Below are 72,089 nucleotides of genomic sequence, written 5' to 3' on the forward strand. Positions count from 1 at the left end.
AGTGTGATACAATATCACATTCCTTTTGGTGAGGATGTGAAGTTGTTTTTTGTCTTGCATCCTTCGCGATTTTCTATTCCAGGAATATTTGTTTTTAATAAGAAAATTGTAAGTTCACCACTACTGACAATCTTATTTATAAGATTGATAGTATTAACATTTTGAATATTCTCACAAAACGTGTGGGGAGTGGTGCTCCGGTGTACCTGTTCGTTTAGTACTTGAATGTTCAATTGATGCTTTCATATCTTCCTGGTTGATTCGTTCATGCAAAAGAGAGACAACTGCAAACCCTTGAGCTAAAGACATTAGGCATTGGAATCTCGCAAGCTACATATTTTCCAATTTGTTGATAGGGTGTTCGTGAAATTTTCATCAATGAAAGGTGGTTTTCGGTATTCCTTTTGACAATATTTGTGAAACTGAAGTATGAGGTCTCGCGTTCAAATAGTTGGAGCAACAATTATGCCATCGTGACATTTGAGGTGAACTCATGCATTTGGTATTTTAGGTGTTTTCTCTTTCCATTCAAGGTACAAGGAATCTGATGAGTTATTCCGAGCTTTGTTTATATTATGTACCCGATCCTGATTTTTACACATGGTGCAGAGGGTTAAATACAATTTATTTGACAATGCCATACCAACCGCACTTATAATACCTCTCTTTGAATCACTCGTGGCTAACATCAGTTCAGGTTTTGATGGTCACGATCTGAAAATGCTATAATAAGCTTATTCGATGAATTTTTTGGTACATTTGAAAAAGTGGATTTGGAAGGATCAACTAATCAGATGTGACTATTAAGTTGAAGTTCTCATTTCTTGAGAGTCAATAGCTATCTTCATATTCATTTCATTGTATTAATGTAGGTTCTTTACACCATGAATAATGACCGATTATGACCATATGTCCTATTAAGGGGTCTTTTAAACACCAAATCCTTTTTTTAAGCATATGAGTCTTCTTTTGATATACTCTTTTCACTAAAATCTATGTAATTTTTACTGCAATTTGTTCTGAAGAAGTGGAGTGCAAGATAATTGCATCTTGTTGTAAGGATATCAACAATCGACCAACAGCTAAAACAAATTCATTGTGAGTTGGACCTTGTATTATTTAGTGTCTGAAAAGGATAACATATTGTTGTTGTTCTTGATATCCAAGTTCGACACTACACTTATATTTGGTGTCGGTAATAGCCCTTCTGCAAGTTCTGTTGACACTCTAATTTTTCATTTGCCCTTGGTGTAACATTCAAATACTCTTTTTGCTTTTGGGAGCAAATTTGAATTGTTGGAAAATGGTGAATGGAGTATTGGAATTGCTGAACAATCTAATACATTCTAGTATCGACAATACAATCATGATTGACAAGGCCATTCTTAGAGACATTAAAACCTGTCTGCAAAATGCACAAGAAAAGATTGATTTTTTGCAACTAGAATCTGAGTTCTAGCGAGATGAGCTTAAGCATATTTGTCATTATAAATTATTTTCTGATCAAAACAATCCTCTGTTCAAGGTTAAAACAAACACCCATCAACAACCAACAAGTGATGAAATTAGTAAGGTTGAGGTTGATTCACATTCAATGCCTCATGGAAGAGAAGATTTGCATGCAAAAGCAGAAATTGAGCCTACACTTCCCAAGACAATCATCAGACTTTGGGAAGAGCTTGTCAACAACAAGCACAAAATCTGTCTTAGATATTACAAGGAGATCTCCTTTCATACTCTAGACTATTCCAAGCCCATTCAATTTCAAAGTGTTGGGTTTCTTTATGACAACTCACCTTCCCCTGTTCCATATTCTGCTCCTCCACATTCACAGCCAAAAGTTGTCGAATGCCAACATTGTTTCCAAGTTGGCCATGTGAAAGATCACTATTTTGATCTTCACCCATGCAAGCATTGTGGGCAACACACTCATTCTTTAAACATATGCTTCAAAAACAAACCTCCTGCAAGAACATAGATTTAGCTTGGATAGATCCCTTCTTGGCAATGGGCTTCAACAACCAAGAAGGTATTTCAGTTGTATGTCAGAATTTCTTCTAAAGTATTGAAAAGTATTGTAGTTGAGTTCTCTTTGTCTTCTCACCTTGTATATGACAGGGGGGAAGTGATGGTCATCTGCAAATTTCGAAGATAAATCAAGCGAGCCTAAGCCACAACTTGAACTTGTTGCCTGAGCCTACATCCAATGACAACCATACCCAGATTTAGAGTTGTAGCCAGAGACATAGAAGCCCCTAAGCATGCCTTTGGTTGGTGGCCTTCCTTAAACCACCACAGGTTGTAGACCTCCCTTTTTCCAGGTTGAAGGTATCCCTCTCCAAAGCATTAAGGAGCACTTCCTCTAGCAAAACTTCAGCTTCTTGCCAGATTTGGAAGAGTTTCGGGAATCACACTAAGCATTCCTTTGGTTGGTGGCCTTCCTTAAACCACCGTAGGTTGTAGACCTCCCTTTTCCAGGTTGAAGGTCTCCCTCTTCAAAGAATTAGGGGCACTTCCTCTAGCAGAATATTTCAGCTTCTTGCCATATTTGGAAAAGTTCCGGGAACTGCACTAAGCGTTCCAGTGTTGGTGGTAATCCTTAAACCACCATCAGTTGAGACCTCGAGTTCTCCCACCTTATGCCATCATTTTAGAGAGCACATTCAACTTATTGTTGTCATGCATTATTGTATTTTGTATTATAGCTCTCTTCTTGGACTCATATATACCCCTTTGGATTAAGGGGGGGGGGGAATGTTGGACACCTAATCCACTAAGGGTTAAGGTGTGGAAGTTGAACAATCAAAGGGAGTCCAAGAGACCTTGGAAGATGAATCCAAGAGTCACAAGAGTGTATTATAAATGTATATCATGTGAATAAGAGATGTATCTAATGCTTATCTTTCATATTTCGTCTTCGCGATGGTTATGTTTAACAAAGACTGGTGATGTAATGAAGTTGTTGCTTGATAGTGAGGTGATGATGACTTTGTGATAGGGCTAATTGTTCTCTTTGAGACTGATGTTGTGTTGTTGAGAGCATTTTTTGTGTTGTTGATGACAAAAGAGTAAATGTGTTGTTCAACATAAATGAATTTGCAGGAAGGTATACATTGATCTTAAGCTTATTTTGAAAATTGTGTTAAAAGGAGTGGATCTAGTTTGAAAATGGATGAAAGGGAGGTCCACAATGTTTTAGGGGTTGGTGCCAACAAAATTATTTGAGGGATTAGGTACTACCTACTAGCGGGTGTCAATGAAAAAGTGCAAGGAAGTGAGTGCTTCTCGTTGGTGGGTGCCAAGGAAACTTTGCAAGGGAGTGGGTGCTTCCTGTTGGTGGATGCCAATGAAACCTTGCAAGGGAGTGGTTGTTTCCTGCTGGTGGGTGCCAACGAAACATTACAAAGGGAGTGGGTGCTTCCTATTGGTTGGTGCAAGTGAATTTATGTAAACAAAGATTGAAGGCAAACAATATAAGAAGAATGGTGGTTTTCTCCCTTTATGGGTTTCCACCTAAAATCCATGTGTTCTTGTGTATGATGTTTATGACTTGTATATGTGCTTCTTGATGATGCATATATAATTTAGTGATGACCGTAAATGAGAGTATAAATTTGTAATAATTCCTGAAATACTGATTCATCCCCCCGGTCCCCCTAGTATTTCCAACACCCATATGAAACTATCATAATGTCTCTTGTCTTCAAAATTAGTTGAGCATGCTTTGAGCTAAAAAAGTGGCAAAGACTCCAAAGGGTGGGGAGATACAGGGTATTCATTATGTAAAGGATATGTATTTTAATCTCCACTCTACCTTGATGGATTTGCTCCTAAATTTGGAACTTGGAAAAAAAATTGGCATCCAAATGGGATTCCCAAAATCAATATTTTCTTGTAGACTCTTTCTCATAAAAAACTCCTTATAGCTGAAAACCTCACAAAAAAGGCATCCAAGGGGCTTCAATTTGTGCTCTTTGCCAAACAACAATGAATCCATATCTCACTTATTTTTGTCTTGTAATTCTATTAAACAAGTTTGGACAACATCCTTAAAAAGATTTAGCCCAAAGATTCCAATGGCCAACATATATCATAAAATTCTTCGAGGCATGGCCTAACTTGTACATAGGATTGTAATGGAAAGAACTACTTCCTTACTATTTGAGCATCTAAACCAAAAATATTAAAATCTCTCATTCTCAAAATTTAGACCGTCAAGAAAAAAACTAGTTCTCCAAGTTTAACTTAAAAATCATTAGCCCTCCTCTTTTTCCTTCAATATTTGGCAACTTAGGATACCTCCCGAAGAGTTTGCTCATTAATCAAGATCTTAGCAAAAACATGTTCTATGTTTTGATGGGGATTCCAAATGTAACCAAGAGGTGTTATGTGCGGGGGGTGCTACTACACTTGGAGGATAAGAATAATAGCCTTTTCATGGAGTTTGGGTAAAGCCCCAAATAACCAAGTGGATGCTTATGTAGTTTATCAAGGAACCAAACAAGCTTCTGCAATAAAACCAACAAACTCATCATTATGGGAGACTCAAATGTAATAAATTGCCATCTCCACTTCAACGCTCTTCCTTAAGATTCTAGCTTTAAATCAAGCTTCAAGAAAATTTGTCTAGCTTTAATCCTTGTCAAGGAATTTTAGTCCCTCCATGTGTTGAGGCAAAACAATAAAGGAATGATGAACTAGTAAACAAAGCCATTTGATACAAGGAAGGTACTATTAGAATCAATAACGGGGACATCACTCCCTAATCCCTTGAATGTTGGCACTCCATGAATGTGTCATCAAGGAAGTTGTAGGCACTAACCCATGCATGGATAGATGACATGCCACAAAATCATATGATAATCACTCTTAAGCAACTTCTCACACTCCTCATCCCTTCGTACATGGAATGGTACTCCTCACACCAGGCACACTTGAGCTTGGAGTTAATTATGACATTAAGCCATTTATTCATTGCCATGTCTCTGAATCCTCCTCACATGGTCATTGCTTTGTTCAATCATTTATTGGATGATGGTAGGGAAAGGGTAGTTTCCCTTCAATTGTTCAATCGTCTTTGCTTGTTTCAAATTTTCTCTTTGACCCATACTCTACAACCTCTCTTGTTCCTTTAATAGTTTTTTGGATATAATTGTGGTGCTTTTTCATTATGGCTTTCCTCATCCCGTCCTTCCTGCCTTTTCCAACGTGGATGCAACGAAAGAAACCTAAGGCAACATGAACTAGATTGGGTCATTATATTGTTTTCCATCCATCTCGATGCTTTAAGGGTGGAAACATTAGAGAAATCAACTTAGATGAGTAGTTTTAACAGTGGGACCTAGTTTGGAGAATTAGGTTAAAAACCTTCCAAGGCCAGTTTGAGGCCTTAAACAATGATTTTTGGGTATACAAATTTGTTGCTTAAGTGTGCACCCTTAAAACTATTTTACACTAGAAGACCTTTCTAATGGTGCAAGAATCACATCAATTTGAGTTCAGGCACAAAAACTTATGCCTCCCAAAAGTTAAACTATTGTGATTGACCACCATAATTTGAGAGGATGCCACATCAGTGCCTTGTTATTGATGGAAAAGGGACTAGCCACGTGGGCACTCTGAAGAAGTTGAATGGGGCAACATAACCCCTACTTGGCTATCAAATTGTGCTATAACCAAGTCACTAGGAGGAAAAGGGGTTCCATTCTATTTTAGTGCATTTTGTTTCATAGTAGAGTAGAGTAGTTAAGAGTGGACAAAGAGAGGGAAAAACTAGAGGGCTTGTGTTCTATAGTAGCCGATGGGCCACAAGTCTCACTCCTTTGTATTTGCACCAATTCCATTAGAGAAAGAGAGAGCAAAGCATCCTCACCTTATAATAGGCTTTTTTCCCAACAGGGTTTCCCATGACATATCTTGGTGTTATTGTGGTTTGTGAGTGGTTATTTTATCTGTTTCATATTTTCCTCCTTTGATATATTGCATGCATAAGCATGAAACAATAATATAACAATTTTAGAAATCTAAGGAAAGCTAACCCTAAGAGTATAGATTTTAGATTTTAGATTTCAATATATTTTTATTAGTCTATTTATTGCGATTAAATGTCTCGTCGAATATCCATGACAATTTACAAATCATTAGGTAAATTAGTCTTTTATCAATAGGGGACCCCATCGTTAGGCTTTAGGCCAATAATTCCTCTAATGTTATAACCAAGTTTGTTTTATAATTTTTTTTACATGTTTTCAAGTTGAGATACCTAAAAGTTTGAGTGTAACTTTAAATGCCAAATATTATAGAGTTGCTCTGCGAACTCAAGCTTGAAATAATATCACTTATATTTCATGGTTGACTTTATTGGATGAAGGCAATGGCTTGCCCCAATTTTTTTTTGTTGTGCCACCAAGAAGAGGGGATGGTAACTTCAACTTAAGCGATTGTCTGGGAATAATTCTTATTCTTAAATGTGATTCACAAGAATCCCATTAGCATTGGCTAATATGAAATATTCTTGAAAACTTAGGTCACGAGGTCTAACTTCCAATAGGACCATTAAATAAGGCATTAATGGCCTAAATGCCCTTTCTAAAAAATATTTATAGCAAAAACACAAATGTCCTAAGTGTGGGCTTCTTTATTCGACTCAAAATGTAAAAGACAAGATTTTTATCCAATTTATAGATAAAAACCATATTTTTAGACCATCAAAATTGAAATTTTTGACTTGATCGGCAGACACTTCTGTCTGATATTGCAGAAGTCGTCTACAATCTTTAACGTGACGCAGCCAAACATTCGAAAGCGGGCGATTTATTGATGAAAACGGCGGATTTTTTGCGGGGTTGGAGTTAGATTTTGAGAAATCGAGGCTGCTCCGATGTCAATCCTCGAACTGGTAAAAACTTTGTAATTTACAAGCGAAAGGGCAAGGCTGGGGTTTTCAAGTCACGCTTCATGGTTCAGATGCGGCCGGAATGGATTGCTGAACAGAGTGAAAGGAAGCAGATAATAGATACTAATAATCTTTTGATCAACTATATCCATTTCTACCTTCGTTGACACCGGTCTATAGATTATAAATTTAACAGAAGCAAGTTTTACACGGACCGGAGCTTCACAGGTACCCGTTTTATTTCTGGAATGTTTCACTGGTTTTCGGATTTAGGATTTTAGGGTTTTATTTCTTCATTTATTTAGTTTACGTAGAAATAAAGTTGCTTTAATAATTTCGGTGGTTGAGAGAAATTTTGTCTTTGGCTTTGTCTGGGTTTGATTCACATATATAACTTGTGGAGTTCATAATAAGCATTAGTTCATTTATATTACATGTTGAGTTCATAATAAGGATTTCTTAGAATGGCTTGGTTGAGTTCATAATAAACATTAGTTCATTTATATTACGTTGCGTCTGCGTGGTGGAAGTTCAAAAATAAAAAATAAAAATCTTTGTGTGAATTCTGCCGGAAAAAGCCTGTCTTGAGAGCCGCAGAGGCAGCCACCGAAGTTTGAGAGCCACAGAGGCGGAGAGCCGGTTTGAGAGCCGCAGTTTTTGCCAATTTCTGGAGGCCGAGCTGCTGTCTGAGAAAGAAACGGCACATTCTGCACATCTGCCGGCGACTTATCATAAGCCACCTGTCTGAGAAAGAAACGGCACATCCTGCACATCTGCCGGCGACTTATCATAAGCCGCCTGTCTGGAGAATTGAAATGAAAGCCGGGTATTTCTAATTTTTTTTTGAGAGCAGAATTATTTTTTGGCTGGTTGATGATTCCTTGAGCCGTAACAAAATTTTTTTGGAGGATTTCTTTGAAGTGTTTTGAAGTTTCTGGAATTAAAAAAATAAACTTATTCTGAAATTCTGAACTGAGGATGAGTAGGGTTTATTAAAAAAAAGGAGGTAGAAGGAAATTCTTTTTTCTTCTGAAATTCTGAACTAAAAAGGGTACAGAAAAAATGGAATAGGGTTTGAAGTTTTTTCCGGAAATTCTGGAAATTTAATAAAGGGGAACATAATCAGATTTTTTTTTAAAGAAATCAAAGGAAATTATATTCAGAGAAACCCTAATTGAAAGCAGAAAGTGATCTGATAAAGTCTAGAAAGAAAATCTAGAAACAGAATTTTATTAACCCTATAGGAAGAAATGGCAAAAATGATGAATGCAAAGTTTGAGGTGGAGAAATTCACTGACAAGAACAACTTTGCTTTATGGAAACCGAAAGTTAGGGATTTGCTTGTGCAACAAGGGTTGCATGAAGCATTAGATGGGGTGAAGAAGAAACCTGCTAGCATGACAGATTTGGACTGGGAGGATTTGGATGTCTGAGCTCTCAGTACCATTAGGTTATGCTTGGCGGATAAAGTTCTCTTCAATATTGTTGGAGAAACTTCAGCAGTAGGTTTGTGGGGAAAACTGGGAACATTGTATATGACCAAATCGTTAACCAACAAAATTTATCTAAAAAGGCAATTGTAGAGTCTTCGGATGAATGAGGGTACAAAAATTGCAGAACATTTAAATATTTTTAATACACTTATTTGCCAATTGTCAGATATAGAAGTAAAATTTCAGGAAGAAGACAAAACTATCACCTTGTTGTGTTCTCTCTGCCCGAGTCATGGGACCACTTCGTAACCTCTATCAGTTTGAGCACAACTGAGTCCTTGGAATTTGATTCAGTTGTTGGAGCTCTGTTCGCTGAAAAAGTAAGGAAGAAGTCTAGTATTGAAACCTCTGCATCAAAAGCCATGATAGCTAGAGGCCGATCAATGGAAATAGGGGAGAAAGCAAGGGGGTCTTCCAGATCTAAATCAAAGGGTAAAAAGTGTAAGGCCAAATGCTGGTACTGCAACAAAATTGGACACCTCAAGAAAGACTGTTGGAAACGAAAGGAGTTTGAAAACCCAAAGAAGCAAATCAAGTTTATTCAGGTATGATTGATGAAGTTTTATCTGCTGAAGAATTAAGTATGGTAGATGAAACTTTACCTGTATGTAATGTCTCTCAGAATTTTGAAAATTGGCTGTTAGACTCTGGTGCTTCTCATCACATGAGTTCGCACAAAAATTGGTTTACTACATATGAAGCAGTTAATGGTAGTTCTATGTTTATGGGAAATAATGTATCTTGTCAGACTGTTGGGATGAGAAATATTAGGATTAAAATGTATGATAATACAATTAGAACATTAACTAATGTTAGACATGTACCTGAATTTAAGAAAAAATGATTTATTTGGGAGTGTTGGACTCAGATGGTTACAAGTTTACAGTTCCGAATGGAGTGCTAAAAGTCTCAAAAGGCGCCCTGGTTGTTATGAAGGCAGAAAATGTCGGAAATCTTTACAGTCTCAAAGGAAGTACTCAGGTCAGTGAGGCAACGACTGTGTTAGAGAAAACGACTGTGTCAGAGAAAGAAGAAGAAGGTACTCGCCTATGGCATCAACAATTGGGTCACATGAGCGAGAAAGGTCTTCAGGTATTGATGAACCGCAAATTGCTTCTTGATTTGAAATCCTTGAAGTTGGATTTCTGTAAACATTGTGTGTATGGAAAACAATGTAAACAGAGATTTAAAACTGGAAGTCATAATAGTAAAGAAATTTTGGACTATATTCATTCTAATCTGTGGGGACCATCTCCTATTGTATCTTATGGAGGTGCTTTATATTTCTTAACGTTTATTGATGATTTCTCTCGGAAAGTTTGGGTCTATATGTTAAAAAGGAAAGCTGATGTATTTAATGTTCTTAAACAATTTAAAGCAATGGTGGAAAAGAAACATGCAAATCAATTAAATGTTTGAGAACTGACAATGGTGGTGAATTTACTTCTCTAGAATTTGAACAATACTGTAAAGATGAAGGAATTGTTAGACATAAAACTGCTGTTTATACTCCTAAGCAAAATGGCGTTGTTGAATGTATGAATCACTCTTATGGAAAGAGCCAGAAACATGATCAACAATGCTAACCTGCAAAAGGAGTTGTGGGCATAAGCAGTATCTCCTGCTTATTATTTAGTTAACAGATCACCTTCAGTTGCAATTAATTGTAAAATTCATGAAGAAGTTTGGTCGGGTCAATCTTGTGATTATTCACATTTAAGGATTTTTGGTTGTGATGCCTATGCTCTTATTCCTAAAAATCAGCGCTCAAAATTAGATCCAAAATTGAAATGTTATGTCTTTGTTGGGTATGACTATGTGGTGAAAGGATACAGGTTGTGGGATCCTTCTTCACAGAAGATAGTCATTAGTAGAGATGTAACATTTGATGAATCTTCTCTTTTAAAATCAGATGTTGGAAAAGTTGAACAAGAACATGTATCACTAAATCAACAAATTAAGTTGGAGATTAGATCTTTCTCAGAAAGTCGAAAGAAAGGAGAGAATTCTGAAGGAAAAGGTGAAGAGGATGCAAAGGAAATTGTTGAAGTTCCAGAACCAGTTTAGCAACCAGTCACTCTAAGAAGGTCTACAAGGGAAAGAAAAACACCCAAAAGGTATGAAGATTCTGCTTCATCTTTTGCATTGATTACTGAAGATGGGGAATCTTCTTGTTATCAAGAAGCAGTGGATGATGCAGATAGCAAAAAGTGGAAAAAGGCTAGGACAAATAAATGGATTCCTTAGCCAAAAACAAAACCTGGGATCTTGTAGAACTTCCTGAAGGGAGAAGTGTTGTTGGATGAAAATAGATCTTCAAGTTGAAGCGAAATGTTGATGCAGTATCGAGAGGTATAAGGGGAGGCTGGTTGCAAAAGGGTATTCTCAAGTTGAAGGTATTGACTTTCATGAGATTTTTTCACCAGTCGTAAAACTTGTTTCTATTTGTACTGTGTTGGCACTAACTGCATTACTTGACCTTGAGTTAGAATATTTAGATGTTAAAACAAATTTTCTACATGGTGATTTGGATGAAGAGGTATATATGGAACAACCAAAAGGTTTTGTACAAGGTCGCAACAAAAGATTAGTTTGCAAGCTCAGGAAATCATTGTATGGCCTAAGGCAGTCTCCCAGGCAATGGTTCAAGAAGTTTAACTCCTTCATGGTGAGCCAAAAAATTATTAGAAGTGAGTATGATCATTTTTTATACTTCAAGAGTTTCAGTGGCATATTCATTATCTTGGTTTTGTATGTTGGCGATATGCTTATTGCAAGCAAAAGCATGGAAGAGATCAACAGGTTAAAGGCTCAACTCTCTAGGACGTTTGATATGAAGGATCTTGGAGCGGCAAAACATATCTTGGGCATGGAGATACACAAAGACATAAAAAATGGAAAGCTTTGGTTATCACAACAGAAGTATGTGGAAAGAGTACTTGAAAAGTTCGGTATGAACAATGTGAAACCTGTTAATGTTCCATTAGCTTCTCATTTTAAACTTTTTTCGGTTTTGAGTCCTAGAACTGATGAAGAAAATAAGTATATGTCTCGTGTACCATATGCAAATGTTGTAGGCAACTTAATGTATGCGATGATATAGATAAGACCTAACATTTCACATGCAGTTGGAGTTGTCAGCAAGTTCATGGAAAATCCAGGTGAAGAACATTGGTGAGCAGTGAAATGCGTGCTTCAATATTTAAGAGGCACAAGTGACCATTGCATCTTCTTTAACGGTAGTGAAGGATCAGCCTACGGATATGTGGACGCTGATTATGTAGGTGATTTGGACAAAAGGAGATCTCCTTCAAGTTATGTCTTTACTCTCGCTGGTGGAGCAATTAGCTAGATGTCAAAGCTTCAAGAAATAGTTGCTTTGTCCACTACCGAAGCAGAGTATATAGTTGCTTTAGATGCCAATAAAGAACCAATCTAGTTAAAAGGTCTACTTGATGAGATTGGAAGAACGCAGGAGAAAGTGAATGTATTCTGTGACAGTCAGAGTGCTATTCATTTGGCTACAAATCCAACTTATCACAGCAAGACCAAGCACATTGATGTAAGGTATCATTTTTTGAGACATGTGATCAATGGCGGAAAAGTAGCTCTCAAGAAGGTCCATACACGGGAGAATTGTGCAGACATATTCACGAAGCCAGTTACAGTAGAGAAGCTGTGATGGTGTTTGGCTTTTCTTGGCTTGTAGAAGAGATGATGAATGGGCATGGGCAAGTGATTAGGAAAATTGTTGTCAAGGTGGAGTTTGTTGAAATGTGACAACAAATGATGTAATTATGGGTAAAATCTTGTTTTTATTGCCAGTTAGTTTTGCAATGAGATTCATAACGAGAAGGAGTTATGTAATGAAGTGCCCATATTAATTGGGATGGCCCGAGAGGCTTGTATCATGGAGATTCATTCTTGATTAATAGAAGTTTCCAATCCCTTGCCTCGTGGAGGTTTCCTTGACACGCTGTCAAGGTTTTACCACGTAAAATCACCTTGTGTTAATGTGTGATTTGATTTGTTAGTTTTATGCATTTCTTGCCATGTATGTTTGAATGATGAATGACTCTTGGAAACCCAACAATACAGACGTGAAAATTTTATCTCCCCTTCAATTCCCATTTCTAGAATTGAAATTTTTAGAAATGCTAAAAGCACCTGCATCTCACAATTCTTCTTCTTTTCTGGTTGCATTTTGATTTTGATTTTGGATTGTCAAATGTAAACCCACGCTTCTTAGGCACTCATGTTTTATTTGTCGTGTGGTGTGAAAGAGTTCGCACTATTTGCTAACGAATTTTTGATTTACTGCCCCTCTTTTGTTCTAATGACACCCTCTGCTTACAATTTTACCCATAGCATTTTTGATGACTTGGACTTCTCCAAATCACCAACCCAAAAAGATCAAGCAAATTCACCCACGTTTATAAGCCCCGAAGATTTTTTGATTGACACTGCTTACAATTTTACTCAACATTTTTGATGACCTGGACTTCCCCCAATCACTAGCCCAAAAAGATCAAGAAAATTCGCTCCAAAGAAGGGCTTGGGAGAATCATAAGACCTAATTCACCCGCATTTATAAGCCCCGAGGTAAATCTCAATGCAGTGTTAGTTACTGCCTTTATTATCGGGAAGCGGAGTGGGAGACTGGAAACTAAATAGGAAATGGGAATGAAATGAGAAATTGGGCTCGAGGGTTTTGAGAGATAAGAAATATAAATCGTGCTTTTCCATGGAACTATATTATGTATATAAAATTGCTTAATAATAAATAATGAACTAATGTAGTGTCAAGATAGGGCGGGAACACGATGGGAACCGGAAGGGGTCTTCTGGTCAGGTTTCTGGCAACCAAAGACACTGTTGCAGAGAATGGGAGTTGGGCATAGAATATCAAGTCGCAGTATTCTGGTTTCGCTGAAGGTGTGTTACCAATTGAGACGTTCATGAGAAAAGCAGGATTAGACGCGCTAATCTTCATTGGTAACATGACGTAGCTTGTGTGGTTTGGAATATAAATTGTAAAAGATGGTTATATCTTGCTTTTACCAAATTGAAAATTTCATAGTTTTCAAAGTTGTGAGACCCAAAGTCACACTATTTGGAGCGACAGTCACTTGGCAAACTTAAATTGGATAGCCAACTCATTGACTTAGCCAAGCTTGGTGCAAAACTCGGCATATTGGAAATTACATCATCATTTTGCAATTTGTTAGGGCTATGGAATCTGGGTTTTTAGTTGGTTTGTGAGGAATATGATAAATATTAAATAGCGAGATTGTTTGTTTGTGGAGTTTTAGTTAAAAAACCAACGAAAAAATAACTGAACATCCTTCAAAAACCTGCAATATTGCGTGCCCTAGATCACCTGATGTTATATATGTTTTCCAATGTGCTTTATCTCCCCAAAGAAATGAGGCACTAGTGAAACTATGGTTTGAAACTTTGGCTCTTTGCTTTCCAACAATTTTTGAGACCAAATTATCAAAAATCTCCAAAGAACATTGATTTTAGGTATTTGAACCCAATCTAACTGTCTTTCCAGCAGAAATTCCTCTATCAACAAAAAGAAAACATAATTTACTAAACTCCATATAAAAAAGTGTGAATTTCTTCTACAATGACTGAATGAATTATGCCCACAGACCTTGTGAGTTATTGGAGAGTTGTTGAGTTTTGGTTAGTTTTAGCAAGTTTGGTCAAACTTGCTTAGTTTGACTTAAACTTGCCGAGTTTGACCAAAAGTTTTGAACTTGGCTTGCCACGCATGCTTTCTCGTATGCATGCTTCAAATTGTAATCTTGCCTATGAATAGTTGGTTAGATATCTTTCAAGTTACTAAGATATTTGTACTTAGGGGAACTTGTAAAAAGATATTGCTTACATTTTCAGGTACATATGAGTAAATTATTGGTTTTATCTCTAAAATCCTCTTCGAGTTCTCATGTTGGAGCTTGAAGTGAATAGGTATTCATTTAAAGGCTGAATGTTGGTTGGAAAATAAGTTAATAACAATATTATTGAAATATTAGAAAGTAATGCAAAAATCATAATTGTGCTAAGTGGCACATTCTACAACCTAGTTTGAGGGAGATTTGTAATGTTTGTGCTCAATGTTGAGCTGACACATGGCATTTAAAAAATTAAAAAAATATTCCAATGTTGGCTTGGCCCTAAGTGAGGAACTAAAATAAACATGTTTGCATACACATAAAAAGAGATTGAAGAATTTAGTAAATTGTTAAAACGTCTATGCTACTCAGACATTAGTGAAGGGGGATTTATAAGCATTGTGTTCTCAGCATAGGTGGGGATCATACTCATAGTGCTTAGAAGGTAAGGTGTAGCTAGAGAAAGCTATTGTGCATCAGGTTTCAATGGACTTTCACAGAATGTCGGATGATGGGTTTAGTCCCCTTTTAATTTCTGGTAGGCACCTTTTACATTTGGATGAGTCTCATAAGCTGTATAGCCACCTCCTCTCATGTCTCTAGATTCCCTTGACGGACGATGCTCTTCTTTCCTTTTCAGTTTGTGCTGACCGTCCCCCCAAAATCACCATTTTGTTTAATGATGGGGACATAGATTCTTATTTTACCCATCACCACTAGAGACTTCCCCCGCCCTCCTATTTCTAATCACTTTAGTCGGCCTCATCCAAAACACCCTACTTTCTTTGGGTATTTGGGACGTTGCACTTAGCTACTACCACCAAATTACTAGATCTTCTTGCTCTTTGGAATCCAAATCTAGCCCAGTGAATTGATGGTACGATGCATAATGCAATCATACCATAAATAACTTCGCCACTCCTTCTCATTCCTATGGATTTGCCTCGTTGCCACTCTCTTTTATCCTTTTCACTTTGTGCTAATCCCCTCCCCCACCTCTAGATCACTATTTTATTCAATGATGGGCATGCAGATGCCTATTTTACCCATCTTCACTAGATACTCTCCCCACTCTCCCAATTATGCCCTCCTACAATTATGCCATAGTTGCTTCAACTCTCTGTGAAGCCACAATTAACTGCTACCCCCACATTACTAGATCACCTTGTCACTTTTTGAAATCTAGATCTAGTCCAATGAATCAATGAGGAAGAAAACAAATCACAACATAAACAAATTCGCTGCACCCTCTTACATGACTTTGCATTTTACCCCAAACTTGAGAAATCCTACCATTATCTTCTTTGGTGCAAGAAACATCTCTTTCTCTCTGAGGAGACAGAAAATGCTTGCAAGCTTTGGCCACTCTCCCAAAACCTTTTTGCACACCCTCTTCCCTCATCACTATGATCTACTTCTTGACCTTGACCTTCAATCCATGTTCACCCATACAACCACCCTCTATGACATTGTGAGGCGGTCTCTTGTCCTTGTCACTTCCCTCCCATCTTCTTGTAACATGTTCTAGGACTCGGATTTTTGGCATGTGATATGGGACATGAACACCAATAGAGCAACAAACAAGGAGGGTTTTCAGATGAGTTTCTCAAACATAGCATTCATGCACTTGTCTAATATAGTATTGATATATTTAACAATGTGTTTTATTCAAGGTTCCCACATTTATGGTCCCACCTTATTATCCACTTGATTCACAAATTAGGGTCAAATGTTGATTCAAATAATGATTGAATTATCATGGTGTGTCACACATTGTCCAAGTTATATGTTGTTTCCTTGCACTTGATCCCAACATTGATTTATGAGGGACTTCTCTAGGCCAAGGGCTAGGTAATATTTTCACCGCAACACTAGACCATTGACCATATCCTCACCTTTAGAGTTGTCGTAAAGGAAGTGAGACATAGCTCTTTGAAAGTCTTTGGTTGCTTTGTTGACTTTTGAAAAACATTTGACTTAGTCTTAAGGGAGTCCCTGTTCTAGAGACACAAAGATATTGGCAATTTAGAAACTCTCCTTGTTATTATGTGTCACAATGAGTCAATTCTAGGTTGTCTATGCACAATGCATGGGTTATCAGATTTTATTTAGAGTATAATTAGGGTGATGTAGGGGTGTCCTCTCTGATCGACATTGTTTAGGGTATATATGGATGTGTTGGATTTCATTTTGTAAGAGCATATACAACCTGAGGATGCTTGCCTCCTTCACCATGTCTTGATTGTTGAAAATGTAGTGAGCAAGGTTTTCTGACTTGTGCCTTAGCCAGTGAAGACCTCAAGTTGTCCTCAGGAGATAGACTTTAGTTGTGTTGAGTTATTTCCAGTTTATGGGAATAATCATCTACAGTTCATGCATAGAGTTGGAGCTTCAGTTAAGTGGAAGGCTTCATCAATTTGACTACAAGATTGGTTGGTAGATCCAGTCCAGTTAGAACGGGTTGGGTCTTCAGTCTTGATTGAAGGACGAGTTATAACTCAGTGATGATTGGAGTGAGAACCAATTCGTTTCAGTTAACTTGTAAATCACAACTCAACTTCTAAATTTGTACTTGCTTAATTTAGCATGGATGAAATCTATAAAGAGAGGACAAAGGCACAAGGAAAGGACAAGTTTTGTGCATAAAGGTTTGTGTGACAAGACAAGCCATGAGTTTGTGAGAGAGACCTTGATTGTGGAGCACAGGAATTGTGTCCTAAAGAATAGGAGCACAAGTGCGCTAGTGTTTAGAAGATTGATTGTGTAGATTTGAGGAGCTTGTGTGCTAAGATTTAGTAGGCCACAAGTGTGCAGGGTTGCTTTGTAATAGATTCAATTGCTCTAGAACAATCAATAAATTAACCACATCAGGCAAGCAGGTTTTCCCTATTCGGTTTCTTGAGAAAACAAGTGTGTCAATATTTGTGTGATGTGTTTTTATCTATGTGATTATTTTGCTGCTTATCTATTGTTGAGAAATTCCGTGTCTGGGTGAAAAGAAATTAGTTTTAGATTGTTCATCATAGCAGTTGTAGAGTTTCGTGGAAATTTAACGTGGTATCAGAGCAGAGATCAACAAAAAGACTAGCACCAAATTTGATTAGTGAGTAAAGAGCTCAAATTAGCCAGTAAGGCTAGTTGTTAGGGTCCCACCCTAACCCCCTTATTTATGTCATGGGATCACGTCATAGTCAAGAGTCAATGAAGCCCATATTAATATTTGTAAGTGGTTAACCCGCAATTAATGACGGGACCACAGTTAGTTGCAAATGGGCGGTAGTATTAGATAGATGGTATTAATAAAACCCACGGTATTAGCCCGTGGTATTGCATGTATGAGTCATATATAAAGGATAGGGACTTCCTGCGAGGAGTATCGTGTCTTGTTTTGTAATCGAGCTCTGCTCTATTGGAGGTTGCCCCCTCGAAGAGGCCTGTGAACATTTCTCTCTGAATAATAAAATCATTGCTATTCTGTGTTCTGGGTATATTTTCTCGCATATTCTGTGTTCTGGGTATCTTTTCTTCGCATATTCTATGTTTGGGTATTACTTTGCAGGTTAAGAGCATAACAAGTGGTATCAGAGCACTTTCCAGGGCTCGGTGGGATCTCCAATTTTTAGCAAATTTTTTTTTTTGGCTAGAGACGTGTTCCGGCGTCTTTAAACCACGGGATCTGTCGTTAAGCGCATAAACCTGCGGATTTGGGGAGGCATGCACGCAGGAAATACAAGAGGTGGTCACGTCTGTTGGACTCCCTTGTAACCCCTGTGGGTACCCCTTCGAGTAGTAGCGCATTAGACAGAACCGCGCACGGACTGTCTTCCAAGTACCCTTTGGGTATATAGGAAGCCCCCTAGCTCCCTTGAAACCTCGCCATAGATAAACCTTCAGCCGTCTTGTGGCTACAGTACATCGAGAACAGCACTCGGAGAGATTACTCGCTCGTACGATAGGGTAGTCGGGTTGTACGGCTAAGGGTACGGTCGATCCTCCTTAGTTAGAGCCCTGAAACATTGGGCCGAGTACTACTGTCAGACCCTTATGTATATTGCGATCTGTAGCACCTGACACTCCTCAAGACCATAGTTCCCTTTCTATCGGGGATCACACATCATCTATTCCAGATCAGCGGGTGCAAAGAAGTGCAGCAACAGACATCAGTCCGGCCGCACCATCAGATCAGCAGCAGCGGTTGTTCCTCCATTCAGATCTCTCAGATCCACCAGATCGGAATAGTTGTGAAGGGTTCCTGTACCTGGAGTCTGAGATCTTCCAGGGCGCTTATTGGTGACCTAGCCCATCAGAATCAGGACGACGAGCTGAGCAAGGTGGTACCATTCAATTTCTTAGTAAAAATTTTTAGGCGGTCCCAATTTTTCATCAGGTTGGTGTATGGTAGAAACTCGCGCTCAAGCGATGGCCAATGAAAGGATAGACAAACTTGAAGACCATGTGAACTCCCTCCACACTGCGGTGGACAAGATCCAACTTGAGCTTAAAGGAATAAGTCTCCAGATAGGAGATGCACTCTCGAAGGGCAAGGAGCCAGCCAACGAGGAGGCGTATAAGGGCCATGAATACCATGAGGGTGAGTCTAGCCACTCTCCTCACGTCTGGCACACCCATCCACCACCCAATCAGAGACCTCCCAAGTTGGATATGCATAAATTTGACGGTTCTCACACGTTCGCATGGCTAGCACAAATGGAGCAGTATTTCCAATTGAATCATATCATAGATGAGGGGACTAAGCTTATGGTGGGCACCATGTACTTGGACAATGAACGATGGCAATGGAAGGAATGGCATCAGCGTTGTAATGGACAATTTCAGAATTGGGGCCAATTTGCCAAAGCTCTTCGAAATCGCTTTGAACAGGAAGACTCTTTTTTGGGGCGTCTCACTAAGCTCCGACAGACGGGTACAGTGGATGAATATATTACCGCTTTTGAAGCCTTAGCCTTCCGCACTAAGGGTCTCACAGATGAGTTCTACATGGAATGCTTTATCAGCGGTCTGAAAGAAGCCATCAAAGCTCAGGTTCTACTCCACCACCCTCCCACGTGGACAGAGGCTTGCCAGGTAGCTCGTAAGGTGGAACGTGCATTAACAGCCCAATCCAACCGCCTCAACTTCCCCGCTAAAGGTCGTCCCCCACAGGCTCCCAACACGACTCAGACACTTAAGATTCAAAAGGTGTCACCTGCGGAAATGGCCGAAAGAAGGAAGCAAGGACTATGTTACTACTGTGATGAAAAATATTCCCCGGGTCATAAATGCAAGGAGCCCAAGTTTTTTCAAATAGATGCCACTGACTACAGCTCCACCGAGGAAGATCCACCACTTGAGGAACCGGAGGCGATCGAAGAAGATAACCAAAAGGAGATTGTATCTGACGACCCAATTATTTCGCTAAATGCATTGGCAGGAATTTCTTCCCCTCAAACTCTCAAAATCAGGGGTTTTCTTAAACATCGCCCAGTAGTAGTCTTGATTGATAGTGGAAGTACCCATAATTTCATCCATCAAAAGATCGCTGAAGCAGCGCATTGTTTTGTCCGGGCAGTTTCTAACTTCCAAGTCCAAATTGCAGATGGGGGCACAATGAAATGTGAAGGCCGCTGTGAAAATGTCAAACTTCAAATGGGGGATTATCAGTTGAAAACCCACATGTTTGCAATACACATGGGGGGTTGCGACATTGTCTTAGGCGCGGAATGGCTCCGCACTCTGGGGCCAATCACAATGGATTTCCAGGAGTTATATATGAGTTTTAAGCAGAACAACTCCACACATACCCTCCGTGGACTACAGGCGGGAGCCCCCTCTATCATCAGCTCGCATAGGATGGAAAAATTGTTAAAAAAGGGCCATCATGGAGTGGTAGCTCAATTTAATGCCATCCAGGTAGTCGAAACCATGTCTCTGCCAATTCATCCTGAGATGCAACAGATTTTAAATAAACATCAGACGGTCTTTGATAAGCCTCATGAGCTTCCACCCTCGCGAGGGGAACATGATCATAGCATCACATTGGTTCCAGGGGCCCAACCCCCAAATGTGCGGCCATACAGATATCCGTTCACCCAAAAGAATGAAATAGAAAAAATCATCAAGGAATTGTTGGAAGCAGGTGTCATTCGTCCCAGCATTAGTCCTTATTCATCCCCAGTGGTCATGGTCCTCAAGAAAGATGGGGAGTGGCGGATGTGTCCCGACTTTAGGGCCCTCAATAAGTTGACAGTCAAAGATAAATTTCCCATCCCGGTGGTTGACGATTTGCTGGACGAACTCAATGGGGCTCAATTCTTCACTAAGTTGGATCTTCGCTCAGGCTACCACCAAATTCGCATGAAGGAAGTCGACATTCCCAAGACGGCTTTCAGAACTCATGAAGGCCATTATGAGTTCCTGGTCATGCCATTTGGTCTCTGTAATGCCCCCTCTACTTTTCAGAGCCTTATGAATCACCTCCTCAAACCATATCTCAGAAAATTTGTCCTTGTCTTCTTCGATGACATCCTCATCTATAGTGGCACTTGGGCGGCACATCTTCAGCATGTAGATCTACTCTTGCAACTGCTCCGCCAGCATAAATTATTTGTCAAGATGTCTAAGTGTTCGTTTGGCATGGAAGAAGTTGAGTATTTGGGCCACATTGTGGGGCGTGAAGGTGTCAAGGTGGACCCCAAAAAGATCCAGGCAATGCAAGAATGGCCTCAACCTAAGACCTTGAAGAGCTTGAGAGGATTTTTGGGTCTAACAGGCCATTATCGTAAATTTGTCCGCAATTATGGCCGCATAGCAAAGCCCCTCACTCAACTCCTAAAGAAAAATTCCTTCTTCTGGAACGAGGAAGCACAACAGGCATTTACCGCTCTAAAAAACGCCATGTGTTCCACTCCCGTCTTAGCACTACCTGACTTCACCAAATCCTTTGTTATTGAATGTGATGCTTCGGGTACAGGTATTGGAGCGGTCTTAATGCAGGAAGGGCGACCATTGGCCTTCACCAGCCAACAACTCAGTGGGAGGAATCTGGGCCAATCTACCTACGAGAAGGAAATGATGGCCATCTTACATGCAGTCGAGACCTGGCGACCTTACTTATTGGGGCGACGTTTCCAAATCCGCACAGATCATCACAGTCTTAAATATTTTTTGGAGCAACGCCTATCCTCCCCACAACAAAATAAATGGTTAGCCAAAATGCTGGGATATGATTATGAGATCATTTACAAGAAAGGGAAAGACAACAGTGTAGCAGATGCATTGTCGCGCCAATTTGAGGAGGAAAGTACTCTGCTCGCAATTTCCCTCCCCATTCCAGACTGGATTGAAGAGGCTCGCAGGGAATGGTTTTCACACACAGGGCTCTCCCAACTCATTTCTCAATTGCAGGAAGATCCTAATTCCCGCAAGGGCTACTCGTGGCAGAATGATATTCTTCGCTACAAGGACAGAGTCGTAATATCACCAACATCTACCCTCAAAAGTCGCCTTTTGGCAGAATTGCACTCATCTCCCATTGCAGGACATTCGGGCTTTCAGAAGACGTATGCTCGCACCAGAAGATCATTCTTTTGGATAGGCATGAAAAAGGATGTCCTTACTTTTGTAGCCGAATGTGATGTTTGTCAACGCCACAAAGGGGAAACCGTCAGCACACCAGGCACCTTACAACCATTGCCCATTCCGGCCTCAATTTGGACGGAGGTTTCTATGGATTTCATTACAGGTCTTCCAAAGTCAGGGAACAAGTCAGTCGTCATGGTGGTTGTGGATCGACTGTCGAAGTATGCTCATTTCTGCGCCCTACCCCACCCGTTTACACCTACCTTGGTTGCTCAAACTTTCATGGATCAGATCTTCAAATTACATGGCATGCCCACTTCTATAGTGTCCGACCGCGACCCGATCTTCACCAGCAATTTTTGGCAGGAACTCTTCAGAATACAAGGCACTCAACTCAAACTCAGTACTTCATATCATCCGCAAACAGATGGTCAAACCGAAGCCGTCAACAAATGTCTAGAAACCTACCTTAGGTGTTTCACTTCAGAAAAGCAACACCTTTGGGCACAGTGGTTACCTCTGGCTGAATGGTGGTATAACACCAACTATCATGCCACCACCAAAATGACTCCCTATGAAGCAGTCTATGGTCAACGTCCGCCTTCCCCTACGTCTTATCTCAAGGGATGCTCCAAAGTACAAGCAGTGGATCAACTCCTACAACACCGCGCAACCATGCTCGCCCATCTTCGCGAGAATCTTCATCAAGCTCAGAACCGCATGAAGCAACAGGCCGACCAACATCGCTCAGAGCGCCAATTTCAAGAAGGGGATCAGGTCTTTTTGAGGCTGCAACCATATAAGCAAACATCACTCAAAGATAAGGGTTGTCAAAAGCTCGCTCCAAAATTCTATGGACCATACCAAGTACTTCAGCGCATTGGAGAAGTGGCTTACAAGTTGGCTTTGCCCCCTACGGCAAAAATCCATCCAGTTTTCCATGTATCGTGCCTCAAGAAAGTGATTGGGAACAATTGCCGAGTTCAAACCAGTCTACCTGAATTAGATGAAGAAGGGTCAATCTGGCTTCAACCCGAACAGGTTCTAGACACACGAGACAAGCACCTGCGCGACCGCATGATTAATGAGGTCCTCGTCAAATGGAAAGACACCTCTCCGGAAGATGCAACTTGGGAACCAGCCACTATTCTTCAGCAGTTTCCGCAGCTTCAGCCTTGAGGACAAGGCTAGTCTTAAGGGGGAGGGCATGTTAGGGTCCCACCCTAACCCCCTTATTTATGTCATGGGATCACGTCATAGTCAAGAGTCAATAAAGCCCATATTAATATTTGTAAGTGGTTAACCCGCAATTAATGACGGGACCATAGTTAGTTGCAAATGGGCGGTAGTATTAGATAGATGGTATTAATAAAACCCACGGTATTAGCCCGTGGTATTGCATGTATGAGTCATATATAAAGGATAGAGACTCCCTGCGAGGAGTATCGTGTCTTGTTTTGTAATCGAGCTCTGCTCTATTGGAGGTTGCCCCCTCGAAGAGGCCTGTGAACATTTCTCTCTGAATAATAAAATCATTGCTATTCTGTGTTTTGGGTATATTTTCTCGCATATTCTGTGTTCTGGGTATCTTTTCTTCGCATATTCTATGTTTGGGTATTACTTTGCAGGTTAAGAGCATAACACTAGTGCTACAGTTTTGAACGGTTTTTTTTTTTGGGTGATAAGAATTTTTTACAGATTTTTTTTGTTTTGTTTTTCGTGATAAGAAAAAAAGGACGTAAAAAAAGGAAAAGAAAAGGGCCATTTTTTTAAAGGAAAAAAAGAAAAGAAAAAGGAATAACAAAAAAAAGGTTTGGTGGGGGCTGTGGGTGGCTGACCAGTCAGACTAGCCTAGTCAGTGACTGACAGCAGGGTCGTGGGTCGAATTTGATTGGTAGCATGGGCTCGCGTGTGACAGATTGACCGAGGAATTGTAGGTGGCACTTGACAGCAAATAATAGGGTTGATGACACATCAGACTGGCAGCTGAGCAGATCAAGCAAGGTGGTGGAGTTTTGGAAGCTGCAGGGCCGACAAAACTTTGGAGGACTCAAGGTCGAGGCTGCAAAGAATCGACCGATAGGGTTGAGTAACCGACAACCAGTGACAGGGCCGAACAGGAACAAGGTTGCAGAGCAGATTGGGCCAGTTTATTTTTGGCATTGGGCAGAGATCACCATGGGAGACGGGAATCCGTCACCAAAGCAAGCTGCAACAGAATATCGGGTTTGATAGTGGTCGGAGAGAAAGATGTCTAGGTTTGCACGGAGGTGACCATGCAATGGTCGTGAAGGTGAACAAATTTGAGTGAAAGGAAAGTTGCAGCAGGTTGATTGACGCACAGGTGCGGGTTGTGGAGAGTTTGACAGTTGGAGGCGCAGGCTTGGTTGAGTGATCAGACTGCGCTGCTCACCTCAGGATTCGATTGTGGTAGGGAGTGCAGGTGCAAAGTTGTTGCATTGACGCAGAGAACCATTGGGCCGAGACAAGGGCGTGGGAGGCAGATCAAGCCGATTGGATGAGGATCTCGAGTTGGCAGAGAGTGGGGATAGAGTTGTCAAAGAACATAGTAAAAAGTCAAGTCACCAACAAGGTGTTGTGTGCGGGAAATATGACAGACAGTGCAGGTTAAGTTTGGCTAGCTAATAGGCCGACAAACAGTCAAGCCAACAGTAAGAGCAGCTGGGGATGGCTACAGGGAATTGTGCTAGGGGCATAGTTTTAAAAAGCGAAACTGGTGACCGAACTGGTCCACCTAATAAACCGGGTTTCAAACTGGAACCGGTCAAACCAGGACTCGTTAGATCTTAAATGAATCGATTTAAAAAAACACATGAAATAATTAATTTTTAATGAAAAAATGTTTTTAAGATTTAAAACCTTGATTCCAAACTAGTAGACACAAAATATGCAAAGTTTGTTCATATATATACTATGTGAAGGTGAAAATATCAAAATGGCACCAAGTGCAATACATATCAACAACAAAATATATAATCAATGAGGCTCTAAATGGCCTTTAGATTCCAAAAACAAAGCCTACAACTTATGGTGCCACTGGCCTACTACAAATCTACATATATGATATTAGTAATCAACATTATCACTTGAAACTTTTCATCATGATCAAACTTAGTTGTTTGAGTCTTGACTCCCAAACATTGCAACTGCTTGAGTCACAAACTTCTTTGCTGGTTTAGTGACTTGAGTCTCAAACTTTTGAAGGTATTCCACCCTAATATGCCCTATTACTTCATTTGGTGCTCCATATGGCTTTACATGGCCTCTCATCCCAGCCAAGTGTTGCTTGAACATGTTAAAACCCCCTCTTTCAATAGATTTTTGGCAATATTTGCAAATCATTTTGCCATCAATCATGTGACAATGAGTCCATGCAGTATCCTTGGATTTTAGAGGCATGGTGGCCACTACTTAGCTGAAACTCTCTGTTGTTCCACTACTCCAGCAAAAATTCAACACTCTCCAAGCTTCGAATGAAACTCACAAAAACTCCCAATGAGATGTGTGAGGCAAATGAGGGGGTGAACTCTTTTTAAAGGCTTGGAGAGGGTGTTTTTGGAGGGAAACAACCCTTACTTTCCCTCCAAAACACCCAGGAAGCTTCCAAAAAGAGTTCGTGTGGGCTTGTCACCGTTCACCGCGACCTTGGCAATGAACCAATTGGTTTGACCATAAATCGGCCGGTTTCATCATAAACTGACCGATTTGACCGGTTTTTGTCATTTTTTGGCGAAGTCAGCACTTAAACCATGTTTTTTGCCTGGTTCAACTCGGTTGCCTAATGAAACGACCGGTTTGACCGGTTTTTGGTTCATGCCGACCGATTTTTAAAACTATGGCCACGGGCAAGGTGCCATGTTAGGCATGATTGGTGAAACTGCGAGATGTAGTGGCCAACAAGAGTTACTGGGCAAGGGATATGTTGCGACAGACATGGGCCAACAGTTGTTGGCAGAGCTGGTAGCAGCTAACAATAGGGACGGAAGATAGTACAAGCAACCAATAAGATTGGCGGAGGTCAACCCTCAGAGGGAGAGAGGGAGACTATACTAATTCATGGGGTGTCTCAAAGGGAGATAAATCCACAACCGTGCTAGAAGGACTTAGTAAAGAATCGATGTCAGTGACAGAGATTCTGCAGGAGGCCTCTTCTAGATCTATTAGGATCAGTTGGTATGAGCTAACATTGATGGATGCTCAAGATGAGGATCCTAGTAGTATGGTTGGAAAGAACAAGTCTATAAATCAGAGTCTGCAAAAAGAAAGCAGGGAAGTCTTCTAGTTTAGAGGGAGTAGTTGCAACAACGAAGAACATTGTAGGGAAGGAGACAAATCTAGGTGGACGAGGTTCTTCCAGAAGTACCTTCTTCGCTAAGAGGGAGTGATGAAAATGTAGCGAGCAAGGTCTTCTTCTTATGCCTTAGCCATTGAAGACCTTGAGTTGTCTGTTGATTTGGGGTAGCATCAAATGTGCTCGAGCCACGAAAATTGGTGGAGAGGCTAAGGCACATGAGATCTCCAATACCCAAAAAGGGTTTGGGCAGATTTTAAACAATTTGGGAGATATTAAAATAATTAATATTTTTAATGGAGTCCTTAAGTTTAAACTTAGGGAAAATAAAATATTAATGTGAATTAATATAAAACTGTGTTAGAATGGTCCAAAAGTCATGGATCAAGCCAAATCTAATCTTGGCCGTTGATTTGTCAACGAGAAAAGTATAAGAGAAGGCTTGAGGGTCACTTGGAGAATACACTGAGGGAGACCAGTCAGTTCAATTTCTGGAGCGGGGTTAGCTGAGAAATTTGAGTACGGAACAGAGAGATGGCATCAGCTACTGGAGACCACCGTTGAGGCAGAAGAAGCGGACGCAGGGCATTTCAGGCAGACGCAGAGGCAGCATGAGATTGCGCAGTCACTAGTTGGGCCTGCGTGGGTGACACAGAGAGGCCCAGGGTTGAAGCAGTCAAGCAGGGGCTGACGCAGAGTGTTTGGGAGCCACGTAGAGGTCAGCCAAGCTGACGCTGGGACTAGGAGAAGTGTTGGAGAATTTTTCTCTCTGTGGGTAAGCCAGTTTGGCAACCTGTTGTACTGAATAATTGCTGAATAATAAAATCCTCCTTTGCTGCACCGGTTTTCCCACATTGGGTTTTTCCAGGGATTGTTGTCCAAAATATCCGTGTCAATGTGTTGATTCTTGTGAATGTGTTTGTTTCTGTATTACGGTGTGATATTTGCAACAATTTTTTTTTTTTAATGTTTATTGAAGGAATTTCATAAATAACTTATTGAAGAATAAGTAGGAAAAGTAAATCAGTTGTTGCAATGATAGAATTTTCACATGGTATTGGAGCGAGTAATCAAAGACAGGAAGGGAAAATCAGTTATGGGTCGAGACATGATGCAGAGGCATCCATGTCAGGGGACTCACACAGATTTTCAGAAGATTGCACAAGAGAAAGAGACTTCGATTTCTCTATGTTGGCTTCCAGGCTGGAAGAAGAAGTGGCTTGTATGACTAGTTCTGCATCATCAGAAGTGTGGTATATAGATAGTGGAGCCTCGTGGCATATGACGAGAATCAGGGAATGTTTCTCAGAATATCGAGAAGAGAAGATGAACTTTCAGATCACCATGGGGAACAAGGCAAAGTGTACTCCAGTAGGGAAGGGTACCATAGTTTTTCAAACAGAATCGGGAGAACGGTTCCGTGCTACAAATGTGTTGCATGTACCAGGATTGGGGATGAACTTACTTTCCGTGTCGCAACTTCAAGGCAAGGGCTATGACGTCTACTTCATCAAGGAGAACATATATGTCAAACACCCGAGCTAGAAAAAGAAATTACAGATTGGGATCAAAAGTAATAGGTTGTATAGATTACAATTAGAATCACCAATGGCACTAATAGACAGTCATGGAGAAAAGGACTTGAAGGAACTATGGCACAAAAGAATGAGTCATTTGCACCATGGAGCTTTGAGAATTCTCAGGAGCACTGTAACTGGAGTTTCGGATTTGAGTACAGAATGAGATGATGTATGCAAAGGATGTGCTCTAGGAAAGTATACCAAGGCAGCATTTCCTAGGAGCAAACACAGGGCCAGGAGTGTACTAGGATTGATGCACTCAGATATCAACGGACCTATGTCCGTCAAAGCTCTCAGTGGTGCCAAGTATTTCCTTACCTGCATTGATGACCACTAAAGGAAAACTTGGATTTATTTTTTGAAAACCAAGGACGAGGTTTTTTGTTGATTCAAAGAGTTCAAGGCTTTGGTGGAGAATCTGACTAGGAAGAAAATAAAAGTTTTGCGTTCAGATAATGGTGGAGAGTATGTCGATAAGGACTTCACTGATTTTTGTGCTAAGGAGGGCATCAGAAGAGAGTGGACAACTCCCTACAATCTAGAGCAGAATGGAGTAGCAGAAAGAAAGAACATGACTATTGTAGAAGCAGCTAGGGCCATGATGTATGATAAGGATATGCCAAAATTCCTGTGGGCGGAAGCATGCAACACAATAGCCTATGTTCAGAACAGGACTCCTCATCGGGTGTTGGGCAAGATTACTCCAGAGAAAGTTTTCACAGGGAAAACACCTGAAGTCAGTGATTTTAGGATATTTGGGAGTTTAGCATATTGCCGCATACCTGAAGAAAAGAGGAAGAAGTTGGATCAAATTGCGGAAAAGGGATATCTGGTGGGATATAGTGAGAACGCTAAGGCATACAGAATCTATCTTCCAGGGAGCAGGAAGGTAGTAGTTCGACGAGATGTAAAGCTCATGAATGATAGGGCTTTCAAAAAATCTCGTGAGATGCCTCCCGAGGAGCAATGAAAAGAGGAGTCGCTGGTTAAGCCTCTTCAACCAACGAAAGTAAAGAATTCTTCCTCGGGTTAGGAAGATTCTCAGAATGAGGAGGAGGAATTAACAGAAGCACTTGCTAGCAGAGGAAGAACTAGCAGGGAACTTCGTCAGATTTTGCGAGATGCAGAGGACTTCATCGGTGCGCCAAGAAACAATAAGAGGGAGCGAAAACAACCAGATAGATATCAGGCATTAGTAGCTCAGGATGGGGAGCCTGCCAGTTTCAAGGAGGCAACTCAACATCAGGTTTGGCTAGACACGATGCTAGAGGAGTACAACTCCATAATGGCGAACGATGTCTGGGAGGTAGTTTCAAGGCCTCAAGATAGATCAGTGGTAGGTTCGAGATGGATCTACAAGATCAAATACGCTGTAGACGACAGTGTTGAGAAATAAAAGGCCAGGTTTGTGGCTAAGGGGTATGCTCAAAAGGAAGGAATTGACTACGAGGAGACCTTCGCCCCGGTAGCTAGGTATACATCTATTAGGACCGTGATATCTCTTGCAGCTCAGATGGGATGGGAGATTCATCAGATGGATGTCAAAACGACATTTCTGAACGGGGTAATAGAAGAAGCGGTATACATTGAAAAACCAGAGGGCTTTGAGACTCATGTATGCAGATTGAAGAAAGCCTTGTGTGGGCTAAAACAGGCACCTAGAGCATGGTATGGTCGAATAGATGGCTACTTGTAGAAGATGGGATTTGTCAAGAGTGACGCGGATCCGAATCTCTACTATCTGGTTGTAGAGAACGAGCCGCTAATCTTAGTATTGTATGTGGATGATCTCTTTCTGACAGGATCATCTAGGCTCATTCAGGACTGCAAGAAGAATCTAGCCATAGAATTCGATAAGAAGGATTTGGGATGAATGCATTACTTCCTGGGGTTGGAAGTTTGGCAGCAGAAGGGAGAAATCTTCCTTGGGCAAGGAAGGTATGCTACAGAAATCCTGAAAATATTTGGGATGGAGGACTGTAGACCCGTGGCTACTCCAATGATCACCAACTGGAAGAAGATTGATGCATTAGAAGACAAGGATGTTGATCCCACCCTATATAGGCAGCCCATAGGGTCCTTGATGTATCTGGTCAATACAAGGCCAGATATTTGCTACGCTGTCAACACCCTCAGTCAGTTCATGGTGGAACCGAAGAGGGCACACTGGGCAGCAGCCAAACACGTTCTCAGGTATTTACAGGGAATAGTTGATTATGGACTCTTGTACACCAAAGGTAAGGATATCAGTTTGAGTGGATTTACTGATGCAGATTGGGCAAGAAGTTCAGTGGATCGGAAAAGTACCTCTGGGTACTGTTTCAACATTAGATCAGGAATGAATGACCTCCTGGTGCTGTAGGAACAGAAGTCCATGGCTTTGAGCTTATTTGAGGCAGAATATATGGCGGTGAGGAAAACCTCGTGTGAGGCCATATGGCTTAGAAAACTGCTTGTGAACCTATTTAGAAGGAATATGGAGGCGACCAGGATCATGTGCGATAATCAGAGTTGCATCAAGCTCTCTGAGAATCCAGTGTTTCATGATAGGTCGAAGCATATTGATATCCGGTGTCACTTTGTCAGGGACTATGTCCAACGAGGAGCTGTACAGTTGAGCTACACTCCCACAGGAGAATAGGTGGCGGACATCCTCACCAAGGCCCTTGGAAGGACAAAGTTTGACTACTTCAGGGAAAAGATGGGGATGGTAAAGAACCCGTTTCAGTAGCAGAAATGGGAGTGATAACAACATGGATGCAGAGGGAGTTGTAGTGCGGATGCAGTGTTGGGAGAAAGGACCAGCAGCAACATGGATGCAGAGGGAGTTGTCATACAGATGCAATAGTGGCAGTAGCAGAGCCATGGGCAACAGTACAAGATGCAACAATGCATAGGATGTTGGGCAGGGAGGCTTAGCATCAACACAGGGACCGATGCCAGATGTCAAGGTGATACTCAGTGAGGAGTATTACTAGAATAGTGGCAGTAGCAGAGCCATGGGCAACAGTACAAGATGCAACAATGCATAGGATGTTGGGCAGGGAGGCTTAGCATCAACACAGGGACCGATGCCGGATGATCAGGGTGATACTCAGTGAGGAGTATTACTAGAGCACAGTCCTTGCTAAGAGGGAGTGTTGATTTGGGGTAGCATCGGATGTGCTCTAGCCACAAAAATTGGTGGAGAGGCTAAGGCACATGAGATCTCCAATACCCAGAGAAGGTTTGGGCAGATTCTAAACAGTTTGGGAGATATTAAAATAATTAATATTTTTACTGGAGTCCCTAAGTCTAAACTTAGAGAAAATAAAATATTAATGTGAATTAATATAAAATTGTGTTAGAATGGTCCAAAAGTCATGGATCAAGCCAGATCTAATCTTAGCTGTTGATTAGGGACTTAATCTCGGCCGTTGATTTGTCAACGAGAAAAGTATAAGAGGAGGCTTGAGGGTCACTTGGAGAATACACTGAGGGAGACCAGTAAGTTTAATTTCTGGAGTGGGGTTAGCTGAGAAATTTGAACTAGTGGTTTGGTGAGCAGTCAGGAGGTAGCAAGTATGTAACAGAGAGACGGGATCAGCCACTGCAGACCAGCGTTGAGGCAGGAGAGTCAGACGCAGAGGCAACAGGAGACTGCGCAATCACTAGCTGGGCCTGCGTGGGTGGCGTAGAGAGGCCCAGGGCTGACGGAGTCAAGCAGGGGCTGATGCAGAGTGTCTGGGAACCACGCAGAGGTCAGCGAAGCTGACGCTGGGACTGGGAGTTGGAGGATTTTGCTCTCTGTGGCTAAGCCAGTTTGGCACCCTGTTGTATTGAAGAATTGCTGAATAATCAAATCCTCCCTTGCTGCACTAGTTTTCCGACATTGGGTTTTTTCGGGGACTGTTGTCCAAAATATCTGTGTCAATGTGTTGATTCTTGTGCATGTGTTTGTTTTTGTATTACGGTGTGATATTTACAGCAAAATTTATTTTAATGTTTATTGAAGGAATTTCATAAATAACTTATTGAAGAATAAGTAGGAAAAGTAAATCAGTTGTTGCAGTGATAGAATTTTCACATTGTCCTTAGGAGATAGACTTCTGTTTTGGTGAGTTATTTCCATTTTTTAGGAATATTATCTAGAGTTCATGCGTAGAGTTGGAGCTTCAGTTTAGTGGAAGGCTTTATCAATTTGACTATAGTATTGGTTTGCATTTTAAGTCCAATTAGAATGAGTTGGGTCTTCAGTCTTGATTGAAGGAAGGACGAGTTATAACTCTAGTGATGATTGGAGAGAGAACCAATTCGACTCAGTTAACTTGTCAATCACAACTCAACTTCTAAATCTGTACTTAATTTAGCATGAATCAAATCTATAAAGAGAGGACAAAGGCATAAGGAAGGGACAGGCTTTGTGCACAAGGTTTGTGTGACAAGACAACTCATGAGTTTGTGAGAGAGAACCTTGATTGTGTGGAGCGCAGGAAAAGAATAGGAACACAAGTGCGCTAGTATTTAGGAGATTGATTGTGCGTTTATTTGAGGAGCTTGTGTGCTAAGATTTAGTAGGCCACAAGTGCGCAAGGTTGATTTGTAATAGATTCAATTGCTCCAGAACAATCAACAAAATAACCACATCAAGCAAGCAGGTTTTCCCTGTTGGGTTTCATAAGAAAACAAGCGTGTCAATATTTGTGTGATGCAAATTTATCTCTGTGATTATTCCACTTCTTATCTATTGTTGAGAAAATTTTGTGTCTTGGTGAAAAGACATTAGTTTTAGATTGTTCATCATAGCAGTTGCAGAGTTTCGTGGAAATTTAACAATGTTCTCCATCCCACTCTTTGTTGACAATGTGTTCCTCCTGGCATCCACCCCTGAGGGTCTGTAGAGACAATTAAACGTCTTATCTAGGTTTTGTGATCTTCGATAGTTGATGGCCAGGCTTGGTAAAACAAAGGTTTGGATCTTCAATGGCTCAAAGAATATTTTGTTCAATTTCCATTTCGACTTTCACGATGAGGAGATTGAGGTCACCATTACTTACACTTAGATGTTTAGTTTTTAGGGCCCCATTCTAGTGTAAGATTGATTCTTTAGCCTCAGATCAACAAGGGCTATGGTTCCCTAGACCTTTTAGAGTGACGATGTTTTCAATAACACTTTCAGGAGATTTTGTCCAAAGATAGAGCTTTTGGACAACATTATTAGGCCCACAGTTTTGCATGGCTTCAATGCTTAGGGATTGAGTTTGTTAGAGGAGCACAAGGGTAGATAGAGAGGGTTTAGGTTTTCTCCCTTCTTGTTGCATCATCTAATGCAAGGACATTGTTTGCTAACACATTATCTAGGTTGAGGTTGTTGCACATCATGTTATGAACCATGCGCCTTAAAAGTGATAAGAAGTCAATGAATACAATCTACTTCGAGGGTGGAACCTTGTTTTATAATGAAGACAATAACAAACAATATACAATGATACCAATAATAGTCTCCTTGGTGTATATATAGGAGATAAAGAGTATAATTATAGTGAAAGCGTACAATTAAAGGTCTTGGCCTACATAACAATATAACAATAGAAATGTAGTAACTCAGTATCGAGGGCTTTAATAAGTGGTTTTATGGTTAACATGTGGCTTGTTTAAGGCTTAACATGCCCCTCCCCTTGAAATAAGTGTTGTTCTCAATACTTAAATAACTGCAGGTACTTTTGGATGAATAATTCATCTTCTCATATCACCCCTTCTGCTAATAAGTTCTTCCATTTTATGAGGTACTCAATAATTGTTCAATTTCTCAACTACTTAATCCTTGTTTCAAAGATTTTCCTGGTTCTAGTACGATTTCCCTTTTTCATTAATCTTTGGTAAAGTAGTTTGGATTGGGATCTTGTCACTTGTTACCTTCTTCAAACAAGAAACATGGAAGACTGGATGTACATGTGAAGATGGAGGCAACTCCAATTTGCAAGCCATACTTTAATCCAAAGCAACACCTTATAGGGGCCATAATACATTGGTATTAATTTATTTGGTCATATACATCATGAACCATTATCATTGGTGAAGAGAAAGCACTTTGGTTGGGTTGAATGAAACTAGCCTCTTAACATTTTTTGAATTAAACTCTCAATCTCACTCTTCTATCCATATGGATAGCTATAAGGCCTGATGTTAGGTGGTACACTTCTAGGTGGCAAATGAATAACATGGTCGTGATCTCGAGTAGGTGGAAGACCTCTAAGCATCTCTCCAAATACCTTGGAATGGTTATTGATAACTTTTCGGAGATCCACTGGAGCAGAGGATATAAATGTTTGAACATCAATGTTGAGAAATCAATGCTTATAGGAATTAGGGTTTGATTCCTCTTTCTTGATAATTACTTGTGAATTATGTTGGCTTCTTTTACTTCTTAATTGGTTTATCTTTCATCAAGCAATTACCAAATTATATGTATATGAAGATCACAAGAACAAGAGACACAAGATGTAGGTGCACAAGTAGGGCAAAACCCCTATAAGGGGAAAACCCAGTCAAGAACTCTTCCTTCAGTAGATTTAAATCAAGATGAGACACTTCCAGACTTCTTAGACCTAGACAAAGACCTCCTTCCACTGCCAAGTCAACCCTTCCCTTCAATAGATTATCCTTGACAAAATCTATAAGTGACAGCTTCCTAGCAACAACTTTAGTCCACAATTTTGGCCTCCCAACAGTAGAACTTCGACCCCCAACTTCAGAATTTTGGACCTGCAGTAGAAACATTTTTGCCCCCAACAATTGCATAGAACTTTGCATGTGTGAGAGATAGATAGCCCAAAAATTTCGATTTAGGTCTTCCTAGCAAACTTCGTCCTTCTCTAGCTACTTAGCTCCTTTTTTGCTTCACTTCCTTGAAGATCAAACTTGTTGAGTGAATGCTCTCCAAATGAAGTCGAGTTGCTCAATATATGGGGTTCTTGTGAGGTTGAATTGCCCTAAGCCAAGCCAACTTGATGAGGGCAGGGCCGACTTGGTGTGGAGGTGACAAATGATCATTTTGACTAAAAAATAAATCCTTTTATGATATAAAAGCTCAATAAGGGTCTAATAAAAATGACAATGACTCTAATGACTCAAGGTAAAGCCTAGAAGCCTTCAATGGAGGGTTTGACCTAGAAAAGATTGACCCAAGCATTAAACCCATGCATTAATAAGTCATTTTCTTTTTGATAAGTACGATTATGAAGACTGAAGCTAGTTACATTCTTCAACAATGAGCACAATTGTGCAATTACACCATGGTGAACCTTTTTGAGTACTTTGGTCACGCAATTAGAGCTTATCATTTTAGAGGGTTCCCCTTTGATACTTCTAAGCTCAATTTCCTTGTCTTCTAAAGAAATTTTCATGAAAAGATCTTAGAAATTAAGGGCTACTATTCCTAATGATTGTAACTATTGGGCCCTTAATACAACATCAACACCACCCATTTGGATTGTAATCATGGGACTATTCAATAAATACTCCATATTCAGCTTAATTCTATAACACTTTGGTGAACAATTTATGGTACCTCCATTTGCAATCATTACTTGAAATTTTGGTGCTGGAAATACAAAGCAATTAAGAAATTTTGCCAATTTGTAATTGATGAATTTATTGGTACTACTAGAATCAATCAACACTATTGCCTTTTTCTTTTTGATATATCTTTCTATCTTGAGGGTTTGTGGAGTATTGGTGGCGACCAATGCATGACAAGATATTGTTTGAGTAGTCTCTTCTAGCTCTAGATCTTGTGTTTGTTGCAATTCTTGATCTTCTTCTTCTTCATGATTTATGTAGAATAATTTCTTCTCGCAACATTTATGCCCTTTACTGTACTTGTTTTCATAATTGAAACATAGTCGTTTTGGTCTTCTTTCATCCATTTGCTGAGGTGTCAACCTTGTTGGTTGAGTGAGGTTAGGAGAGAAAGCATGATGTTCTGTTTAGTTGTTAGTGATCACTCTGCTAGTAGCCATACTTTTACTTTCAACTTACCTTACCAGACTAAATTCATGCTATAGGGATTTAGGTTCAAAGAGATGCACCTCATGTTGGATGCTTTCCGTTAAAGTTTCTATTACCCACCAAAGTGGGTGACCCTATAGGAGAAAGGTTTTCTCCCATTCTTCACATCCAGCCGACTAGCCATGCAACCCTTGACAACCACCACGAGCTGATGATGTGCCATTTTATCTCCGACACCTACATCAGTGATATACTTTCTCACCCATTCAGCAAGAGCATGTGGACAAAGGTGGGCTACCAATCAAACTTTATTCATTTTGCAAACAGGTACTTATGCTTGATTGTATTTGGGCTTTTGATATGGATTATGGGGTGACCTGGACAATGACTAATAAAAACGACAATGACTCTAATGACTCAAAATAAAACCTAGTGGAGGCTTTGACCTAGAAAAGATTGACCCAAGCATGAAATCCATGCTTTAATAAGTCATCTTCTTTAATAATAAATTTTCTTTTTAACAAGTACGATTATAAAGACTGAAGCTAGTTACATTCTTCAACAATGAGCACAATTGTGCAATTACACCATGGTGACCCTTTTTGAGTACTTTGGTCACACAGTTAGAGCTTATCACTTTAGAGGGTTTCCCTTTGATACTTCTAAGCTCAATTTCCTTGTCTTCTAAAGAAATTTTCATGAAAAGATATTAGAAATTAAGGGCCACTATTCCCAATGATTGTAACTATTGGGCCCTTAATACAACATCAACACCACCCATTTGGATTGTAATCATGGGACTATTCAATAAATACTCCTCCATATTCATCTTAATTTTATAACACTTTGGTGAACAATTTATGGTACCTTCATTTGCAATCACTACTTGAAGTTTTGGTGTTGGAAATACAAAGCAATTAAGAATTTTTGCCAATTTGTAATTGATGAAGTTATTGGTACTACTAGAATTAATCAACACTATTGCCTTTTTCTTTTTGATATATCCTTCTATCTTGAGGGTTTGTGGAGTATTGGTGGCGACCAATGCATGACAAGATATTGTTTGAGTAGTCTCTTCTAGCTCTAGATCTTGTGTCCATTGCAATTCTTGAACTTCTTCTTCTTCACGATTTATGTAGAATAATTTCTTCTCGCAACATTTATGCCCTTTACTGTTTTTGTTTTCATAATTGAAACATAGTCATTTTGGTCTTCTTTCATCCATTTGCTAAGGTGTCAACCTTGTTGGTTGAGTGAGGTTAGGAGAGAAAGAATGATGTTATGTTTAGTTGTTAGTGATCACTCTGCTAGTAGCCATACTTCTACTTTCAACTTACCTTACCAGACTAAATTCATGCCATAGGGATTTAGGTTCAAAGAGATGCACCTCATGTTGGATGCTTTCCATTAAAGTTCCTATTACCCACCAAAGTGGGTGTCCCTATAGGAGAAAAGTTTTCTCCCATTCTTCACATCCCAACTGACCAACCATGCAACCCCTGACAACCACCACTGGCTGATGATGTGCCATTTTATCTTCGACACCTGCATTAGTCATATACTTTCTCAACCACTCGTGAAGAGCACGTGGGCAAAGGTGGGCTACCAATCAAACTTTATTTTGCAATCGGTGCTTATGCTTGATTGTATTTGGGCTTTTGATATGGATTATGGGTTGACCTGGAAGAAGGAGAGGTTTTGACCGTGATCTTGTTACCTTATCTTAAATGGGGGCTAATCTTCAATCCTAGTCCTATGGGACCTCCGCTAATGGCCCAATGGGTGTAGGAGGGGCACTATTCGCGAAGCCTTGATTGAGATAGCGTGTTTCATCTATCCCTATTCTATACCACTTTCCATCTTACATTACAAGCCCATGTTGCACCTCCATTCTTCAGGTTCAACTGACCATTGGTTCTCTAGGATTTGGCACGCATGCATCCACATACCTGGGTAGGGCTTGGAACTTTACACTGGGAGGTTGATTCAACTAAAAAAAAAGGGGTCAAAGGCCTAGCATGAGTGCTACCTCATTCATTATGGCCATCACCTGGTTCCTAAGCACATGTTGTTCCTATACATCATAAAAAGGAACCCTTGCATGTCCCAACCCCAATGGGCAATGAGCTGCCTCATCATTAAGGGGTAATACAACCGCTATACATCATACAAAGGAAGCTCAAACACTCTGAGCTACGAGCAATAATACAAAGAAAAATCAAACAAAAGTAAAAGGCACACAAGAGGGGTGGAAAAACAAAGGTCGAGTTGGTAACTCATGCAGCCACGATTGCTCCCTCCTCACATCTATACACTAAGGATGTGGATCTCCATTATTATCACATTCAAAGTTTTGATGCCAACTCAATTGGGGTCCTAAGGTCTAAGTTCTACCAAATTTTTCGGAGCGCTGCCTTTTAATTTGGTAGTGCCAATTCTAATGCTATTAGATGAAGGCGTTGCCAAAATAGAAGGCAACGAATGATATGTAAGATGAATGGAGGTGTTGCCAAAATAGAAGGCAACGAATGATATGTAAGATGATAAGGGAGGCACTGCCAAATCAGTAGAGAACATGTGAGACATGTCATTTGATAGGTGGCACTACCAAAATACAAGCCATGAGTTATAATGATTTCAACTAGTCAAATTAAAACTGCCAACAAAGAGTATTGAAGACCGAAATTGAAGTGGGGTATGATGAATGTGTGAGGGAATATATTCTTTTTGTGCTTCCACTTGTCACATAAAAGTTTGATATTTTTACGACTGAAGAGTGGTTGACGAATGTGAAGTGATAGAGCAAAAATGCTGCCAGAATTTTCTATTAGGGATAAGAAATATATATATATATATATATATTTCTTATCCCTAATAAAACAATTAGAATACTATATATATAATTCTAATTGTTTTATTTTATTATTTAGAATTAGGTTATTATTATTATTATTCTTTGTTTGTATCTTTGACCCCTAATACCTGTTAATATAATTTATATAATTATATTTCTTAATTTTATTTTTAAGTATTTCTTATTTTTAATTATATATATATATATATATATATTAAAATTAAGAGTAAATTAGATACATAATTATATAAATTATACATAAAAGGGGATTAGGGGCCAAGGGGTCAAAATTAAATAAATAAGATTATTATAAAGAATAATAAATGAAAGGAGAGGTTAAAATAAAAATAAAAATAATAAAAATAAATAAATAAAATAGAATAAAAAGGAAAGGAGGAAGGAAGACAGTGAAGAAAAATTAATTTGATTTAGAGAAAATTAATTTGAAAGAGTAAACAAAAAATAATGCAAATAGAAACTAAGAAAAGAAAAGAGGGGAGACAATCAAGGGGAAAATAAAATAAAATAAGATACCTAGAGGAAAGAGCAGGGATCCAATTTTTACTAATTCGTTTGCTGTCATCTCTATTAAGATTGTTGGGCGCACATTTCTCTATCTTGATGGCTTCCTTGAACTTTCCGTGACGATAATAGCTAGGATACAAACATCCTCAATACATATGTGATGCCTAGTATTAGCAGAATGCTTAGCAAGAGCTGATGATCGAGAGCGATTATGCTTGATGTCCACAACATGCTCCTGGATTCTTCGCTTGATGGGACGACCAATTTCACCTATATAAGGCTTCCCACAAGAACAAGGGATCATGTAAACACCTTTAGAGTTAGAGGGGTCGATCCGATCTTTAACAGACCTGAGGGAAGACCGAATAGTGGTAAGTGGCTTAAAGGTTGCAGAAATATTGTTCTTCTTAAGAATCCGAGCCAACTTATCTATGGTTCCTTGAATAAAAGGAAGATGGACAGTGGCAATGGGATTGTTGGAATCATTTCTAATTATGGGTTCTATGGCTGCTTTTTCTTCCTTTTGGAAGGCTTTTAGACCTTGGGGCTTACTATAACCATTGCTCTTGAAAACTTCTAAAAGATGAGCTTTCTCATCATTGATATGAAGATCATTAGAAATCATAAGGGCTCTGGTAGTAAGGGTATACAAAACACTGAATTCTAGGCTGGGTGATGATGGGAAGAGGCATGTAGATATTGCTCAGTGCGAGTGTTCTTGCGGAAAACTTGATGGGAGATTGAACCATCCTCCTTTTTGGTAATAAGGACATCAAGAAAGGGAATGTTGCCATTAACCACAATCTCCATAGTGAACTTGATAAAATTAGAAAGACTATTAAGATTTTGCTTAAAGATTTCAAGCTTTTATCGACCATGGGGCCAAATGACAAAGGTATTGTCAACATATTTTTTCCAAAGATTTGGACGGAAAGGAGTAGAAGCAAGGGCTTTAGACTCAAAATCTTCCATGAAAAGATTAGCCACAATAGGGGAGAGAGGGGAGCCCATAGCCACTCCACAAGTTGGCTACTAAATTTTGGCTTGAAAGCCGAAGAAAGTAGATTTTAAGCAAATGCCGACTAATTTCGCTATATTAGGGTCAATGATGTTATTAATGATGTCAATAGCCTTGTTAATAGGAATCTTAGTAAAAAGAGAAACAACATCAAAACTGACCAAAATATCATTAGGTTCAAGCCTAAAACCTTTAATTTCATTAATGAAAAAGGATTAGTCCTTAACTAAGGATTCAATATTACCAACCAGAGGCTTAAGCTTCAAGGTGAGATGCTTAGCAAGAGGATAAGTAGGCCCACCAATTGTATTCACAATAGGTCTTAGCGGAGTGCCATCTTTATGGATTTTTGGAAGACCATAGATACGCGGCGTGAGTGGGTTGCTTTCAATAAGCTTTTTACTAAAGGTGCTACACACACTGTCACTGGTCAAACATGATAACATTAGAGACCTCTTTAGAAATTTTTGAAAGCGGATTTTTGCTAAGCTTTTTATAGCTACCACTGTTGGTGAGGTGATCCATCATGTTATCGATGTAATCCTTTTTATCAAGAATGACAACGACATTATTTGCTTTGAGAATGACGGTCTAATGATTAAGTGAATGTTATGGTAACGTTCCCAAAACTTAGCTAGGATTTTTGGCCTCTTTCCAAGAGCGAACTTGTATAACATGCCACCTAAGTTGCCAAGAAACGCGGGTTCGTGTATTGTTATAGGTACGGGGACAAATACATCACTTTTTGAAATAGGGTGCATGGGTTCATCGAGGATATATACTATGTTATAGTTTATATATATTATATAAATTTTAATATGTTTGAAATTTGAATTATGAAATTCAAATTATGAATTTCAATTTTGAAATCTTCGAATTTACAAGCCATGTCATCACTCATTAACATCCGTGTCATCATGATCAACTCCATAGTAACTGGAGGTAGCTTAATAAGACCATCTGGTTGTATCTCCTCATCCACACATGCAACATCATCTATGTATTGGTCCCATCTCTTGAAAGGACCCTCCTTCTACCCTGAGTCTTTCCGAGATATGAGACAAAGTGTGTTATGAATGTAGACTAAGTTCTTAGCCTTCTTCGATTCCAACCTGTATCTCTTCACTGACTGGGTGAAAGCATATGTGCTCCAATTCCTCTCACAAGGTGAGGAATTAGCTAATTAGGTATGTAAATTAAAATTTTAATTAATTAATAATCTAATACATAAACAATATGGAAAATTAGCTACCTGTTCGAGTAATCGTATCGCAAATTGCTGCAGCTCAGGACCATCAACACCATGAAGCCACCACCAATCAATTAGATCCTTCTATCAACCAAAGAATCATGTGAACCAAAGACACCTTGGCCACGTGAAAACTGGGGAATCATGCACCCTTCTAGAGGGTATTGAGTACCTGTCACAAAGCATGAACCCATTTTTAAATTTCAGAGTATGGGGTTCTCCATACCCAAACTGGGTTCGGAAGGGTGCGTTTGAGAAGAACACGAATCGGTTTCCATTGTTTAGGTATGCGAATCGGGAACAAGTATGAGAACCCCACCCCTGGTTTCGTGTACCCCTGTTTCACAGCATGCCACATATCCAATTTTTCAAATATGATTATGAAATTTTTATTTGAGGTACCTTAGTATGTCTCCTTAGATCCCAACAAATTTCAGAATCCGAATCTTCTTTGGGCGAAAGTTACAACAAAAATTCTAAGATTACTCGTTTGGAACTGATTTAAGGGCTATTCACAAACCCTTACATCCACAGGGTATATCCATAAAACTATAGCGAACTAGAATCTAATTTTTTTACAATATGTACCCCTGGGATCTCTACTAAGTCCCTTTAAAATTTTTCACAATATGAATTGTCCCCAAAAAAGATTATAGCGAAAATTCCAAGATCACGTGTTTGAAACTAATTTCAGGACTATTCACAAACCCTAACTTCCATAGGATATATCTCCCAAAGTATAGTGAACCAAATTTTGAAAGTTTTACCGATGTATTTCGAGATCTTTCCTCAATCTTCTCAAGTTTCATAGTCTAAAGCTTTCCATAAAAAAATTTATTGCGAAAATTTCAAGATCAAGACATTTACAAACCTGAAATCCCATAAGGTATATCTCCAAAAGTATAGCAAACTAGAATCTGAATTTTTGATTAGATGTACTTAGAGTTCTATCCTCAATCATCTCAAAATTTCACTTTGAAGCTTCCTAGAAAAAGGGTTTTAGTGGAAATGCCACGATTACTTGTTTGAAGCAGCAAAACCCTAGGCTCTTATGCTCAAATATCAAATGTTATGAACCATGTGCCTTAAAAATGATAAGAAAATGAATAAAATCCACTTTACAATGAATACAATACAATTCAAGATATGATTATCCTAAGATCAGGTCTCCTTGGTTTATATATAGGAGATAAAGGGTACAATTATAATGAAAGAGTACAATTAAAGGTTCTGACCTACATAACAATATAACAGTAAAAATGTAATAACTCAATATCTAAGGCTTTAATAAGGGGGGGTTTACAGTTAACATGGGGCTTCTCTAGGGCTTAACACATCCTTTCCTGGTCGAGGCTATCTTTGGACCAATTTCACTACTTCATTGAGTTTGACACGTCATTGATTTGGTTGTCGGTATATATTGACGCCCTTACTTGCATACCACTATGTAAAGGCCATTGCCATTACCTTGATTGGTTCATCCTAGTGATTCCATTGTTGGTTTGCTAAGGTTATGTGCCCATTATGGTAAATGGGCATTTTGATGGAAAATCCCCCCCTTGTTTAGGTACTCCCTTTATGCACTTGGCCATCTCTTGTTGAACGAGCAGGAGGTGAACAAGATCATCAAAGAAGACATTTACACATGGTACATTGAGGTCACATGTATGGTCAAACCCAAGATGGCCTTCTATATAGAGGATTTCAAGGAGATGAGAGATGGCGTCATTGTTAGACTGTCCTATGCACTTCACCACCTTATGCACACCCTTAGGATCCCTCTTGGGTATTTTCAGTTTGGTTCTCATTGGTTTTGGGTGGAGGCCATCATCATATTCCATAAGTGAATAGGGTTTGTTAACTGTAGCACCTATAGGAGACTGAGATGGAGGAACATTTCATTTTTTGATGCCCATTGATCATGAGATCTGAGTTCAATACCATTTCCTTTTTAGGAAGTCCCAAAACTTCCTGTCCATCGTTGTAAGGTATTTGGACTAGTAATGCTTGGCCTCATGCATGAGGGAGGCTTTTGGGCATAGATTGTCTTCACTCAAACCACCCCCACCACTAGATACTGTCATGACGATCACTTCCTTCTTCTTGGTGCACATAACTATATGCACTGAGAGGCAGACAAAGGGTAATTCCTCAATCTTTATATTCGTGCAATCTTGGGAGAGACCCTTGATCTCTGCCCATGAGACCCTTATGACAATGTTGCGTTTGGGTCCAAGATAGTTCTTTTGTTCACAGCAAACACTCTTATTCGTTCTCAACTATATCGCAGCAAAAACTTAACAATGACCACTTGGCAGCAGATTGCACCCAGATTATCCAATTCTTTGAGATCTTTTAGTTCATCTGGATAGTCCCCCACCAGGAGCTTTTTTTTGCTTTGACCTCGGATGGTAGAAGAGATCCACTTACTACAAGTTAGATTCAGAGGTTAGTAGCTTCTTCTCCATTAGTTGGGTATGGCACTTCAAGGCCTTGAGCACATTCTCTAGGCACGGTTAGTTGAAACATTTTTGTAGGTTCCTAAGATCTTGACAAGGATCCTTCTTTGGAACTCCTAGATTTGTATCTTTTTTTTTTTTTGATGATAGACTTAGATTCGAGGTATTTGACTGTAGAGTTAGAGATGCTTTTATAGGAGCTGCACTCACATTCCCACTATGTTATTTTTGATGTACGTAGCAGTCCCTTCAACCTATTTATGGTCATTTGTTGGATATTATTAGAATTATATTATCTATAATGCTTAGGGTGGTTAAAAAAGAAAATTCACCCCAAATTCACATTTGCTTAATTAATAAAATGATAATAATAAAATAATTCTCTCTTTCACACATATAGATATATATAGACAAGCGTAGATCCATCTTAACCTTGGATCATTCAAGTGCGGGGAGGAATCAAATCTCTTGAGGGCCAAACATTTCCTCAAGTGTTTTGCAGTCCAAAAAGTTTGCATCTTAGAGGGATTTGATCCCCCTCAATGCTTGATAGATACCGGGTCATACTGGGTCAAGATCAATCTCCAGTGGATTTAGTTTACAGTACAACTATATGCCTATATTTGCTTTATCCATTTTGTTAGATATTTTAGCTTATCCCTTCTTGTGTCTTTATGCCATCTGAAAAGTTGTCTGACAGATCTGGTTTTCATATCTAGTTTACCACTCTCTACATGGTAAAAATTTGGGGGCAATATTAATTATCTTCTTCTTTCTATTTTCCATCTACTTACATTTACTTGTTGTGCAGGCATTTCTTTGATTGTGGATTAGATCCAACTTACTAAGATGGAGGCAAGTGCAAATTGCTAAATTTGAAAAGCAGAATATCTATGCTAGTCTCTTGAAAATAATCTTTCAGTTATAGTTGTTTTCTTGACCATAAATGGTGATTTTGATATTCCTTTTCAATCTGCTGGTCTTAGGCAGGAAGTGCTGTTTTTGGGAGAGATGTTGGAAAGTCAACGATATTAGAACCTGAGAAAGAAAGCAAAGGAGGACTTCAAATCCCTGGAAAAGATAGAGTTATATTCAATGCTCCTTTGGAAGGCAAATCTGTTCTTGGTACTGTGCTTGTTCCTCTGTAGTGGTTGTTGGTTTTCATTAAGGCATGTTGAGGCCTTGCACCTGCTTCTTTGAGTTCAGAACTAGAAATATTGGTTGCTTTAGCTTATGGTTTTAGAAACCATCCCTTTTTTGAAGCACAATTAGCACCTACTTATTTATGTCTTAAATTAATAATAAAATGATGCATGTTTTCCCCCAAATTAATTATCAGGTCCAGCACAATTCATTGACTTAATAATGGATGATGTTCACTATTGGTAACATTATTTAACCAATTGGAAATATTTAGGATTGGATGCTCTGGCGCGTGCGAAGAAGGCATCAGCTAATGATGGGTCAAATTCAACAAAAAACACAACTCTTACAACCATGGCGGAGCTTGACACAGAAGAAAATCCTGTCTCTATTGGTGATGAAAATAATTCTGAAACTCTTCATCACAAAAGAGATAGTAAGGCAATGCGCAGATATCGAGGAACTCATGTTGAAGAAACTCCATATTTGGGTAAATATTTTTGCCAATAAATATCTCATATAGATGATGTGAAACATCTCCATGAGTGTTTGGCATCCAGTGACAAAAGACACTTGATATAACATGTCATGATTGTGTGAAAGCATTTTGACCTATTACGTTTCCCATACAGCATGTTGCTTATCCCATTTTTACTTTTAGTAGTTTGAAGTTATCCACAATATATACATGTTAAAATTTATTTTTCAATGCTGGAAACAAATGCGTATTAGTCCATTCTGTGTATGACTGCCAAAAGTTGCAAGGTAACTTGAGTGCCGTGTTCTTGCAGAGCATTAATGCTATAGAATAACATTTGAAAATAGTCTTCTGACATTTAAACTTGCACATCATTATTATTGCTAAATAGAAAAATTGCATTGACAGGTGAAAGGAATGCCTCTGCTTCTGAGCGAAAGTATGATAAAGGGTCAGCCAAAGTATGTACTAATTTCAACTGAAATGAATGCAGTGGTCATTTAAAATATTATAATATTTCAATCTTAAGTTTTAAACTATGGCCTTAATCTCAAGCACTTGGGGATTTTATCATTTATGGTTCTATGAATTCATAACTAGTGCTATATTTTCTTGGCCTTGGCTTTTTGAGTGTCTGGTAAAATAATTTTGTCGTTTATCCTTTATTTGTTTTGAAGGCTTCAAGCTTAGACAATGGAAGTTCCTACAGAGGACGGGATCAATGCAGAGCGTCTAGCAGAGACAAAAATGATAATTGGGACAGTGACAGAGATGAATATGACTATGAAAGAAGGAGAAGATCTAGTAGAGATGCAAGGGATGATTGGGATACTGATAGAGACAAATGTAATCGTGAAGGGAGAAAAGAATCTAGCAGATATGTTACAGACAAATGGCACAGTGATAGAGATAGACAAAGTGGCAGAAGGATGGGTGAATCTGGTAGGGGTGATCAAGAGGAGCAGGACAGGAAACGAGAGAGATATGATCATGATACTAGGGATTCTATAAGAGATGTGGGAAAAGAGTGGGGTAGCAATAGAGATGGATACCAAAGACATGAATACGAGAGACAATTGTCTATGAGGCACGGTACAAAGCGAAACAAAAGTGAATATTCACCAAGAAGAGCAGGAGGTACACAATTTAGTATAAAAAAGATTATGTATAGCATACATATATGCTCTTTTTCAACTTTGTCTGCCATTTGAAGTAATAGATAAATATATGTAACACGCACCCAGCATTATGTTATTTGCCTTTGTCTGCATTATCAAGTACACAACATTTTATTTCTATGAGGCTTAATGTGGCATCTGTCCAGGTAGGTCTGATTGGGATGATGGAAGATGGGAATGGGATGATACACCACGTCGCATTGCAACACCTGGACATGATAATAGGTCTCATTTTTCTATGCCATCTCCGATGTTAGTTGGTGCATCCCCTGATACACGTTTGGTATCGCCATGGCAGGGAGGGGATACACCCTATGCTGCAGGTAAAGATATAAGAAATGGGACAAGTACCCTTTCCTTAATTCTCAGATAAATTATAATTATAAGAGTTGGTATCTTTGCATCAGAAAGCATTTGAGAACTTATCGTTCCATTTAAAATGAAAATGTTCATGGTTAAACTGTTAATGATGAGTAACCAACATGGCAGGGTCTGCACAGTCTCCTTGGGACTATGTCTCCCCATCTCCTGTACCAATACGTGCTGGTGGATCTTCAGGTGGTGTAACAAATCCTCGTTCCAGTGTGCGGTCACATCAGTTAAGTTTTCATTCTAGAACCACACAATCTCTATCTCAGGTATGAAAATTGTTATATCAGTATCTGAGGACAATGAAAATGACTGTTTACTATAAATGTAGTTCCTTTTGGCACAGTTTTCTTTTGAGATTAATTCAGTAATTATATTAATAATGTCAATCATACCTACTAAACTAAATCAAGATTTTGTTATCAAATGACACATCTCATCTTTAATGCTTTCTCATTCAGGAGAATATGATTGGCAACAAAACATCTTTTGGTAAAGATGAAAACAAAACAATAAGCAAAGAGATGCTGGAAGAAATGGAAGAAGCAGAACGTGATGCTGACCGAGCATGGTACTATAGTTTTCGCTCAACCGAGGTTTTAGTGTTTTAGGCTTTAATATAAAAATTATACATCAATAATAAGCGGAATAATTAGAGAGACTTAAAAACTGGATTAGTTAGTGTAACATGATGATAAATTCTTTTTGTTTTATTTTATTTGTAAAATAGTAAATTTTCGCTAAAAAGTTTGTAGCTTTACTTCTGCAGGTATGACAGGGAAGAAGTGGGAACAATGCTAGAGGGTGACTCCTCGTCATTGTTTATTGGGGATGAAGCAACCTTCCAGAAAAGGGAGTCTGAAATGGGAAAGCGATTGGTATATTTTCTCTCCCCATATAGAAATTTGGGTTGAGACTCTGTATTAATGAAGTTATCATTTTCAGCAATCAATTTTTGTGTTGCATATTTCATAATACAACAACTAATGCAAAAAAAAAATTTGAAGTTTCACTTGACCAGATACTTCTTGGTAACCCTAATAATTTTTCTTTTTGGGTGTTTTTCCTACTTTCATCCTGTTATCTTGTCAAAGAACTTCTTGACTTATGAATTTGCGTCCTAACATTGTCTATATGGCAAAATTGCTGTAGATTCGGAAAGATGGGACAAAGATGAGTCTCGCACAGAGCAAGAAGATGTCGCAGATGAGTGCAGACAATGCAGAGTGGGAAGACCGCCAGCTAATGAGATCTGGAGCAGTCCGAGGAACAGAAGTGCAAACAGAATTTGAAGATGAAGATGAAAACAGAGTTATTCTTCTTGTTCATGGTGATGTTAATTGCAAACTTGACACTTTTAAAATTAAAATTTAATCATATGTTTTATTGTTAAGTAATTTTATGATTTGGGATTTTCCCAAAATAAATAGTATGTTTGGGAGTCAAGAAAGCACTGATAACTACAGACATATTCCCCCCAAAAAACCATTCTAAATCAGAACTTCCTTTCAAATGTTGTTGCATTTGACAGATACAAAGCCTCCATTTCTGGATGGACGTGTTGTGTTCACAAAACAGGCAGAGCCTATTATGCCAGTAAAAGATCCAACATCAGATATGGCTATCATTTCCCGGAAAGGGTCTGCACTAGTAAGAGAGATCCGTGAGAAACAGAGCATGAACAAATCACGGCAACGCTTTTGGGAGCTTGCAGGATCTAAACTAGGAAATATACTTGGGGTTGAGAAGACAGCAGAGCAGGTACATGATGATCTTAAATGGCATTGAAATTCTAAATTTTAATTCTAGTCTTAAAATTTGAAGCATCTTTCTGATTGCTTCTAGGGACTGTTTTCTTTATTTTGTTCATTAAGTAAGAGCTTTTTCTGGTATCTATGGCTATAGTTGTCAAGTGGTTTAAGTAATGGGAGTTATACACATCCTTTTATCAGATAGATGCAGACCAGGCTGCAGTTGGTCCAGAGGGTGAAGTTGATTTTAAGGAGGAAGCACGATTTGCATCACACATGAAGGAAAAAGGTGAAGCAGTCAGCGAATTTGCAAAATCAAAGACACTATATGAACAGCGGCAGTATCTTCCGATATACTCCACTCGAGATGATCTCTTGCAGGTGTGGTTGTGTCTTTGGCTTTACGTTTTATTATAGTTTTGCTTTTCCTTTCCCGAATCCATATTTTGGCAGTTTATTTGTCATACAAAATTATTGTACCATAATAATCACATATCTGGTTTAATGACTACAGGTTGTACGTGAAAACCAAGTGATTGTGGTAGTCGGGGAGACAGGATCAGGGAAGACTACACAGCTTACACAGGTTTTGCAATTTAATTTTAGTAATCAATCAACAAGTGATAAAATATTTGGCATCATTGAAGATTTTTTTTTTTGCTTGTTTTCACCAAGACTTGAATTGTTGAATGTGCCTTTCTGCTTTGCCCTAAAGCTTGATTCCAACATGTTAATTTTTTTTGCAGTATTTGCACGAGGATGGATATACAACATATGGTATGATTGGATGCACTCAACCAAGACGTGTTGCAGCTATGAGTGTTGCCAAGCGAGTCAGTGAAGAAATGGAAACTGAATTGGGAGATAAAGTTGGTTATGCCATTCGATTTGAGGATGTAACTGGCCCAAATACTATAATCAAGGTAACTTGTTTGTTTTTATTGCATCTTGTTTGATGGCTATCTTCCTTATTGCTATTGACATCCTATAGTTAATCTGTTTTATGATCTTTTGTTAATCATTATCTGATAATGTGGGATTGCACTGAGCACAAGTATTTCAAGATCAGACAGCTTTTCAGGGTTTTGGTTAAATTACTTCTTTTATTTTCTGTTCAGAAATGTTAGCGTACCTCTGTGTTAAGTCTCAATACTCGACTATTTACATCTCTCTTTTATGTAAAAAGTTAAAACACATACAGAAATTGAGAACTTAAATTTGCTGGGAATTATTTGTACATGTTTACAATTTAGGAGGATTGCTGAAACAACGAATGCTCAGGTTAGGGGCAAACAACTCTTTGTAGGATGTACAGGCTGTCGTTTTCTCTCCAAATTCAAGGGGCTGTCAATCTATCACACACTTATTTGGTTACTTGCACACTTTTTCTACAACCTTACATCATATACAGAGTAACATATTCATGATCAAGTTATCAAATAAAAGACTGTATCCTCCCAATTATTTCCATGGAGATATAGGACAGTAGTGTCTTGACTGTGTTATTATCTGGAGTTAACTTATTATAAGCATTTTTTGATCGATAGCCAAACAATGTATTTGGTATCAGATGTAAGGATACTGGTTGCTTTATCTGTGTCAGAGAATCAGAAAATTGAAATAACTTTGTACGCCATGAGTAATTTTTGGGATTGACATCTTCTTTGGTGGTTATGCAGTACATGACAGATGGAGTGTTGCTGCGGGAAACGCTCCGTGAACCAGACCTAGATCAGTACAGGTATAATTTAAATTCTTTTTGATTGGTTTTTCGGATATGCTTGCTTATGTTATCTATGTTTTCTAGTTTTTTTTGAGTTCTATAATAAATTTCAGTGTAGAAAAATTATAAAATACTCAAATTGAAATTTGTTCTAGGTTGTTATGGTGTTTACCGATGTTCCACCAGTTTCTGGGATGTAGCATTTGGTGGATGTGTAGAAGCACCTACCTGGCCCCAGATTCCAGAGAATATCATAGGGAATGTTGGGGTCTCCAACATAGAGGACCCTACCCGAAATACTAAAAAATAAAATTAATATATAAAAATTGAAACATAAATCATTGAAACCTTGTACATAACAATGCGGCAATATCATATATCAATACATGTTACAAACTTCAAAGACAACTAGATGCTCTAGAACTTTATTTTGATTTTTAGCAGGAGCTGAAATTTGCTTTTTGCCTCTGCAGTGTAATTGTTATGGATGAAGCACATGAAAGATCTTTAAATACAGATGTATTATTCGGGATTTTGAAACAAATAGTTGCACGGCGTCGTGACTTCAAGCTTATTGTAACATCTGCAACTTTAAATGCACAGAAGTTTTCCGTTTTCTTTGGAGGGTATGCTTTCCTTTTAAATCAGCTCATATGATTGTCATTTAATTAATCTATAAATATTTACTGATTGACATATGATATTCTTTCTGTGACAGTGTACCTGTTTTCAATATACCTGGACGGACATTTCCTGTCAATATACTCTATAGCAAAACTCCTTGTGAAGACTATGTAGAAGCAGCTGTGAAACAAGCTATGACTATTCACATTACCTGCCCAGCAGGAGATATTCTTATTTTCATGACAGGTCAAGATGAAATTGAAGCTACTTGTTATGCATTGGCAGAACGTATGGATCAGCTAGAGGGAACTACAAAAAATAGAGTAACTGAACTATCAATACTCCCTATTTATTCTCAACTGCCTTCAGATCTTCAGGCCAAAATATTTCAGAAAGCAGAAAATGGTGCTCGCAAGTGTATTGTAGCCACCAATATTGCTGAGACATCGCTTACTGTTGATGGCATCTTATATGTGATTGATACTGGATATGGAAAGTTGAAAGTCTACAATCCAAGAATGGGTATGGATGCTCTTCAGGTTTTTCCTACAAGCAGAGCTGCAGCAGATCAACGTGCTGGTAGAGCAGGTAGGACAGGTCCTGGGACATGCTATCGTTTGTACACTGAGACAGCATATCAGAATGTAATGCTGCCAAATATGGTGCCTGAAATCCAACGTACCAACCTTGGAAATGTTGTTTTACTACTCAAGTCGTTGAACATTGAAAACCTTTTGGATTTTGATTTTATGGATCCTCTTCCACAAGACAATATTCTCAATTCAATGTATCAGCTTTGGGTACTTGGTGCACTTGATAATGTGGGCAGATTGACTACTCTTGGAAGGAAGATGGTTGAGTTTCCTCTTGATCCTCCCCTTGCAAAAATGCTATTAATTGGGGAACAACTTGGCTGTGTCAATGAAGTCTTGACAATTGTTTCTATGCTTTCTGTTCCTTCTGTTTTTTTCCGTCCTAAAGACAGGGCTGAAGAAAGTGATGCAGCAAGGGAAAAGTTTTTTGTTCCTGAGAGTGATCACCTGACACTTTTAAATGTGTACCAACAATGGAAATCTAATCAGTATCGGGGAGACTGGTGCAATGATCACTTTTTACAGGTAAAGGGATTGCGCAAAGCTCGCGAGGTGCGCTCTCAGCTTTTAGATATCCTCAAAATGCAAAAGATCACTCTGACAACTTGTGATCATGATTGGGATGTTATTAGGAAAGCAATTTGTTCTGCATACTTTCACAATGCAGCTAGGTTAAAAGGTATTGGTGAATATGCCAACAGCAGAACTGGAATGCCATGCCATCTGCATCCAAGCAGTGCACTATATGGACTGGGATACACTCCTGATTACGTTGTATATCATGAACTGGTTCTCACAACAAAGGAATATATGCAATGTGTTACTGCTGTTGAGCCTCAGTGGCTTGCTGAACTTGGCCCCATGTTCTTTTCTATCAAGGATTCACATACCTCAATGTTAGAACAAAGGAAAAAGCAAAGGGAAGAGAAGACTGCAATGGAACAGGAAATGGAAGATTTAAGGAAAAAGCAGGCTGAACTGGAATATGAAATGAAGCAGAGGGAGAAAGAAAAACGTTCTAGAGAGAGGCAACAAGTAGCTATGCCTGGTTTGCGTCCCACTGGCACATATTTACGACCACCTAAACGACTGGGCCTGTAAACTTTCTGTACAATATTGTAAACTAGAATAGCATCGAGAAAATTTATGTGTTTGGCTTGTTGGTTTTAAGAAAAGCAATTAGTTTAAAGTTGCATATCAGTAAACATAAAATGTAATCAAACTTGTCTACATTCATGATAAAGCAGAGATGAAAAAACTATTGAATATGGCAAATTAGATTATTGTCAGATAAAATAAATTGTTGATTTGAATTTTTTCTTTAGTTGCAGGATTGTTATTTTGTCTTGGAGGTTGGAAGCAGTAGTTAAATTTGTTGTTTAGTTAAATGCACCATTCCTTGGGGAAAAATCAGGACATAAAAATAAATCTATGGAAAAAGGGGGTATTAGGGGGGGGATTTTCTAGGAAGTCTCCTAGGAGTTTTTGGGATGTTTGGATTTTAATTTCTCTTGTTAAGGACTTCAAAAACATCCCCCTAGGGGTTGCGTTGCAAAGACTGGGTTTCCTTTGGCTTAGGTACCAGGTCTGAGGAGTATCTATTCAACCAAAAATGCATTGGGCTTCCACTTGTGCACATCCCATTAAGTTTATAAGTTCATGCCATACAAGTGGGGCAGACATGTTAATGGTGGATGGCTCGCCAACAATGAAATCTGAGGGCATGAAGTCTGCTATCACAAGAGGTACTATGCTCTGAGGCGCAAATCCTCTAGGAGTCATTTGGCAGGTTCTGCCTTTTTATTATTGCAAATGAGGACGATAAAGTTTGCAAGCACAAAATGTATGCTGCTGTCAAATTGTGGATGCTTAGGAAGGACATATTAAATGCTAGTGGTTTCAACCATGCTAGGCAGCCCAGGATAGACATATTAAACCCCAGTGGCTCTAAGCTGGATCCCCAAGCTGGTAGATTTACGATCGTTGTATTGGCAAGAGGATGGCCTAGCAGGAAAAAACCAAAATAGAAGAAAAAGTGAGAAAGAAAAATAGAAATGAAATGGAATTATATTAATGACATTCATGGCCAAAACATGTCAATGCAATGAGTAGATTCAGGGGTGAAGGATTTTCACCTAGAATTCTCCAAAGTATCACTCCCCGTTTCAGTCAATGTATGCTTGTGATGTGGATTTTAATACTCCTCAATCTTCTGAAGTCAAGATTGAGAATGTTTTGGTATTTTCTTATCATGTCATGACTACATTTAAGAAATCAATGAATCTTCTAGAAATACAAGTGTGTAAAATCTTTTTTAAATCTGCTCTACTTGATATGAATGCTGAAAATGGTGAACCAAAATAAATGTTGGAAATGCTCCTCTGTCCCCATCTCCCACCCTTGTAATACATGCTTACTCTCTCTCTCTTCCACTCCCACCATCGTTTCCTAGATAATATTTTCTCACTCTCTCCTTGTCACCCCACCCTCATTTCCTAGATAATATTTGATTTACACTATCCCCCCGCCTCCACCCTTATTTCCAATATCTGTTCCACTGTCTCTCCCCCACCCTTACCCTTAATAAGATTTGCTCACTCTCTCCATCCATGAGGGTGGGGAAGAGATGAGGGTTGGGCAGCCAGGGGAGAGCACGGGGGGGGGGGGGGGGGGGGGGGGGTGTGTTGCAGCAAATATTATAAATAATATCTGCTCACTCTCTCTCTCTTTCCATCAGATTGACCAATTAGACAGGATTTGTCAGCTATGCCATTTCCTAGAGATTGTGTTGAGTTATGGTATGTTCTATGCTTATAACACTTTACTTCTTTTTCTTATTATATTCCATAGATTAGCAATCACATGTACATAAAGTAGAGTGCAGATAGAACATTAAACGATCGACAAAAAACAAGCGAAGACGAGACACAAGATGTGGCGGCTAGCCAGGGACAAACCCCACAATGTGTGGGGAAACCCTTTGATCAAATATTTTTTTATCTTCAATAATTTAGCAGAGAGAAATAGTACAATAACTCTGATCTATATCAGCAGAAGCAAACCCTAGATCAACAGCATCAGCATTAGCGGCTTCATCATCAAAATTAGGGCAGTCGATATCTCACAAACCGACCGTCGGATCGACTTGATTCCACCACCAAAAGTTGCAGCCTTCAGAGGCGGGTCAGATGAACCTACAACGCAGTTCAGATGAGGAGATCTTCTTATCTTCCGTCCAAAATGGAAGGAGAGAAGTTTAAACATTACAAAACGCTGAAGAGTCGTATCGTTTCATTTAGAACCTTTGGGCCAATATTGTTTCATTTACAACATTTTATGCCCTTTCAAAGTTCAACTTCAAAATCAAACATTTGTCATTCTTCAATTGACAATTTGACACTCATGATTAACAATTTTCATTCAACATTGAATAATTGTACACTGACTATGAAAACAATGAACTTGATCATTCTTATTAATAATTTTAAAGTCTTAAACCAAGTAAATTGATGCTACATAAAAAATTTTCCTTACGACATTTGCAAAATGTAGTCTTTTATGTTTGCTGCACTCTGTTGGAATTTCAAGGAAGATGATAAAATTCCTTAACATGATAATTACTTGTGAATATTATGTTCTTTTATTACCTTCAATCTTTCTTCATCAAGCAATGATCAAATCAACCATAGTACACATGAAAAGAGACAAAGATTTATTCTGGGAAAGCTTGAGGGAAAAACCCAACAACCTTCTTCTTATAGAAATCTTCAAATCAACAAGAGAAATCAAGTGCTAAGGTCCTCTTCACAGATTTCAAACTTGAGATCAGAGTTTAGCCTCAGCTTCACAAATTTTGGATCTCTATTATTTATTTATAAACTGTGCATCTCTGTATCACAAACTTTAGTCCTTAGATCTTTGTATAAACTTCATAAACTTCTCTATATAAATTTCGGATCTTTGTATAAACTTCTCTGTATATATTTTGGATCTCTGTATAAAATTCTCTGTATAAACCTCATATCTCTGTATAAATTTCTCAAAGTTTTCTTGCCTTCTCTGAGGTCGTACTAAGTCCTTAGATGATGCAAGGTAGACTTTTAGAGCAGACTTCGTTCTTCTCATAAAAGTATGTTTCTTAAGTCCGGCCTTCCACTTTTGATTAGAGCGAGGTAAGACAGAGAAGATAAGAGCTTCAAATCTTAATCACCTTTCTTCGTGCTTTTTGATTGCAGAGGAAAACTAAACAGAACTTGGAGTTGCCTTGTTATAGCCTTCTTCTACATCTTCCACAGAGTAATGTGAGTTATTCTATTACAGATCGAATTGTACTTCAAAGGGGAGCGAAATGATCTCTATTTATAGCCTTTTCAAAGTCCAAATGGGTGGCATATGAAGGCAAGCTGACTTGAATAGATATGAGGCCAACAATACTTGTGGAGGTTTCTTGTAATTACAAAATTGAATAATAATTTTTCTTTTTAATGTCATGAAGAACATTACTGACAAAAATACATTTTGACCAATACACAAGCATGAAAAACATGCTAGAAACAAAGTAATAATTTTGTTTTTCCATGACATTATGAAGACAGACCATAGCTACATTCTTCAACACTCACTCCTAGCTAAGGAAGTATTCATAATGACTATCTAGATATTCCCTGTTGAAACATATCTTTAAGAATAATGTTACACACTTCATAGTACCATTATCCACGTTAACATTTCTAACCAATGGTACTACAACATACATGATTATGGTTCACTGTCAAACAGCTAGTCTCCATACATAGTTTAGGTGAAACTTCAAAAGCCTCATCTTAGGCAAAATACCAAACAAGCTCACTCTAGAGAGATCTGAGCATGATATTGGGAGGAACTTGCTCATCTCGACTTACTCCAGAACTTTCTTCGATCAAGGTCACAATGATAAGAGCTCTTTCTTTACAGCTAAGGCAACAACCCAACATACATGATGATCTAGGGATCTAGGTACCATTTAGGCTATTGCCAAGCCACATACTGTTTCAGGGATCTAGATACCATCTAGGCTACTAACGAGGTATCACCTCAACAAACACTGTTTCAGGGATCTAGATATCGTCTAGGCTATTGCCAAGGTATCAACCTAACAAATACTGTTTTAGGGATTTAGATGCAGTCTAGGCTACTACCAAGGTATCAACCCTACATATTTCAAGGATCTGGGTACCATCTAGGCTTTTGCCAAGGTACCAACCCTACATATTTAAGGGATTTGGGTACCATCTAGGCTTTTGCCAAGTTACCAACCCTATGTACCATTATACAGGCTATCCAACCTAAGGTATAGCAATTATATGTACCATCATACAAGCTACCTAGCGTAAGGTACAACAACTAGTCACCATGATCCGATTGGCGCCTCAACCTCATGGTATACAAACTAGTACATGTTTTGCCATCATAAAAAACATTTGCGTTCCAAATACATAGGGTTGGCCAAACCCTAGAGCACATTCCTCACACCATAGGATCAAACCTTAAAGGGTCCTTTACATCACAGGGTTGCCATTATCTTGCTCAAACCCTAACATCACATGCCTATCATAACTTTGGCTATAAAAAATATAATATAAAGATAATACTTAAAGACATACCTTAAAACATGAGAATTAGATTGCTCCTTTTGAGTCCAAAGCTTAAATTCAAGGTTCTTCAAAGGTCTTTTTGAATTCAAAGCCCTTTCAAGATTCAAAGCTCCCTTTGAATTTAGGACTTGTCACAAGCGTTTTGATATTATAGCTTCTTTTAGCTCAAATAATCATGTACTTGCAATTCTCATAAGAAAGATCATTAAAGAATAGTTACAATAAAGTAATGAAAATAAAGCAAGAGACTAGTTTTACTAAAAAAAAGCAATATAGTACAAGAAGGGAGATAAATCACTTATCTTTTATGAATAACATCTCCCTCTTGATCTTGTATTTCTCGCATCCATCCATTAGATTAATGTCCTCGATCTAGACATAATTATGGTTTCTTTGATTCAACAACTCATACCATGGTTTTGTCCAAATGCTAGGCATTCTCTTATCAAGCCTTTCTAGACTAGAAAACCCAAAAAAAAGTTGTAACACCCTAATTGTTCTTTTGCAAATAATGAATCTATCTAGGGTTTTTGTTCAAAACCCCTAAAGTCAATTATGCATATGATTTAGATTAGAGTTTCGCTCAGAAACCTTAAATTCAAATCCCTAAATATATTTTTACACAAGGGATATATTACACTAGGATTTTGTCAAAAACCCTTAAAACCCTTTTTGTTCGATAGTATAAATCTCTAACATTAGAATCTACAATTTTGGCCTTTTTTGTTGGTTCGTTAGTGTCAACAACAACAACTTGATCTCTTTCTCTTTTCCTATTGCTATTCATTCTCTCAGTACATTGATTTCTACAATGACCAAATTTGTGAGAATTGAAACATTGAGTCTTTGATAAATTTGTTTTCCTTTGTTGAGAAGGATTTTTACTTGATCCTTTGTTTTGAAAACCAAATTTGTTTTTTTTTTTCCTTTCTTCTTGAGGTTAGTTGCATAAGCATTAGAGATGTAATTTTCTTCTTATGGTTTTCCTTCCATTAGTGTAAGGCTAGCTTCTTCTTGAAAGCAAGTTGTCCACAACTCTGTTGGAAATAGTACCAATGAGAGGTGTTACTAGGCATTTATTCCTTTTAGCGTAGTAGACACATTAATGACTTTTGTTTTGGTGACATTTATGAGTTCTATTAATGTCATCGGTGGAAAATATACTTAAATGTGTTATACCATGTACTTTTCTAATATTAAAGTCACTTGTACTTTATAAAGTGACTTTATGTGTAAAGTACTAAATGTACTTTTCTAATATTAAAGTGAGTTGAAAAATCACTTTATGAGAAAAATGGAAAAATGTACACAACTTGAAAAAAGTACTAGGGGACTTTTAAGTAATGGGGTTAATATGTGGGGGGGGGGGGTCAATTGGGAGAGTTAATCTCAACCACCTATTCTGAGATTTGGAGATTAAATCTAATCCATTGGATCTTAGGTTTAGGGATTCAATCTATTCTAAGAGACAAAAGGAGAAAAGGGAGGCTCATTCTTCACTTCACACTTGAGAGAGCACGAGGAGAATATGAGAGGAGAAACTTGAAGGAGAGAAGGAGAGTTTTCTAAGGAGAATTTGCAGCTGAGATTGGAGGCTTGAATCCCAAGGAGGAGGCGGCGATTGTAGCATGGAAATCGAGGAGGTTTGGTGTTAGGCCTCTATACTACTAGTGATTCCCCCATTACTATTGTCATTGTATCTCTTGTGCCCCTATTGTCTCCATATTATTATTAGTATGCCCCATAGAAACCCACTATTGTTTTTTTTGTGCCCTTATGTTATTTCTGTTATGTCGGCTCGATTATATTGTGACCCCTTAGACTCCTATATACAGAAGGTAGGTTTAGTCATTTGTATCATCCAAGAATTGTTCATTTCTGTAATGTAAAGGGGGTTTCCCATCTAAGATGTTGAATTCTAAGGCGTTGATATATCTTTTCTATCTTTTTGTGCGTTGGTTTTCTAACATTTGGTATCAGAGCTTTGGATTCTAGGGTTTCGCTGCTCCAAACAGGTCATCGTGGTATTTTCGCTATAATTTTTTTTTTGGTTACGTTTCAGAAGCTGCAAAAAAAACCCATTTGCGCCGAAATCGTTCTGAACTCCGGGTCCGAATTTTTGAGCTTGTATTGCTATATTTGAGGAGATATGATCTGAGGAAGTTAGGGTTTTTGCAGACTCCCGAATTACATTCCAAACAGGTGACCTGGGGGGAAATCGTCATAAATTTTGTTTTGAGCATTAGATTAAAATTTCGTAAGGATTTTAAGAAAGAGGATGACTTGTAGTTTTTTGTGTATCATTTTCAAGTACTAAGGTCGAAACAGTGACATGTGGCACGTCATACAAGTTCGCTCTATTGAACTAGTTTATAATCATGTCACCGTAGAAGATTTGGCGTAACTATTACTTGGAGAATCTAATCTTGATCAGACTTGTGGGGTTAGAAAGATGACTCAAAGGGCTACCGCAGGATGAGATTTCAAATATTTGAGATCTTCAGTTACAGAGATACAACAGATTTAATCTCGAGCTCTTACAAAGTGAAAAAAATGTGTGTAGTTTTTTTAAAATTTTGCATAACATTGGTTTGAAAAAAAATTAGTTTGAAAGAATTCAAAGGGAATAGTGAAGAATTATTAGCATTAATCAATGCCTCGAAGAAATAAAATGGAAACACCTAGTAAGCAACCTGAAAGCTCTAGCATGACTTGTGAAGATGAGAAAGAAATGCAATATGATATATCAAAATTACAAGACCAAGTACAACAAATTTCACTCTCACTAAAGGTAAATGAAGCCAAGATGAATGGCGTGGAAGCTAATATGAATGGCATGCAAGTTAAGATAAATGGTGTGGAAGCTATAAGATGGATGACGTGGAAGCTAAAAAAGAAGAATTGAAGATAAATTTGAATAAGTTGCTACAAGAAATGGTCACTAATGATGAAAGGGTAGTAAAGGAAACTCATGATGAGAACAAAAGAAATGTTAATCATGATTTCATAGACTCTAATGTTGGATTGAAGACCCACCATGTTCTAAAAATTGATATGAGGAAGTTTGATGGCAAGGATCCCGGAACATGGATACTACAGATGGAGCAATTTTTCGATCTCCATAATGTGCAAAACACACAAAAGGTACATATTGCAACTTTATATTTGGAACCAAATCAGTTTGTATGGTATCGATGGCTTTGTTCTCGTAAACAAATTGTTACTTGGGTAATTTTTATGGAAGAAATGATAGCACATTATGAGGATACAAAAAACAACACCTTTTTTAACCAATTGATAAATCTCAAACAAAAAGGTTCAATGATGGAGCACATTGATGACATAACAAAAATTAAACATAAGGGTAAAAGATATTCCAGAGGAGCATATGATTGATGTGTTCATAAGGACTTTAAAGGATAATATCCAACATGAGGTTCACCTTTGGGAACCTGATTCATTGGAGAAGGCATTCAGGTTAGCAAAAAAAATGGAAAGCAAAATTATGGCAACTAGGAAGCCTACCACTCACAACTATAAAGATGGAAGTGTTGTTGCCCCTAGCCTTCTACAACTTACAAGGTTGACACCACAACAATTGAAAGAAAAAAGAGCAAAAGGGCTTTGTTACAGTTGTGATAACAAATACACTAAAGGTTATAAGTGTGCTGAGAATAAATTATTTTACATAGATTGTGAAGAAGAGGAAGAAAAGGAACAAGAAATGTCAAAAGAAGAGGATATACTCGAGGAACAAACTCTAGATAAAGAAGAAATGAATCCGACCATATATTGTAATGCATTGGCTGGAATTACCACTCAAACTATCAAGATAGAAGGACATATCAAGAAGAAAAAGGTAATAGTGTTGATTGATTCGGGAAGTACCCATAATTTTATTCATTGTAAGATAACAAAGGAATTGAATTGCTTCCTATATCCAACACTAGAGTGTCAAGTGATGGTTGCAAGTGGATGAATTATAAATTGCTCTGGAAAGTGCCATAATACCAAGCTATCCATGAGAGAATATGTATTGAATAGCCCAATGCTTTCCCTTCCAATGGGTGGTGCTGATGTTGTACTAGGAGTCCAATGGCTACAATCCTTGGGTACAATAGCTTTTAATTTTCAAGAACTTCTAATGAAAATTTGTGCGGAAGGAAAGGAAGTTGAATTAAGGGGTATTACAGGGAAAACGGGAAAGATAATCAGTGCTAACGGTATGACAAAGCTTCTAAAGAAGGAACAACGAGGTGTAATTGCACAATTATGTTCGCTAGAGATTCCCACATCGAAATCATTTATTTCTCCAGATCTCCAAAAAGTCTTGGACAATCATTCCAAGGTATTTGAGACTCCCAAAGGTCTCCCACCTATTCGTGATCATGATCATGCTATTCATTTGATTCCAGAAAGTGTTCCTCCAAACATCAGGCCGTACAGATATCCCAATGCCCAAAAGAGTGAAATTGAATGTATGGTTGCAGAAATGCTAGAGGCTAGTATAATTCAACCTAGTCAAAGTTCTTTCTCTGCTTCAGTAGTATTGGTGCACAAGAAGGATGGATCATGGCGCATGTGTCCGGATTATAGGGAGTTCAACAAACTCACTATTAAAGATAAATTTCCCATTCCTGTCATTGATGAATTATTGGATGAATTGCATGGATTAATTTACTTCACCAAGTTGGATCTTCGTTCAGGATATCATCAAATAAGAATGAAGACCGAAGACATTCCGAAAACAACATTTAGAACTCTTGAGGGTCATTATGAATTTTTGGTCATGCCTTTTGGCCTTACCAATGCACCTTCTACATTTCAAGGTTTGATGAATTCCATTTTCAAACCCACCATTAGAAAATTTGTGTTAGTAGTTTTTGATGATGTACTAATCTACAGCAAGTCTTGGAAAGATCATGTTGAACATGTTCATAGGGTGCTCAAACTATTGGATGAGAAACAATTATATGCAAAAAGCTTCAAATGTTTCTTTGGAGTACAAGAGGTGGAATATCTAAGTCATATTGTATCTCATGAAGGTGTTAAGGTAGACCCTAGCAAAATTAAAACCATTAAGGAATGGAAAATCCCCACATCCATAAATCATCTGCGAGGATTTCTCGGGTTGACAGGGTATTTTCGAAAGTTTGTTAAGAATTACGGGAGAATAGCAACACCTTTAACAACATTATTGAAGAAAGATGCATTTTCATGGACTCCAGAAGCAACAAAGGCCTTCGAATATCTTAACGAGGCAATGTGCCAAGCACCGGTCTTAGCTATGCCAGAGTTCACAAAAACCTTTATTGTGGAATGTGATGCTTCAGGAAATGGAATTGGTGTTGTTTTAATGCAAGATGGGACCCATTGCTTTCTAAAGTCATCCAATCAAGGGAAAGTATTTACACAAAGCCATTTATGAGAAGGAAATGTTGGCAATACTACATGCACTTAAGAAATGACGACCCTACCTAATGGGAAGACACTTAGAGGTAAAAACGGATCATGATAGCCTTAAATACTTTTTAGAACAAAGATTATCCTCTAAAGAGCAACAAAAATGGATCACAAAGATGTTGGGTTATGACTTTGAAATCATCTACAAAAAATGGAAGCAAAATGTTGTGGCAGATGATGCACTCTCAAGAAAGGATGAGGATGTGGAAGCATTGTTGTGCACCATTTCTATTATCTAACTAGATTGGATAAGCAAAGCAACGGAGGAATGGGAGATGACGAAGAAGTGTGGGCACTCATTCGAAAGTTACAACAAGATACCAGTACATCTTATACATTTAGCTGGAAAAATGATTCATTATGGTACAAAAATCACTTATACCTATGTAAGAATTCCCAACTCAAACAAAAGATTCCTATCGAATTGCACACTTCTCCCTTAGGAGGGCACTCAGGATTTTTAAGAACTTACCATAGGGTTAAGACGGATTTTTTTTGGGATGGCTTTAAATTGGATATTCAAAAGTTTGTGGCGGAATGTTTGGTTGCCAACAAAATAAAATTGAAACAATTAAGACCCTAGGTCTATTACAACCTTTATCCCTTCCAAGCCAACGTTGGGAGGAGGTTTTAATGAATTTTATCATAGGTTTACCCAAGTCTGAAGGAAAGAATGTCATCTTGGTGGTAGTTGACAGACTTACCAAGTATGCACACTTTCGTGCATTATCACATCCATTTAAAGCCAATACAATTTCTACTACGTTTATGGAAACAATTCAAAAGCTACATGGAAACCCAAAGATTATTGTAAGCAAAAGAGATCCCATTTTCACTGGAATTTTTTGGACATAATTATTTTCATGTCTCGATACTCAATTAGCTCATAGCTCATCTTATCATCCTCAATCTGATGGGCAAACTGAGATAGTAAACAAATGTTTGGAAGGATATCTTTGTTGATTTGTATCTGATAAACAGACACAATGGGTCAAATGGTTGCCTCTGGCTGAATGGTGGTATAACACTTCATTCCGTACTGCAGTAAAATGACCCCATTTATGGCACATTATGGATATCATCCACCATCCATCACATCATATTTAAGAGAAAATTCTAAGGTTCAAGCAGTGGAACATCACATCAGCATCAACAATAAGTTCTCCAACTCTTAAAGGATAACCTCACGTTAGCACATAATAGAATGAAACAACATGCAGAACAACATCACAACGAAAGAAGTTTTGATGTAGGTGACTGGGTTTTCCTACGGATACAACCACTATAAACAAATGTCCCTCAAGCAAGCTAAGAAGGATAATAAATTATCACTAAAGTATTATGGTCCATTCAAGGCGTTGCAAAAGATTGGTGTTATGGCATATAAATTGGAGCTTCCTGCAGCTTCCTGAGTGCACCCAGTGTTCCATGTTTCATGTTTAAAGAAGGTTATAGGTGACAACCTTCCAGTTCAAACAATATTGTCAGAACTTGACGAGGAAGGAAAAATCATATTATAACCGGTAGTAGTCACAGAAACAAGAACTCGACAGCTACGAAATTGATAAATTTCGGAGTGTCTCATCAAGTGGAAGAACTTATCCGTTGAAGATTCCACATGGGAGGATGAGAATTTTATACAGAAGCATCCAGAACTACTCAAGCGTTGAGGACAACACTTTTCGGAAGGAGAGGGGCATGTTAGGCCCCTATAATACTAGTGATTCTCCCATTACTATTGTCATTGTATCCCTTATTGTTATTATTATGCCTCTATTGCCCCTATATTGTTATTAGTATGCCCCATAGAAACCCACTATTGTTATTTTTGTGCCCTTACGTTATTATTGTTATGTCGGCTTGATTATATTGTGACCCCTTAGTTCCTAACATTTGGCAGCGATAATAGGCACGAAATTTGAGGTAGAGGCACGAATTTTGAGGAGGATGCTGCATAATTTTTGAGGAAACAATAGCTTGAATTTTGAGGATTTCTGGGTATAAAATTCGAGGAAGATTTGGCTATTGTCATGCCTGAAATTCAAGGCACGAATTTTGGGACAGCACGCTGAGGACAGCGTGAAATTCAAGGAGGCTTTTGGTTGTTGTTTGGCACAATTTTCGAGGTAGAAAAGTCATCTCCAAGAACATAAATTGAGGTCGGCTTTAGCCATATTTCGAGGTTGAATTTGGGCACAAATTCCAAGCAATTGAGCTTTAGAAGAATGTAAAAATTCTGGGCACCAAATTTGCTGAAAATATGAATTGTTCAATGGGTACAAATTTCCAGAATTTGTCATAAATACTACAACAGAAAAAGGGAGATAGTATAATGGAATTTTTACTTGTTTTGTAATTTCCTAAGCAATAAAATCCTCCTTTGAAGACCGGTTTTCCCCAAGAGGCTGTGGGGTTTTTCCAGGGTCACCTTAACCAAAAACTAGTGTTTCACATGCTTGAATGCTTCCCTAAATTTTGTATTAATTTCAACTAATAGGTGAAGTGAAAAATAGTAGTACTCTTTGAATGTTTACAATTATTGCATTCTGAAATTTATATCAACATGACAAAAAATGTGGTTTGGGCCAAATAAACACATGCAAACTTGTAAACTAGGGTAAGGGTGCAGATCATTAGTTTTCTACATGGTATCAAAGCCAAGTTGAGCCAAGCCTGAGGCTTAAATATTCATTTTCAGTTAGTTGATAAAGAGGAAAACAAGTTACCAAAGTCTTCAAACAGTGAACCATACCAATGAAACTTTGCCATAAACCAAAAGACTTTAGCAGTTCAGAGGGAGATTGGTTCTAGCTTCCAGATTTGCTTCATTTTGTTGGTTGTGGGGTCATGAATACTGGGTTGAGAGTAGAGGAAAAATTGATGGGGGTTGAAAACTTTGGCCCATGGAAGGAGATGATTATGCTATTACTGGAGGAGGTGGAAGTGTGGGATGTTGTTGAAGCAGTTGTGCAAGCACCCACTGATCCAACGTAGTTGGTAGAGTTCAACAAGAAGAATGTGAAGGCAAAGAGGATCCTTCTAGATGCCATCAAGGACTATTTATTCCCTCATGTTTCAGGGATGAGATATGGATATCAGATGTGGGATTCCTTGGTATCTTTGCACCAAAGTTCTAATGAGAACAAGAAGATGGTGTTGCGACAAAACCTCCACAACACCAAGATGACCAAGACTGACAATTTGACAACTTTCCTCACCAAAGTCTCACAGGTGAATGATGAGTTAGCTGCTATTGGAGAGACTATTCCAAAGGAGCAGTTGGTTCATATTGCTTTAGAGGTGGTTCACTGAGAAGTGGGATAGTTTTATCCACAACTTGATGGCTAGAGATCACTTTCCTAGTTGGAGGTGGATGTGGGATGATTTCCTCCAGGAGGAGATCAGGAGGAGTATGAAAAGTGGCAGCAAGAGTGGTGGGGGAGGTGAAGAGGAGAATGTTGCTCTTGCGACAAAGGGAAAGAAGGGAAAGACGATCAAGAAGGGGTCTTCTAGTGGAGCAAAGCAGGACAAGGGGAGGCATAAGGCTAATGAGAAGGCAGGATAAGAGGAATCAGAAGGCTAACGAGAAGGACATGAGAAAAGTGAAATGCTTTACTTGTGGGAAGATGGGTCACTATGCTGTTCAGTGTCCCAATAAGAAGGGTAAGAAGAAACAAGGAGTTGCAACTTCAATAGATGTGGATGAGTTTGTGGCCATGTTTGATTCATAATGTGCTTTGGTGGTGAGTTTAGCCACTCATGTCTCATCTTCTCATGCATGCTTCATAGATAGTGGAGTATCCTGCCATATGACTAGAGTTAGAGAGCACTTCACGAGTCTTTTGGAGGATGACATTGACTTGGAGGTTGTGCTTCACGACAATTCCAAAGTCAAGGTGACATGTATGGGAATAGTTTCATTTTAGAGGGAGTCATCATCTCCTCTGAAGGTGACATGTTTTTTTATGTTCCGGGGTTGAAGAAGAGTTTGATATCAGTTTCCAACTTGGAGGATAGGGGGTATGAGGTACTATTCCAGAAGGGACAAGTGTTGATATATCTTAGAGGATCCAGTGTCAAGTTTGCTCGTGTGATTGGAGCTCGCAGTGGGAGGCTATACAGACCCATGTTTCAACCTCTTCAAGCTATGGTAGTGCAGACCAATAGCAGTGATTTATGTGAGCTGTGGCACAGGAGGATGGTCCACTTGCACCATGGAGCTTTCAGGATGTTGAGGGAGATGGTTTCCGGGTTTCCAGATTTAAGCATTGAGCATCATGATGTGTGCAGGGGGTGTGATTTGGGAAAGTACACCAAGATACCTTTCTAGATTAGTGAAATCATAGCTGTAGGTACCATTGATTTGATTCATTTGATGTATGTGGTCCTATGTCCCATGTCTCATTGAGTGGATATGAGTACTATGTGACATTCATTGATGACCACTCCGGGAGGACCTGGATTTTCTTCTTGAAGACCAAGGATGAGGTCTTCCAATGATTCCAAGAGTTTAAGGCTCTTGTGGAGACCTCGACAAGGAGGAAGATCAGGGTGTTGAGATGAGACAATGGGGGTGAGTAAACTTCAGTAGAGATGAGAGATTTTTGTTGGAGTGTTGGCATTAAGATGGAGCTCATTGTGCCTTATAACCCTTAACAGAATGGGGTAGCAGAGAGGAAGAAAAAAAACCATTGTGGGTGCAGCTAGAGCGATGCAACATGATGAGAGGTTACCTTTCTTCTTGTGGGCCGTGACGTGTAACACTGCTGTTTATTTGCAAAACAGGAGGCCACACAAAGTCTTGGGAGAAAGACTGCTGAGGAGATATATACCGACAAGAAGCCGAAAGTTGGGCACATCAGATTATTTGGTTGCCTTACATATTTACACGTCCCTAAGGAGAAGAGGATGAAGCTGGAACCCACAACAGTGAGACTAGCGGAGCCTACCACATATATCTTCCTGCACAGAGGAAGATTGTCCTGAGGAGGGTTGTGACATTTGATGAGGAGAGGGATTTGAGGAGGTCTCAAGAGGTTGATTAGGCAGGCTCCTCAGCAGGGGGCCACACCACAAGTTCCCTACTTTATATAGACATCACTGTGTCTAGCAGTCTAATTGACCTACTTCAGTTGTCATTTATCGGACATTAATACATTTATCTCATTTTATCTTATCTATCTTATCTCCTGACCCCCACCCTCATATGAAAACTCTGAATCTGATCAATCTCGCTAAAATTATCAATGAAAGACTGCTACAAATTAGTCGAATACTGTTGAAATTCAGAAGGGAAATTGCTGAAAACAAAAAATTATTGGGAATGTTTTGGCATTTTCTTATTATGTCACTACTACAACAAAGAAATCAATGAATCTTTTAGAAATATAAACGTATATAATGGGCTCTACATGATATGAATTCTGGAAATGGTGAACTGAAATAAATGTTGGTAAGGCTGAATAAAAAACACTGGCTGTAATCTAGGAAATGAAAATGCTGAAACTGATTTCACTCTTGCTAAAATGATCAATAAGAGACTGCTACAACTTAACCAAAAACTGCTGAAATCTAGAAAGGGAAATTGCCAAAAAATAAATAAAAAATAAAATCAACACCTTAGGAGTAAAGGGGTGTTCTGCTCCTTGCCACAATGGGGCACTGACAGCGGCAATCTGTTATCAAACATTTTCATGCAGGATTGTCTAAATTTTCTACTTTTGGACATATTACGATTGTATATTGACCTTTTTTTGTTATGATTTGACTGATTTTGGTGGTATATAGGTCCAAAAAATAGAACAATTAAGCTACAACTTTTCACACCAAGACCAACTTAAATGCAAATAAGTTAGAAAATTAATTTATTGCTTATCCTTCTCTCTCTGATCTTTGCCTTTGCGAAATACGCCTGCCTTTCATTCACCATTTGGGAAGTGCCCTTAAATCCTACCCCGCTCCACCAGATCCACATCCCCTTCCCCCAAACTTGGATTCTGCCCCATGAATAGCGTTATAACGATGTATTCAAAACCCTCCATTGTTAGCATTGGCATGCTTTCACTCATACTCACCCTTCCTAGCCTGATCCTAAGGCCTCATATCATCGCCTTCACCATCGTAAGGAACACCTCTGTATCTCACAACAAACACTGGGGATGAGTGCTCCCCTTTTCTATCCCCGTAAAAACTTCTAGGCTAGTTCTAGCACATGGTCTTCCTTTGCCACTCCTCTCTCTCGTCCAAGCTCGATCCAAAGTCCGCGTTCTCTCACACATCCTTTTCTATGATGTCCTTGGGCAACACCCAATCCAGGTTACCTCTCCCTACCCTTCTTGCTACTCATTCTCATACCAAGATATATAGGAGGCGGTCTGGGTGATGAACACTAGCAGAGCAGCGAATGAGGAAGGGTTCCAGGTTGAACTCTTCACGCTTTGGATGTCCAACTGATTTGTTCAACCATGTGGTCTGTGCAGGGTTTCCACAGTCTTGGTCACATTACACTATTCATGTGATCCACAAATTGGGTTCTAATGCAGATCCTAACAACTACAAGACCATTGTTGGCCACACATTCCTCAAAACTCTTTGCTATAGTCCTCCATGTGAAACTCTTTGGGAAGCTTGAGGGGAGGCAACTTAGAGCTAGAGGACAAGCTAGATTCCAACCTGCAGACTAGATATATGATTAGATTCTTACTCTTTGGGAGATTATTGAGGTGTGACATCACTCTTTGTATGTTTACTACTGTTTTGCATGATTTCCAAGAAGTGTTTGACTCTATTCCTTGGGAGGCATTGTTGTGTAGGCTAAAAGACATTGGCATTTTAGACACTTTATTGACAGCCATCATGCACTTGCATGAGTCAGTCCTTGGTCATTGCCGCATAGTCCATGGAGTATTAGATTTAATTAGGAGTACAATTGGGGTCAAATAGGGGTGCCCATTGTGCCTCTTTATTGGGATTTACATTGATGAGCTGGAGTCCACATCAGGGAAATTGATGTGTGCCTTCTCCCCTAGGCCTTGATATCGATCTTGCTTTTGTTGATGATGTGGTCCTCCCCGGCCTCATCCTTAGAGGGGTTGCAGAGACGACTAGATGCCTTGGGTATTTTTTGTGACCTTTGTCAGTGGATGGTGACCTTGGGGAAAACCAAGGTCATACCATATTGGATCATTTTTTTAGAGGGGAGGAGATCGAGATCACTAACATCTATTCATACCTTCGGTTGCAACTCATTGAATGTCGCTTTAGTCTAGACTCTGGCATGCCCTGCAGCCATGAGTCAACAAGAGCTACAAATCCTTAGCCCTTCTTGAACAACTTTGTTTTTGGAATCACCTTTTAGGACATATTGTGAAAGATGTCTCTCATCGACACCCTTATCTGGCCCATAGTTTCTCTATGGTTTAGAGGTTTTGTGTCTATGTTAGCTAGAGTCTGATTGGGCCTCAGTAGAGAGAGTGTCAATCTTACTCCTTTGCTGCATCATAAGATGTAAGCAGATAGTTCTCGACCCATCATCCTTGCTGAGTTCGGTTCTCGACCATTTCAGCTTGAGATGATGTTCAACTTCGTCTTGCTTCTACACCACATTTGGAGCTTCGTTGACTTCAGAAGAGCAAGATCATTATTCATATTTGGCATACTGTTCATTGTAGTCCATTGCCTTATCTAGTGCTTTGGTGATGGCATGTAAGGGTTTTAGATCTTTTGGACTTCGTTGATATTATGATGGATCGACTTCCTCCATTTAGATAGTCATTAGATGCACCTGACCACCTCCTACAAGTCCAATAGGAGATGAACAATATCATTAGAGATGATATTTACAGGCAGTTTATGCAAGTCACTTGGATAAACCCTTCTTGTAAATTGTGTCTGAAGATGACATCCTGTGTTGAGCACTCCATAAATTTAAGGGACAAACTCATTATTTGGCTCCATCACACACTTTGCCATTGGATGCATTATCCTTGTTTTCCTCTTGGCAAGTTTAGTGTGGGATCAAATAGACTTTGGGTTGAGATGGACCACCAGATTGATTGATGAAATTAGATAGTGCAAATGTACCACTTCAGGAGGTTGAGACTGAGGAGCACTTTATCTTTTGTGACCTTGTTTACTACAAGATCCGGGGGCAATTTCAGTTTCTTTTTACTATTTAGAGAGCTCCACACTCTTACCAATTTCCCTATGTACCCAAACCAATCTGGCCTTATACATGCAAGAGGGCCTTAGGCTTTTCTCCCTCACGATCTAACTCTTCCACATCCTGGACTAGTCTCCACCCAGTGGATCACTTCCTTTTTACGATGCTCCCATATATCAGGAGTACCAAGAGGTAAGTAGATAGTGTTCTTATATCTAACCCCCGATCAGAGTGGACTCAGAGCTCTGTTTCTACTTCTGTGAGACCCCAACAATATTACTAGTTCAAATCCCATACTGAAACTCGAACAATATCATGCAAACCACAAAGATGGGTTCTCTCGAGTCTCTACTAGGTACAAACATAATACAAAGTGCATTTCCTCTTCTAGTTCTTTATCTAGATAGACCTCTATTTTGATCATCCTCCATTTGGCTTTGGATGCTAGGAACAATGGTTCAAACGGACCATCATAGTCTTGTGCTATTTGTGTCACATATCCTAGATCTAGTTACCTTTTACACCTCTCTCCCGAATTGTCTTTGTATTGACATCATTGTACCTAGCAGTCCCATTGACTTGCTTTAGTGTTAATTTTTTGAATATTAGTAAAATTATATATATCTTATCTTCCTTCCAAAATGGAAGGAGAGAAGTTTAAACATTACAAAATGCTGAAGAGTCGTATCGTTTCATTTAGAACCTTTGGGCCAATATTGTTTCATTTACAACATGTAATGCCCTTTCAAAGTTCAACTTCAAAATCAAACATTTGTCATTCTTCAATTGACAATTTGACACTCATGATTAACAATTTTCATTCAACATTGAATATGTTGAAAATTGGTACCGGAGGACAGGTGGTTCCCTTAGGCTTTGATCTTTGGCCTAGGGAAAAGTGTCCAAAAGAATTTAATTTTTCTCCTAAAGTGACTTTATAATTTTATAAAGTTAAATCTAATTTAAAAGTGACTTTAAGTGATAAAGTTATTAAGTCTAATTTTAAAGTGACTTTTATAAAGTCAATGAAAAATTAGAAAGGAAAAGTGACTTTGGAAATAAATGACTAAGTGGGTCTTTATTAAAGTGGGGTGAATTAAAAAATAGAAAGTGAGATT

The 72,089-nt window shown here is 38.8% G+C and overlaps 1 protein-coding gene across 3 annotated transcripts; it reads left to right on the forward strand.

Annotated features, from left to right (window-relative positions):
• The first annotated feature begins 6,755 nt into the window (after positions 1 to 6,755).
• On the forward strand, positions 6,756 to 53,038 carry LOC149163205 (pre-mRNA-splicing factor ATP-dependent RNA helicase DEAH7-like). Of its 3 annotated transcripts, none has more exons than XM_089437568.1 (18): positions 6,756 to 7,123; positions 44,667 to 44,714; positions 44,846 to 44,980; positions 45,273 to 45,488; positions 45,885 to 45,937; positions 46,154 to 46,613; positions 46,801 to 46,977; positions 47,144 to 47,292; positions 47,485 to 47,594; positions 47,793 to 47,901; positions 48,176 to 48,353; positions 48,555 to 48,784; positions 48,976 to 49,155; positions 49,289 to 49,360; positions 49,521 to 49,697; positions 50,454 to 50,515; positions 50,971 to 51,123; positions 51,216 to 53,038. In XM_089437568.1, the coding sequence occupies exons 2-18, from the start codon at positions 44,705 to 44,707 to the stop codon at positions 52,813 to 52,815; spliced, it is 4,071 nt and encodes a 1,356-aa protein (XP_089293694.1). In that variant the 5' UTR covers positions 6,756 to 7,123; positions 44,667 to 44,704; the 3' UTR covers positions 52,816 to 53,038. The 3 variants fall into 3 exon arrangements, with proteins under 3 accessions (XP_089293694.1, XP_089293696.1, XP_089293695.1); XM_089437570.1 differs by having other exon boundaries at positions 6,757 to 7,123; positions 44,850 to 45,024; XM_089437569.1 differs by having other exon boundaries at positions 6,757 to 7,123; positions 44,850 to 44,980.
• The last annotated feature ends 19,051 nt before the right edge of the window (positions 53,039 to 72,089 follow it).

The sequence above is a fragment of the Pinus tabuliformis genome, chromosome 5_2 (genome assembly GCF_031772625.1).
Source record: "Pinus tabuliformis cultivar Carrire ecotype Pingquan chromosome 5_2, CPIR1, whole genome shotgun sequence".
Classification (NCBI taxonomy): Eukaryota; Viridiplantae; Streptophyta; class Pinopsida; order Pinales; family Pinaceae; genus Pinus; species Pinus tabuliformis.

What these genes read in the sequence shown, in the direction of transcription:
- LOC149163205 (XM_089437568.1), top strand. An exon ending in GGAAGGCAAATCTGTTCTTG is followed by an intron (nt 44,981 to 45,272) that starts GTACTGTGCTTG and finishes GGAAATATTTAG; the next exon opens with GATTGGATGCTCTGGCGCGT. An exon ending in AGTTATTCTTCTTGTTCATG is followed by an intron (nt 48,354 to 48,554) that starts GTGATGTTAATT and finishes TGCATTTGACAG; the next exon opens with ATACAAAGCCTCCATTTCTG.